The sequence below is a fragment of the Lycium barbarum genome, chromosome 6 (assembly GCF_019175385.1).
Source record: "Lycium barbarum isolate Lr01 chromosome 6, ASM1917538v2, whole genome shotgun sequence".
In the NCBI taxonomy this organism is placed as follows: domain Eukaryota; kingdom Viridiplantae; phylum Streptophyta; class Magnoliopsida; order Solanales; family Solanaceae; genus Lycium; species Lycium barbarum.
Window position 1 is genome coordinate 131,368,436 of NC_083342.1, and position 72,089 is coordinate 131,440,524.

The 72,089-nt window shown below is 35.7% G+C and overlaps 4 protein-coding genes across 7 annotated transcripts in view; 1 reads left to right on the forward strand and 3 right to left on the reverse strand.

Annotated features, from left to right (window-relative positions):
• Positions 1 to 22,612: 22,612 nt before the first annotated feature.
• On the forward strand, positions 22,613 to 28,270 carry LOC132599032 (probable receptor-like protein kinase At1g49730). Of its 2 annotated transcripts, none has more exons than XM_060312237.1 (9): positions 22,613 to 22,887; positions 24,542 to 25,099; positions 25,216 to 25,494; positions 25,911 to 26,172; positions 26,310 to 26,362; positions 26,556 to 26,617; positions 26,716 to 26,805; positions 26,957 to 27,041; positions 27,127 to 28,270. In XM_060312237.1, exons 1-9 carry the CDS (start codon positions 22,806 to 22,808, stop codon positions 27,654 to 27,656), a joined length of 2,001 nt encoding a protein of 666 aa, XP_060168220.1. In that variant the 5' UTR covers positions 22,613 to 22,805; the 3' UTR covers positions 27,657 to 28,270. The 2 variants fall into 2 exon arrangements, with proteins under 2 accessions (XP_060168220.1, XP_060168219.1); XM_060312236.1 differs by having other exon boundaries at positions 22,614 to 22,887; positions 26,550 to 26,617.
• An 813-nt stretch (positions 28,271 to 29,083) lies between these two features.
• On the reverse strand, positions 29,084 to 33,922 carry LOC132599033 (uncharacterized). 2 transcript variants are annotated; one of them, XM_060312239.1, is made up of 3 exons: positions 33,736 to 33,922; positions 31,346 to 33,026; positions 29,084 to 30,131 (listed from the first exon to the last, which is right to left on the reverse strand). In XM_060312239.1, the coding sequence occupies exon 2, from the start codon at positions 32,960 to 32,962 to the stop codon at positions 31,409 to 31,411; it is 1,554 nt and encodes a 517-aa protein (XP_060168222.1). In that variant the 5' UTR covers positions 32,963 to 33,026; positions 33,736 to 33,922; the 3' UTR covers positions 29,084 to 30,131; positions 31,346 to 31,408. The 2 variants fall into 2 exon arrangements, with proteins under 2 accessions (XP_060168222.1, XP_060168221.1); XM_060312238.1 differs by having other exon boundaries at positions 31,346 to 33,000; positions 33,736 to 33,921.
• A 19,013-nt stretch (positions 33,923 to 52,935) lies between these two features.
• LOC132599035 (thioredoxin M3, chloroplastic-like) lies at positions 52,936 to 57,240 on the reverse strand. The gene is made up of 2 exons (XM_060312240.1): positions 57,018 to 57,240; positions 52,936 to 53,562 (listed from the first exon to the last, which is right to left on the reverse strand). The coding sequence occupies exons 1-2, from the start codon at positions 57,181 to 57,183 to the stop codon at positions 53,243 to 53,245; spliced, it is 486 nt and encodes a 161-aa protein (XP_060168223.1). The 5' UTR covers positions 57,184 to 57,240; the 3' UTR covers positions 52,936 to 53,242.
• Positions 57,241 to 65,959: 8,719 nt separating this feature from the next.
• Positions 65,960 to 72,089, reverse strand: part of LOC132599036 (methylcrotonoyl-CoA carboxylase beta chain, mitochondrial) — a 12,092-nt gene continuing 5,962 nt past the window's right edge. The window contains exons 1-10 of one of the 2 annotated variants that reach the window (XM_060312243.1): positions 71,407 to 72,089; positions 71,182 to 71,301; positions 68,952 to 69,386; positions 68,719 to 68,809; positions 68,359 to 68,591; positions 68,087 to 68,251; positions 67,285 to 67,359; positions 66,899 to 67,030; positions 66,556 to 66,612; positions 65,960 to 66,482 (exon numbers count right to left, since the gene is read on the reverse strand). The exon at positions 71,407 to 72,089 is cut by the window's right edge and continues 1,396 nt beyond it. In XM_060312243.1, coding sequence (XP_060168226.1) covers positions 66,279 to 66,482; positions 66,556 to 66,612; positions 66,899 to 67,030; positions 67,285 to 67,359; positions 68,087 to 68,251; positions 68,359 to 68,591; positions 68,719 to 68,809; positions 68,952 to 69,386; positions 71,182 to 71,298 — 1,509 coding nt within the window. In that variant the 5' untranslated portion in view covers positions 71,299 to 71,301; positions 71,407 to 72,089 and the 3' untranslated portion in view covers positions 65,960 to 66,278. The remainder of the gene's footprint in view (positions 66,483 to 66,555; positions 66,613 to 66,898; positions 67,031 to 67,284; positions 67,360 to 68,086; positions 68,252 to 68,358; positions 68,592 to 68,718; positions 68,810 to 68,951; positions 69,387 to 71,181; positions 71,302 to 71,406) is intronic. The other variant, XM_060312241.1, reaches the window with a different exon arrangement.

Consider the following 72,089-nt stretch of genomic DNA (forward strand, 5'->3'; position numbering starts at 1 on the left):
GCAACAACATGGCGACTCCGCTGGGGAACACTTAGGTTCTAACCATATGGACTCAATTTGTTATTCGAGGTATGTTATCTTTATTTGAGTCTTTGTTTATTATTTTACTTGCCTGTATTTATTCGTCATGTATATCCTTTCCCTTGTTTCCTTATTTGTTTACGTACATATCTGTTTTTAATTTCATACACTGTATTATTGCCTTTATTTTACTAACAAGTTTTATTTACCATATCCATTTTTTACTTTATTGTAAATTATGCATCTTGCTTTTACTGTTTTTTTTTAATTTCTATCTTTTTGTGGTTTTATATTAATATTCATATGTGTTATCGGTTTATATAAAATGGCATTCCGTTCATATTTCCTCCACTCCTGGAAAATTCACACAAATTCACACACTTAAAGCGGTTTCGCGGTTCGCGGCCGTGCACTACTAAATTACCCTTTTAGTTGGATCGATCTTGTGGATTTAGTCGATCGGCGGTGCAGTCGACGGCCACGGACTTTCCACTCCCAAGTTGTCCGCTTGGGGAAGCCTTGTGTCATAGGAAAACCAACTCTTAGAATTCCTAGGTTACTGTACATTCCATTTTGCAGTTGTTTTTAGCTAGGTTGAATTTTATCCTTTATTTCGAACATTCTTTTTATTTTTTCACATATTCTTTATTTGTTACATGTTTTTGTTTTTAAATAAATATTGTTATTATTTGCTTTGTACTACCTTAGCACTTTATCTAACTATTTTAGTTGACTTGTGTTGAACCCTGCATTTTGTAAAATATTTTTTCTTCAATCATGCATTTTATACCCTATCTGCAAGAACTACGCACACCTGATTCTCTTCTTTGATGAGATACGTAGGCAGCCCTTTTGGGTTCGGTATTCATTATTCAAAAATTCACAAAAAAAAAAAATCCTTTATTTTGAAAAATCAAAAAAATATTTTATTTCTTTCTATCCTATTTGCAAGAACTACGCACACTTGATTCTCTTCTTTGATGAGATACGTAGGCAGTCCTTTTGGGTTCGGTATTCATTATTCAAAAATTCACAAAAAAAAAAATCCTTTATTTTGAAAAATCAAAAAAATATTTTATTTCTTTCTATCCTATTTGAACGAACTACGCGCACCTGATTCTCATCTAAGATGAGATACGTAGGCAACCCTTCTCGGGTTCGGTACTCCTTATTCAAAAATTAAAAAAATACAAAAATATTTTTTAGTTTCGTATCTTTGACTTGGTTGGTACTGACACAGTTAGAATGTGCATAGGAAAGAAACAAGTAACAATCAATATGATGGAGAGGACTAACTTAGTGGTAAACTATAGATTCTTTTGGTACCTCTCATTTGTCACACCCCATTTTAACCGGGTTGGATTTAAGGAGTATGACGTATTGGTGATTCCTGTTTATTTGTTTTAAGGAGTCGCCACCTAATTGATTTAACGGTGAATTAGGACACCTAAATGTTAACTAAGGTAAAGTTAAAACTAAACCTCAATTAATAGTCTGCTTAACCAGTGTGATTCTAGGTAAGGGCTCTATATTATCCTAAAGGGAAGGGGTTAGGCATCCTTTAGGATCCGTTAACTTACGGTTATCCGACCAAACTTAGGTTAATTAATTTAGATTAAATGCGAAAATAATATTTAAGGAAATAATTTTGTAAATTATGACTAAGGTTTTAAAAGGATACAAATATAATAATTCTATTTAAAATAATGCTTATAGATATTACTAAAGTTTTAAATGAGAAATATTAGCTAGCATAAGACGAATAGAAAATATGATAATTTATATAGAAAGAAAATTTTAAATGCCGTTCAGCAAAGAAGGTTTGAAATGCTGAGTAATACTTAAAAATATGTTGATATAATTTTAAATACTAATACTATTTTAAAATAAAACTTGTAAAAGATAATTTACATATGAGAAGATTTCGCAAATTGGAACTTTGAATAAAATAGTGTGATATAAATATGACTATGTAGAAAAATCTAGACTATTCTTTAAATAGAAAGCAAAAGGACAGTGAGTTTTCTTATTAATCATACCTAGTTAAAAATATGCATGATTAATTCCAAATTTGAAGAATTTATCTATAAAGTATACTTGAGCTTATATTCGCGTATTAATGCTGTTTTGAAATATCTATAATAGTAAGAATAAAATATAATTTTTCTTTACTTAAAATATATAGTCGTGCCGTTTTGCAAATCAATTATTCTCAATAAAATAAATATACATTATAAATAATTTAATATGAGAAGAGGGGGAAATAAACTTATCGACTGTTAACCTTCTTTAAACTAACCAGCCACTACTAAACTTACTAGTTTCCCAAAAAAAAGTTCAACCAAATCAATACAAAAGAACAAAATGTTAGTCATGTGATACTAAATAAATACATAAAGGAATAGAATAGAGGGGTAAATAAGTTGAGTGGGCTCAGCCCATTTGGACGGCAGAGCTGCTGCTATTGGGCTTTGGCCCAGTAGATTTCATTTTGCTGTGGATGGATTGAATGACGAACGACTCGGAGAAATTAAGTTGGGTTTTTAACCCAACATCAAATGCGGCAGGGAGACGAGTCCCTCGGGCTCATACGCGAGGTTTATGCAAAGAAACGAGAGAAAAAGAGTTAGTACATAACCAATAAATAAGGCTAAACATATGAATATGAGCTCAAAAACAGATCAGTAGATTGTGCATATACTATGTATATTTAAGTGTATCTCATTCATAAACATACTTCAACGAGATATACTTGCAACATATGCAGAATCCTAACGAGATGTATACCGACATTATGGAATATATATAGAGCTTAACTAATGCGTATTCACTCATTCCTTCGAAAAAGACTTCAAGATACTTCAAACACACAACAAATACCCCACTGCTTGTGTTCTACAACACGAGCAGCATAAAGAGAAGAGGAAAAAAATATACAAAACTGGGTGTGCCTGAATTCAGTCTAAACAAATCTGACATTGGTTATACAGGTTAAAGAAAACTCAACTAATAGTAAATTCATGAAGCAACATGGAATTGTGTAAGGTAAGAATAGTTTTTAACAACTCAACTCCAATCTACACATTTTAAAAACTGCTTTCTAGTATGTTAAGAATCCCAAAGATGTTCTATTCCAATTAAGTAAAATTAGTTCACATGGATGGACCTTGATCTTTCATTTGTCCAATCTGAATACCTTTAACTAATTTAAGAAGAACACAAAGACTAGGCTAATCAATACTGAAAACAAATTACCATAAGGCTACACAGTTGAAGTATTTCAGGCATTATTTCAAGATATACAAAAGGCAACTTCACAAAAGGGGACACAACATTCAACAACATCAACCCGATATATATACAAAGGTTCATATTCAACTTGGCATATACCAGATGCTTGAAAAAACAGCAGAACCCAAGTGAATAAAAAAGAAACAAACAAACTCACAGATAAATTTAAAGTTTCAGAGGAATCTGAATAATGATCAGCTTCAATTAAGACTCAAGGAACATTAAGAGACTCAGAGGGATCTGGACAGAAACTAGGATCAAACCTACATAAGTGACATGCCATTTAGGAGTTTTTAAGAAATTTTAAAAGATCTGAATCGACTCATAACCAAATAAACTAAAGGATTCGTGAGATACCTTCCAAGTTTTTAATATTTAGTAAGTAAAGTGAAAACAGAAATGCATTTTTTATATGAATGATCCTCGCATATTCTCATGGTTAGGCAAAACTTTGAACAAGGATTTAATCATGTTCAAGTAAATTAGCATATCTCAAGAGTTTAGTCATGTCATTTCACACAATCTTACATAAACAGTAGCTGAACATATCAGTATTCAAACTAACACATGCTTTGAGTTAATTCTTCAATATGATAACTGAAGGAAACCATTGGGATTTAAAACATCTTTTAATAAATAAGAACTGATGGTTTGGATCATTCATGTCAAACGAATTGAGGGAGAAGAAGGGAGCATAGACAACAGGACCAGTTTATTATGGTCTCTCATTACGATGGACTCCTGATAAGCATGTAACCAAGACAGAAATATATCGTATTTATACTGGTTTAAACATGGATCAACATATATCTCGATTTGAATCTGGAACGACTAAGTTCATGACATATTAATCAAGCTGAGTAAAAAAAAATGAGAGTTAAGCTAAACTAACTAAGACGATCACAATAATCTTTATTATCCAAACTAAACAATTCCTATAATTTTACAATACTCTAATTCAAACAGCAATCCAGACAGGCAGTAAATATACACTAATCACATACTAACAATATGCCAAACATAGATTAAGATGAAATTTTAAGGATAGAAACTAGGGATTACTCTGACCTTTTCTAGGTGCAGCGAAATGAGTACGGGGCCTTCGATTCATGCTCGAACACTTCAAATTCGATGTCGCGAGACTCGAATTCGCGACAAACGCAGAGTAGATGAAAAAATTGTTTAAATATTTTTGATTCGATGTTTTCGGGATATTGTGACAGCTAAAAGAAATTACTTTGCAAAGGATTCCTTGAAACGAAAATCAGTTATTGAGGAAACTTTCAGAATCAAGGATTTCGTTCTTTTGGGGGTTTTCTCGATTTTAAGGTTTCAATCCTTAGGGGTTTCCTGAATCCAAAAATCCTCCCTCTCAACTGAATCATCGTTCTTCATTTATAGAGTGAAGACAGATATGGGGAACAAGAGGGAGTGGGGAACAGTGTCAGAAAGCGTGAGATGGGGCGAAAGGAGTGGGGTGTCAGACGAGTGGGGTGGAAGAGCGTGGTGTAGTGGAGGTGTCAGAGGTATGGGTGGGAGTGACAGTAGCGAGTGGAGATGATGATGGTGGAGACAGGTGTGGTGCGGCGTGGGGTGTGTCAGAGGTGTCGGTGATGAAGTGGGAGTCACGAAGGGGGTATGGGTGTGGTGGAGATGGCGGTGATGGAAGAGGGAAAAGGAGGGGCGGCGCTAGGGTTTTTTGGGGGGAAGAGGAAGAGAGGCGGAAGGAAGAAGAGGAAACGAAGAGGCGGAAGAAGATGAGAAGTTAGGGGAAACCCTTATTTTGTGCGAAATGGGTCAGACCCAGTCCATAAATGGACTGGGTTAATTCTTTTTAGACCGGGTATTAAGAGAATAGGCTAATAAATTAAAACACGAATTATTCTAAAAATTGAGATAAGAGGTGTGGACTAGTCCAAAAATATTAGAGATTAATCGGACTTTGATTTGGGGTCCGGTAAGTCAAATCACGAACTGAGTGCAAGAAATAGTTCGGCTTCTAAATTTAAATAAGAGACCTATTTAAATAACTTGTGTTAAAATATTGATCGACATGAAATGCGCAAACATTAATGCTCAGATAAAAAATGGCGTTGTAATAGCCGTGTAATAATATTCCGAAAATCCACAGTAAGATAAATACTATTATTTAATTATACAAAGATAAATGCGATGCGTGCGCGTAAGCTGGTAAAATGCCGAAATGATAAAAAATTATGAATTTATAATAATAGTAATAAATAATAATGATAATAATAATAATACTAATAATAATAATAAAATGCGGTAATAGTAATAAGAATAATTAATAGAATAATGCAATAGCGGTATTGATAAGAGGCTAATAATTATAGTAAACATAATATATATATTTTTATTTTTTCCAAAAATATTAGAAGCGCAAAATAGGTATTTCGGAGGAGAGGCGGGACAAAATTGGGTGTCAACATCATTCACACTTTAAGTGACACTTGAAAAATTCTCTTGCATGCTTGTAAGACAAGAACAAAATCAACCTCATTGTTTCATGTGCATTGTGTGGTAAGCTTTAGATAGCGTTCAATTGCATTGCATTGTGATCTAGAACTTGGCCAGAATGTCTGTTGAGGCGAAATTATGAGTAACACTCAGTATAGAAAAGGATCGTAGGCCTTCTTTGACCCGTTTGAGCCTTTCTAGCCTACCAAATGACATTATCCCTAGCATTACCCCTTTGAGCCAAAAGCTTTTTTTTTACCACCACATCATAAGCCTATACCATTTCTGAGTGCTTACATGCACTATCTCTCTCTTGGCCCAACCTCCCTGAGCTAGCGCACTAAAAACGTGCAACCGCGGATAGAGATCTGAGCTGAAGTTTCCAAAAAAAAAAAAATTGATTCGACCGTCCCAGAAAAACAAAGGCTAAGAACGACCTCCAAAGCAAGAAGGAGCCCACAAAAACACAAAAAAAAAAAAAAAAAAAAAAAAAAACCTCAGTCATTCGGGATCTCGGACATACAACCCGTTATTCTTTTTTTATTTTTCACACTCAGGCATACAACCCAGGTCAATTCTCTTAATCCCCACAGAGTCTCGGGCACGCAACCCTAAACTCAAAAAAAAAAAAAAAAAAAAACGAAAAAAGGGCTTTAACTTGCAAAAGAGGTCGCACAAGTACAAAAGAAAGGGACAATAAAACAAAGTGTCAGAGCACACAAATACTGAGCACAGACAGTGCAACGCTTAGGGAAGAATTAGTCAATCCTTACCCAAATAATATCCTACCATTTTCCCAAGCCTACGTTACAACACCATAACAAGCCCTACGTGATTCTATGCTAAGGTTTCTCTCATTAGTGGATACTTACATGACGGCCAAGCTTATGGTATTACAATTGCAAGCATTGAACATCTTTCTGAGTTTGAGTGTACTTCTCTAGATGTCTCAAAGTTCAAAAACACTGAATATGTGTGAAAAGGGACTTTCTTTCTGGTGAGGGCACTTGAAACATGAGGATAGGTATAGTTCATAATCCTTGTTTGAAGCAAAATGAACCAATCTTGTCGATCTTTAGGTATGTCTGAGGTACCACTTGAAGCTATAGGAATTACCAATAAGTCGATCTTGGTTTGTTGGACGATAAATAATGGTGAATTCTTATGCACAATACTAATTGTTGGTACCAACTGAAGTCGGGGCATGTTATATCAATCATTGTTATTATTAAAAAAAAAAAAACAATTTTGCTGGATTTTGCTTTCGTGATTTTGTTATTTTTTTTTTCTTCTTTCTTAATTTTGTTTTTTATCGTTGCACAGTAAATATAGTTCAATGTTGTTGTGTTGTTACTAACTCTACGAGGTATCGACATCTGGTCTTACCATGAAAGATCCTCGTATTTCTCCGCTGAAGCATGAAATTGGGAGAACATTTTTGAGTAGCTTAATAAATAAATAATAATAATAATAATAAAAAAAAAACAAGTGCACGTCACTTTCCGCTGGAAGTATGCGAATTTTTGTTTGTTTAAACTGGGACAGAATTTTTGAGGGGGCCCTCAAAAATTCCACCAATGGCACATTTTGAGAGAAAAGGCACGGGCTCATCCGGCCCCACAGTAGGACACTGCATTGGCTCGTCCAGCCCCACAACAGGACATCGAGGGCGTCATAGTCTAAAGGCATCATTCTCATCGCCTAAAGGCACCATTTCATGGCCCAAGGACCTTACCTTCTGCACTTCATTCGCGCCGAAGCAAAGGCGTTACCCTCCACACCAGCATTGCTTTATCACTTTCAAATGCCTCTGCGTATGCTTGCAGCCGCATTGCATTGCACCTGCATTGCTCACCGCCTTTTATTACTGCCTGGGCCATGCACCGCCCTTTTAAATTTCTGCATAAGGCTGTGCACCGCCTTTCATATGATGCATGGGCTGCGCACCGCCCTTTGCATCGCTTTCATATATTACATGGGCCATGCACCGCCCTTTGTAATTTTTGCATAAGGCTGAGCACCGCCTTTCATATGTTACATGGGCCATGCACCGCCCTTTGTAATTTCTGCATAAGGCTGAGCACCGCCTTTCATATGATGCATGGGCTGCGCACCGCCCTTTGCATCGCTTTCATATGTTACATGGGCCATGCACCGCCCTTTGTAATTTCTGCATAATGCATGGGCTGCGCACCGCCCTTTGCACCGCCTTCATATGTTTCATGGGCCATACACCGCCCTTTGTAATTTCTGCATAAGGCTGAGCACCGCTTTTCATATGATGCACGGGCTGCGCACCGCCCTTCGCATCGCTTTCATATGTTACATGGGCCATGCACCGCCCTTTGTAATTTCTGCATAAGGCTGAGTACCGCCTTTCACATGATGCATGGGCTGCGCACCGCCCTTTGCATCCCTTTCATATGTTACATGGGCCATGCACCGCCCTTTGTAATTTGCACCGCCTTTCATATGATGTACGGGCTGCGCACCGCCCTTCGCATCGCTTTCATATGTTACATGGGCCATGCACCGCCCTTTGTAATTTCTGCATAAGGCTGCGCACCGCCCTTTGCATCCCTTTCATATGTTACATGGGCCATGCACCGCCCTTTGTAATTTGCACCGCCTTTCATATATTACATGGGCCATGCACCGCCCTTTGTGATTTCTGCATAAGTCTGAGCACCGCCTTTCATGTTGCATGGGCTATGCACCGCCCTTTTAAGTTTCTGCATAAGGTTGAGCACCGCCTTTCATATATTACATGGGTCATGCACCGCCCTTTGTAATCTCTGTATAAAGCTGAGACCGCCTTTCATTTGATGCCTGGGCTGCGCACCGCCCTTTCAATTTTCTGCATAAGGTTGAGCACCGCCTTTCATATGTTGCATGGGCTGTGCACCGCCCTTTTGTAATTTTTGCATGGGCTGCGCACCGCCCTTTTGTAATTTCTGCATAAGGCTGAGCACCGCCTTTTATATGTTGCACGGGCCGCGCACCGCCATTTGAAAATTTCTGCATAAGACATCGCACCGCATCTGCCTTGTTTTATTATTGTTTTCTTAATGCCCCTGCGTATGCTCGCAGCTGCATTGCACCGCACCTGCATTTCTTTATTGTTTTCAAATGCCCCTGCATATGCTCGCAGCCGCATTACACTGCACCTGCATTGCTTTATTGTTTTCAAATGTCCCTGCGTATGCTCGCAGACGCATTGCATCGCACCTGCATTGCATCATTTTCAAATGCCTTGCGTATGCTCGCAAGTGCATCGTGCATGCATTGCATTAAATGCCTTGCGTATGCTCGCATGATGCACTGCACATACATTGCATCATTACTTTGCGAATGCTCGCAAATGCACTGCACATACATTGCATCATTACTTTGCGAATGCTCGCAAACACACTGCACATGCATTGCATTATCACTTTCAGGTACCCTTCAAACGCATTGCATCATGCCTTAAAAAAAAAAAAAAAAAAAAAAACGTCCATTAGTTATCACCTTTTGAACTACATTGACCTGATTCTCGTGATTGACGAGATATGTAGGAAGCTCTATGCAGAGTTCGGTCACATCGGGACAAGAATCATTCTTTCCCCAGCAAGTATACAATCCTTCCCTTTTTATCATTTTTTTTCTATCGCAACCTTGCCGACGGACTGAGAGTATTGTCAAAGCTCTACCAACGTCTGACCTCTTTCTCCGTACATATCCTTTTAGCAATTCTTTGTCGAGCCAAAATAGGCTAAATGTCAACGTCTTCGTCCGAAAACTCTTTCATCGTCTCCGGTCGAAGAGGGACAAGTTGTTGACACCTAATTTTGGCTCGACGTGCTTAAAATTAACGTTTTGGGGGGCCCTGATTCGTTAAAGAGCACGAAATACATTTTTACACATTTTTACATTTTGTCAACAATTTATTGATGATTATCCTTATTTTAGGAATTTTCTCAATTTATTGTCATTTTTTCAAGAATCATTATTTTGCACATGTACAGCGTAATACTACCATTTTTTGTGCAATTAATAATTGTTTCTTAATTTTATAGCAATACATTTTCATATCATAGACATTAGTGTTTATATTTTATACTTGCGTTATTATTTATACATGTATTAATTAACTATATTTTAGTGCAGTCTGACAGTGCAGAGAAAATCGGAGTAATTAATTTTTTAACGCCGAGTAAAATCGGATCAAGTCAAGGTTTCATCATTTTTTTTTAAAAAAGGGATTAAGGTAAGCATTGAGGAGACAAAAGGGTGCAATTTTCTATTCTTTGGACAAAACAGGGGCCATTTTGCATTATAAGAAAAAAGAGGGGGTATTCATCTTCTACATATACTTACACACACACCACACAGGATTTTTCAGATTTTTGGGGGCTCTCTCTTCCAACAAAAGAACCCTAAACATTTTTCCTCCTCTCATATTTTTTTTTTACACGCCGCCGCCGCCGTCGGAGCTCCGGCGACGCGCCAAACTACCCCCTTCGCTCCCGCCTTCATCTTCCTCACCACACCTCCACCAAACAGCCACAAAACCAGCCCACAACACCCCGCTTCGTCCTCCCCCTCCCGCTGCTCCGGCGAGGAGCTCCATCTCCGGTGAACCGGAGCAGCCGTGCGACCACCAACGCGCAACATCATTTCCTTCCCCCTCTTCTCCACCCTTTCTGCCATTCATAGATTCATTTCGATCTGTAAAATTAAAAGATACCATGGTCATAATGTCTAATAACTAGAAATGTTGTTTTTAGTTTTGAAACCACAATCTATTTTATGAGACTCCATTTCTTCTCTTACATTTTGTTTAAATATTTTGGGTTAGTCTTGGGCAGATTCACAACATCAATGGAGTTACACATGTAATCAGTGATCTTTTTTTTTTCTTTTGGAAGTGGGTCTAATTTGGGATTTAGCGTCAATGGTGCTTCTGTGGAGATTTAATCCTCAAAGTCGAGATTTGACGTCGATCTTCTTGCTCTGGAAATAGTGCTGAAAATGGTGCTGAAATGGTGCTAAAATGGTGCTGAAATAGTGCTGAAATGGTGCTGAAAATGGTGCTGAAATATGCTGAAAATAGTGCTGAAAATGGTGCTGAAATGGTGCTGAAATAGTGCTGAAATGGTGCTGAAAATGGTGCTGAAATGTGCTGAAAATAGTGCTGAAAATGGTGCTGAAATGGTGCTAAAATGGTGCTGAAATAATGCTGAAATGGTGCTGAAATGGTGCTGAAATAATGCTGAAATGGTGCTGAAATGGTGCTGAAAATGGTGCTGAAATGTGCTGAAAATGGTGCTGAAATGGTGCTGAAATAGTGCTGAAAATAGTGCTGAAAATGATGCTGAAATGGTGCTGAAATGTGCTGAAAATGGTGCTGAAATAGTGCTGAAATGGTGCTAAAATGGTGCTGAAACTGGTCTAAAATTGCGGTGAAACTGGTCTAAAATTGTGCTGAAAATGATTCGATCTATAGCTGCATTAGCTGCTGAAAAAAAAAACAGCTAAAATGGACCAGTTTTGCAAGTAATTTGCTGCTGCATTTTGTGCTGAAATACAACTTAAATAACCCCCGAAAACACAGCAAAATGCACAAAGAAATGGCCAATCTGCTGTTGCATTAGAGTGCTGAAAATGCAGCCTCAAATGCATCAAAAATCTAGCAAAATGGCCATACTTTAGGTGTTGAAATACAGCCTCAAATGCACTTTCATTTTTTGGCAATTCTGAGCTACATTCTGAAACTAAGGAGATCCTCCTCCATGAATATGGCCGATGAAGAAATTTCCGTCGATTTCCAAGGCCTTCCATGTACAAAGACGGATTTTTATTTTAAGTTTATTCCTGATTTTTTAATTTATCCGATAATTATTTATTCTCTTACTAACATTTTTTATTAAGTCTCATGCAGGTATCCGAAGTTATTTTTTTGAAAAATGGCACTCAAAAGAAGTTCAAATAGCCTCTTAATTTTTTTTGTTTATATTTTTTTTGCATTCTTAAATTATGCAAGCATAAAATATAATGAAACTTTACTTTTTTAGGGTGTAGGTTAGTGGTACTTATTTATGATCCGCTTAGGTGATATAAATTTTATGTGTTTTAGACAAATTAATATTAGACAGTTATTATTTTTTTTTGTAGCTAATATTCTTATAGTTATCATGTTTTGCTAAAGTTTTAATTCAATAGCTTAGCACACTTAATTAAATAAATAGGGTGATTTGCCTCAATATTTAGGCTTTGGAATATACTCTCATAATTAATTGATTAGGCATACATACTTAGTTAGTTAAATTAGTTAACTCACTTCGAGTGCAAAATAATTTCATGCCCATTTTTTTTTTATACCTTTGTCACATACCCAAGCTTCTAAGTTGCACATAACTTTTTTTATAATAATTATTATATCACATATGTATAAAATACGTATTGCATGATTATTTATGTGAATATTCATATTATTCTTTAGTCTAAAGTCTATTAATTTTTGTAAATAATAAAGCCTTTTTACACATCCCTCGTATAGTTAAATTGGTCCAGCCGGGAACCACATTTGTGGATTCTGAAGGATGCCTAACACCTTCCCTTCGGAATAATTTGAACCCTTACCTGAAGGTAGCGTATAATTATTGGTGCAGAATCATATAACAGTGTGTGGTGGCCTAAATTTAGCGTGGAAAAGTGGAGATTAAGCAATATTAAAGGGAGAAAGGTATGAATCTCTTTCTATTTGTGCTAATACCGGTTTATTTACGAAGAATACGCGATTAAATAATTGTATACTGAGTTAATTAGTTATGAAAGTTGGAAAACAGCGTGTGGGCTGTTTTATGAGATATTTTGGAGTTGAAAACATTATAATTGATGTTGGTATTGTTGTTGTTGTTGTTGGCTGCTGAATTAAAAATTTGGGCTAGGCATATAAACAGGGGAGATGCTGCCCGATTTTCGGCAGAATATAAAATAGTATAATTTGAATTATGGTACAAGTGTATGATGAAAAGGCTAATATTAGTGTGAATTATCTTAAATGTAGACTTACAAGCTCGGACACATAAGCGTAGCTAATAGGACGTGGAACAGGTATGTTAAGGCTCGTCCCTTTCTTTCTATGGCATGATCCCGATGTTATAATTTTGTAATTGTTTCCATATCGTCCTTGTTATGAAAGTTAGATGTCTATGATTCTGAGGTATGCTTACTTCCCCGATAACCCGTCAATGTTTTCCAAAATGTTCATATTTCTCCAAAACAAAGGTTATGGTGTCGTAAGCCCTTATGGCAATGACGATGGATATGTTTCACGATGACGATGATGATGTCAAGATTGAGAATGTTCTATGATGATTATGATAAGAATGATTTTCAAAAACATGACTTCTGAAATGTTCATGAAAGGTTCTGAACTTCAAACGCTCATAACTTTCGTATACTAATTCCGATTGACCCGAAATATGTTTCTGAGTCTTCATATGTTCCCCATAACGTCCTTATTTTCAAAAGCTAGAAGTTATGAATTCAAAACATGATTTCCTTTCCAAAAATTATAAATGTTTTCCAAAATATACAATTTTTCTCCAAAATCCAAGTTTTACAATTTTGAAAGTTTTTATAACTAAAACAATGACTACGAAGTTATGATGACAATAATGAAGCCAAACATGAGAAAGTGTCTATGACGAATATGCCAAGGATATGTTCTTACCATGAATACGACGATATGAAATGCTAAGCTACTTTTGGATAATGACTATTTTAAAGGTTTTAAAGTACACGGGGTAATATGTTATGATCCCGTTTTATGTTTTTCCCAAGATAATGTTCTTCATTGATAGTCTCGCCTTATAATTGTTCCTTCAAGGCGTGACATGTCGACCATGATGATTCTATAATACAATCGGAGGTTACCGACCTTACGTCACTCCGATAGACACATGACTTTCCTTGGGCTCTCATGCATGCATATATATGTATATTGGAGGGGGGAAGGGATACATGTATATGGGGATATGGGGAAGGGAAACATGTTTCATCGCCACCTGGTCAGCTGGCATTATCATCCCGGACGCGGGATATATGGGCGAGCCGACGTATTTCGGCGCTATGTGGGTGAACTGACTTGTTCGGTGCTATGATATGATATGACCGATAAGCATGCATGGTTTCCGCCCTAAGTGGCATTCATATGTACATGTACTTCAATCAGTCTATGATACATTATATGACTCCCTATGATATGACATGATATGACATGATATGATATGATACGACAGGATATGATATGACATGATATGACATGATATGACATGATACGACAGGACATGATATGACATGACATGATATGATATAACATGATATGTTCCCTACGAGATGCCATATGATTCCCTTGTGATTATATCCACTGGTACCTCTCCTTGTATTGTTGTTCATGCCTTACATGCTCAGTACATTGCTCGTACTGACCCCTCTTCTTCGGGAGCTGCGTTTCATGCCGCGCAGGTACACCCAGATGAGTTGAAGCTAATATAGAAGATATTCCCGCAGAGTTGGCAAGCTCCACTTGTTCCTGGAGTGCTACCGAGTCAGAGTACATGTGCTACGATGTCTGATAAATGTTAGAGACTTTGCAGACAGAGTCGTGGGTAAAGAGTGTCAGCTTTGTAGACGGCTTCGCCAGTCGATATGTTATTATGTCTCATGTCACGGGTCCCACATGATTATAGACTTTACTTATGAAAAGAAAATAAAATTTGAAGAGCTTACTATGTATTTATTTCTTAATTGGTTCAAAAGAATATATGTGTAATAAGAGTCAGCGGGTTCGCTCGGCTCCGAATGTGGGTTCGAGTGCCCATCACACCCTAGTAAAGTCGGGGTGTGACAGTAAGTGCTTCAAGGAAGCTCAAACCTTACTTTCAACGCCATCCGATATGCGTAGTGACTACTTATCCTCTAAAGAATATCATGCATAAGACGGAATTGTCGGGTAGACTAACCAAATGGGTCGTAGAGATTAGCGGATATGATATCGAATATAAACCCCGGACGACCATTAAGTCTCAAATCTTGGCCGATTTTGTGACAGATTTTACCCCCGTTATGATCCCCGTGGTTGAGAAAGAGCTTCTGCTCACCTCGAGAAAGGCTTCGGGTATTTGGTCTTTACACACGGACGGAGCCTCCAACCTAAAAGGTTCCGGGCTAGGCATCGTCCTTAAAATCGCGACCGGGGATGCCATTAGACAGTCGATTAGAACTATTAAATTGACTAACAATGAAGCCGAGTATGAGGCTATGATTTCAGGTTTGGAATTAGCTCGGAGTATGGGGGCTGAAATAATCGAAGCAAAGTGCGATTCTCTCTTGGTCGTTAACCAAGTGAATGGCGTCTTCGAGGTTAAGGATGAACAAATGCAAAGGTATCTGGAGAAAACACAAGTGTACTACACCGGTTTAAAGAGTGGACAGTGCAGCATGTGCCCAGGGAGCAGAATAACGACGCCGACGCATTGGCCAATTTAGGCTCTTCGGTCGAGGGGGAGGAAATCAACCCCGAAACCATAGTGCAGTTGATGAATTCGGCGGTAGAAAACGGGCATGCCGAAATAAACACGATGGGTCTAACTTGGGATTGGCGCAACAAATACATTGACTACTTGCAAGATGGAAAGCTCCCGAGTGACCCAAAAGAATCACGGTCAATGAGGACAAAAGCAGCACGGTTCTGTTTAATAGAGGTCAACTGTATTGACGGTATTTCTTCGGACCCCTAGCTAAGTGTTTGGGTCCCGGAGAAACCGATTATGTGATGAGAGGGGTGCACGAGGGTACCTGCGGTAATCACTCCGGTGCAGACGCCTTAGTTTGAAAAATTATCAGAGCCAGTTATTACTGGAACCGGATGGAGGAGGACTCGAAGAATTTTGTCCGAAAATGTAATGGGTGTCAAAGGCATGCCCCGATGATCCATCAACCCGGGGAGTTGCTACACAAGGTGATATCACCATGGCCTTTCATGAAGTGGGGGATGGACATTGTTGGTCCTTTGCCATGGGCACTAGGTAAAGCCCGTTTTATTTTATTTATAACTGACTATTTCTCCAAATGGGTTGAAGCGCAGGCTTGTGAAAAGATTAGAGAAAAGGAGGTTATTGACTTCATATGGGATCATATTATTTGTCGTTTCGGTATCCCGGCCGAAATAACTTGTGATAACGGTCCTCAGTTCGTTGGCAGCAAGGTCAATAACTTTCTCGAAGGGTTGAAGATCAAGAAAATTGTATCAACTCCGTATCACCCAAGTGCAAACGGGCAGGCAGAATCCACGAACAAAACAATAATTCAAAATCTAAGGAAGAGACTCGAAACATCGAAGCATCACTTGAGGGAAATTCTACCGGAGGTATTGTGGGCTTATAGAACCACATCAAAATCAAGCACGGGAGAAACGTCTTTCTCGTTGGTCTATGGGGCCGAAGCCCTTATCCCAATAGAAGTTGGTGAACCGAGCCTCCGATTCACATACGCCACCGGTGGATCAAACGAGGAGGCCATGGCCATAAAACTCAACCTCGCGGACGAACTTTGCGAGAATGCGTTGGTCCGAATTGCAGCCCAGAAACAGAGAATGGAAAGGTACTACAACCGGAGGGCCAATTTTTGACATTTCCAAGTTGGGGATTTGGTGCTTCAGAAACTTACTTTGAACACCAAGAATCCCAACGACTGAAAGTTGGGTCCGAACTGGGAAGGGTTGTACAAGATAACAAGAATAACGGGTAAAGGGTCGTACCAGCTGGAATCCATGGACGAACAACGGTTGCGCAATAATTGGAATGTGGCTCATTTAAAAAGATACTACTGCTAAGGTATGGACGCCTACCCTCGTGATTACTTTTGTTAATCTTCCTTTTTTTTTGCAGGAAAGTCGAGTACCGGATGAAGTTAGGTCTGAAAACACGTGTTGCACTCTTTTCCTTGGTATGGTTTTGTCCCGAAGTGGCTTTTCTGACAAGGTTTTTGATGAGGCAACAAGTATAACGTGTTACTTGATAAAAATGAGGATAAGTATCCGGAAACTCGGGGGTATATCCTACGAGTGGGGATTTGATAGTGCTTACACGATCATGCAGCTTGGGTAACCACTAGGGGACTACTATACCCACATCGAGGAGGCTTACCCCGGTAAATTGAAAACGAAGCAACTCAACAAACCAAGTGAATGTTGTTAGGTACCACCCCGGAGAAGTCCTAGAAATTTTGTATCTCTCACCTTCGTCCGAAACCGAACCTTCTGTATTAGGTTTCGATATAAGGACCAAACGATCAAAACGAATCATGTCCACTTAGTATTTGCTACGGCAAAAACAGAAGGAAACGGACGAAGTCCTCATATCATGTATGTGCAAATACTTGCAATATAAAGATTATTAAAAATTCATTTCGGATGTGCCTTCTTGTTAAACACCCTACACCGGGGACTATAGTCGAAACTCGACAAAGGCATCAAGGTAGTATTGAACCAAGCCAAAATCTTTTAATACCCTCGAATGGGGACTGCTATATCAAAATTTGATAAGGCAGGGATTCAGGTGTCTGAACCTAATCTATGACAAGTAAGCGGTCGAAAAACATCGGCCCTAAAATGCCTAACGTGATTCGGAGACGTCTGAATTCACAGAGCATAAATAAGTCCCACGGGCAAACCACTCGATCAAATGCTCGGACAAAATGTACCGGACGAAGAGAAAATCTAACTTTTAGGCACAGTCCCGAAAAAATGACTCCGAGCCTTTGATTGTTCTTTAACGGGATTAGCGATCAGGGAGGAAGTCATAACAAGCATTCCGATAAAAGAATAAAGAGAATCAGAAGGAAAAATGCACATTCCATATACGAAGGGTTTTTACATCCAAAACTTCTACAAAGTTAAAAAACAAAAACAGGCCAAAAAGGCAAAAGCAAAATAAAGGCTAGTGCAGGCCCTGGTCTACCTGGTGCAGCTGGAGCCGGAGTGCTCGGATACCGTTCTCTCAGAATCCTCAGACTCGGTGTCAAGGGCTTTCTTAGCTTCCTCCTTGATTGTTTTGGCTTAGAGTATCAGAGCCGGGAGGTCCCCAAATCCTTGTTGAGCTTGTTCAAGGGTGGCCCTCCGGGATTTCCACCGTTCATATGCAACCGCAATCGTGGTATGAGCCTCCGCAACCTCCACATTCTTAAGAGACTCCTCCAAGTCAGCCTCAGCTTTGGCCAATTTAGCCACTAATTCCGACCTCTCTTTATCGAGAATTCTTTGAACTTGAGTAGCCGACTCAAGCTCGGCCTTCAGAATGTCATTGGCCTCGGCTGTCTCCTCGAATTTGGTTTTGAGATCGTCGCATATCCGAGCCCTATCCTCAACTTTCTGTTCAAATACCCTCAACTTCCTCTTATACTCAGCATTCTCGGATTCAAGCAGCCTATGCCTCTTGGCCAACTTCACGGCATCAGTCTTGACCGAATCAAGCTCACTTCGGAGTTGGGAGATAGTGGCCTCGAGTTCACCAAGCCTTGAAGAAAAACGGGCATTGTCTTGGCTAAGGCCGACCTTATCCGCTTCCAGGAACCGGTTCTTTTCAACCATTCCGGTCAACTCAGCTTTCAAACTAAGATTTTCGGCCTTCGCAACTTCGAGCTCGGGTTGAAGGTTGGAGAGGGCAGCTGCCCTGTTCAATTGATCCTCTTTTTCTTGCAAAAGGTGCCGGAACTTTTTCTTTTCTCGACCCTGGGCGTCCAGTTGGCCTTTAAGGTCGTCAACCTCTTGTTGAGCACGGATAAAGGCCTCATTGACGAGCACCACACTCTGTAAAAGAAACAAGAAGTTAAACTTGGATAAAACTAGAGCTAAGGTTCACATTGAATTATGGAATAATCGGATGATAAGCTTACCCGGTTACCCGCGTGCATGCCCTCGTTAATGAGGCTCTGCCAGGGGACTCCAGCCATCTTTCTCTTATCTGAGTTCGAAATGAGGGGCCTCAGATAGCTTGTTATTCCCACAGGACGGGACAAGAAGCTGCAATCCTCGGGGACGATAACCGTGGCCGACCTTGTCCTCCTTAGTTCCACGCTCGGCGCCGGGAAGACACGCACTAGGCTATCCCTTAAACCAGTTTCGGTGGCCCGAATAGCTGCCCTCGTGACCCGAGAGATGGGGAGATGTCCGAAACCGAAAGCTTCCCCGGTTGCAGGTGGTGTGCCCGAAAACATGTCATCGAGGTTATCCGACCTCGGCGCAGGAGAAGTTGGAGCAACCCCCGCGGTCTCGGTAGAAGCGGGTGCCTCAGATGTAGCAACTGGATCACCACTGGGCAGTGGGCTGGTATCCATTGGAGCCTCGGTATCAGGGACCGACTCTGCTCTTAGTTCAGTTTCAACAGTTGAAGCTAGCCCGGATTTTCTAGTCCTTTGCAGGGGGGTGTCTTCAGATGAAGCGTCACCTGAAATGTGAACATATTCAATTGACCTTACAGGAGTTGGATAAAGAATTTCTTCCCCACCTGTGTGCAGTGCCGGAGCGGAAGGTCCTTCCTCGGTTATAGGAAAGGGAGGAATGGTGGTCTCCTCCTCCAGAACAGAGGCGATAGAGGGGGCCACACCGACCCTTTCGAATAAGAAAATCGGGCTCTGATTCATCCCTCTGAGTCCAAACCACGATCCTTGCCCTTTTTCTTTAGTTTTTGCCCTTTGTCCGAGGGCTTTCTCTGCTTCTTATTGGCAGCAGCAATAAGCCGAGATGTTCCTGCTGAATCAAATTCAGGAACCGGTGCTGCAGGCTCGGCTGGTGGTTTCGGTCTCGGCTCCACCGAGTCCGTGGGTAAACCTGAATACCGAAGGGGTTATAAAAAGAAAAAAGGAAAAAGGAGAAGATACAGTATATACCAAATCAAAGAGAGTATTACCATGGTTTTGGGCGACCCATCGGCCACGCGACAGGTCCCCCAACGTCCGTTTTTCATGAGTGTGTTGACCGATGATGGCTCCAACCCATTCATTCATGTTCCAGACAGCCGGAGGTATCCATGCCACAACTGATAGAAAGAGAGAAGGGGAGAAATCGTGTGAGTACAAGGGAGCAAGTGTTGACAAAGCATGGAAGAATAGTTATTGAAGGGGGAACTGAGAAACCGGGTTTTGTGACTTATCCACTTCCCGTTACTCCGGCAAAACTACGATCCGAAAAGTGTGGGGACTAACTGTATACGGTAAAAACCGGATATATGCAAGACCGGTGACATCGGGGCCGAGGGTAAAATCAAATGAGCACGGATATGATCAGTCTTTTCTTCAGACCGGGGGATTGCACCAGATGTGGCTGATCCGAGAAAAGAGAAGTAAATTCGTTGGTCCGGTGTCTCCGGACCAAACTCTGCGTTGCCGTTAGCCCGATTTCGCCAAGTCAAGTTTTCATGGCCGTTAGTCCGGTTTCTCCGTGTCCGAATTGAACGTCGCCGTTAGTCCGATTAACCAGTTGCGGAACCGCCACGCGTCAAGACCGTTCTGCCATTTTGTACAGACAATCGTACGGGGGTCAGACCGTACGGTTCTATCTTATCCTTTTAAGGTTTCTTTATTCCAAAAGGGCTTTGTGTAGTATGAAAGGCCCACGAGGCAAAACTATAAATAGAGGACATTTCCCCGCTTTTAGAGGTTAGCTTTTTGAGATCTAGAACATTGTAATAGAAAATACATATATTGAAGCTCTCTCTTTCTCTTTTGGTCCGGATCAGTGGCGTTATATTTATGCTTATTCATTCAACATCATTAGCTTAATCATAAATATCTACATCTTTATTCAAGTCATTAACGCATATATTCACATACTCATTCTATTGCACACAGATCCATATGTATCCCACATCAAACCCAAAAGAGGTTAAAGTTCATCCACATATTCTATACTTCACTTATAAATTCAATTGATTACCTAAATTCGGGATAAACATAATCTAAAGAGAGTAATAATCCAGGGATAACCAGAACACCTGACAATTTAGGTTTCAAACTCGCAAAATGATACTGTAATAGTTTTGAAAGGATTAACTTATTCACTCTTAAACAAATTTAACTAAATCATACTCCTAAAGGAGGAAAAAAGAACGAAAAAGGTATAGGAAAGCTACAAAGAACCCGTGCCCTAACAACTTTTGGCTCGTTGCGACACCCAGTATTCTCTCAAGCATCTGCTACCCCCTTTTTGGACCCTACCTTTTTATCCTCTTTCTTATCAAAAATTTAAAAATAAAAATATCCTCTCAAGGATTTGCCTTGGTAATCATTTTCTTCTGGAAACATGTACACATGTTCAATATTTACAGCTCAAACTCAGATTATTTTCCTAATAATTGACGAAAATTATGCCAACAAACCTATTACTTTGTTACGCTAATAATTAATTCACACATGTTAAACAGATTCTAAGAAGAATCTTTTAATGTCTATTCACCTATTTATAATATTTCATGTACCACATAATGTCATAACAAATTATTGATATAATATGAAAGACAGCAAACTTCAAATATTAGAACAAAATGCTTTAAAGTTCATTGTAAATTGCTGTATAGTCAAATAAAGAATCATAAAAGCTAACCTAACTTGTCTCATTTTGTGACTACTAAGCCTTCTAAAATTAAATTAATGAAAATTTGATGCATATATATCAATAATTTTTTTTTCTTCTCATGTGTGATGTCACAAACAAGTGAGCTGCATTTTATTTGGAGGACCAGGGAGATCTCCCCTGACAGTGAATTTGTCTAATGAACATTTATGACGATGTTACATTTACGTACTATGGTTGTATTACATTTTGTGTTAACTATCACTTGAAATATATATAAATCAAAATCCAAGGAGGATGCCATTTCAGATGGAAGAAGTGAACAATTGTTAATTTTCTCGAAAATGACATTATTCCGGACATAAGGAGCAAATAATATCAATAAATAAATAATTAAATAAACTTTATTGTTTTAGTGATAAATTTTGATGGAGCCATTACAATTATTCTATCTGGTGGGAGTTCTCTCGTTGATTACATCCTCTGTTTTATTAGACCACCCATATTGAATAATCTCTTTCCATTAGAAGTGTCTAAATTAGACATCTTTGTCTCTTCTTATTTCGGGTCCTTTGGAACTGCAAAACGCGGGCTAATTACTACCATGACATAGCTTAGCTTTAAAGAATTGAATTTCCTTCATTGAACAATTATCGAGTACAAAGAGGAGAAAAATAGTTTTTGTAATTTTATACTAGTATAACATTATTTAATCTTCTTATAAATTTCTAGTTTCATCACCAGGCATTAACTAACAATACCTTTTTATATGTCGCCATTTTTTTTAAAATTCAAATTATGTATATTTATACTATTAAATATTGTAATTTTATACTAATATAACATTTTTTAATCTTCTTATATAAATTTCTAGTTTCATCACTAGGCATTAACTAACGATACCTTTTTATATGTCGCCATTTTAAAAAAAATTTCAAATTAAGTATATTTATATTAAATATTGTAATTTTATACTAGTATAGCATTTTTTAATCTTGTTATATAAATTTCTAGTTTCACCGCTAGGCACTAACTAACAATACTTTTTTATATGTCGCCAATTTTATTTTATTTTAATTCAAATTATGTATGTTTATATAAAAAAAGTAGCATCTATTATGACAAAAGAATAAAAATCATTTGACATTTACTGATCTATTATGTGCTGTATCTGTTTGGTTATTGTCGATACATGGAAAAATAGAAAGATAATGAAAAATGTGGGGACTGTTTGGGGTCTATACAAAGTCTTTAAGTCAGTCAAAAGCCGCACTCGCTTCTCCTCGGACAGTTGCTCAGTTTCCATTGTTCACAAGCCTTCTCTAATTAATTTGCTAAAATTAGCTGTTTTCTCATTATTCAGTGTTGACTCATATCTGCATCTGTATATTTTTTTGCCATGACATTGTACGGACAAACCATTTTTCTGGGATTGTTGTTCTTTCTTGAAATGCAGTTTCTTTCAACAAGTGCTGCTTCAGGTATACATTTTTGTCTGTTAATTTCTTTCAATTGCATCTTATTTGGGACCTTCCCCTTTTCTTGTTTAACTGTGTTGTGCACTTTTTTGGGGCTAAATTTTGAGTTCCATTCACTCTAGAGCTTGGTAAAAGGAAAAAAGTTGGCATTTTTAGTGTAATTTGGGGTTATTTGTGAGTGTTTGATGAGGAAGTTATAGTGAGCTTGAAGCTGCTATCATTTTCTTGAATTTTGTGGGTGTTTGTATTTTACAAGATTTTGTTTTGTTTGAGGTTTATGAGAATTTAAGGAGGAAGTGGAAGAAGAAAGGTAGTTGAAATATTGTGGGAAATGTGATTAATGTGACTGCATGTTTCTTAAGACCTGCCAATTTTTGGAGATACTGTGCTTTTTAGTTTGTTGGAAATGAGAATGGAAACTAGCAAATGTCAGTGGTGAAGCTCATTCTAATACAATTTGTGTTTGCTTGTAAGTCTGTTAAATTCAAATTCAATAAGATGCAGATGGCTCAGCAATGCTTAGTTCAGTTTTAGTGCTAATTAGTATGTATTGCTTCATTTAATAATTGTGTTAATGCACATTTTATTGATGTTTTCTTTTAGAGTTTAAGTTCGATGAGAAGAATTTTACATTATCACTGCAATTGAACCTATTACAGTAAGTTATGAATCTATTTTCAAGGTTACCAAATCATAATATGAAAAGTTACAAATTGTTGTAATGCTCCCAGCACAGAATTTTGTGCTGGTGAATATACTGCTACCATTATCAAAAAAGGTTACCAATTGTTGTAAGTCAACTTGACCCGATGATGAGAAAATTCTTAACAGCGTAAGTACATAGAACATAAGCTCCTTTCAATAAATACACTAGCCTTATTCCTTCTATACACCTAGCTGGGCTCTACAGAATCTGGAAAGTATTGTCTTCACTCTTCACCAACCCTTAAACTTGTCATGCCTCATCATCTCTAGTTTAGTGGCATATGAAGTATGGAATTCTAAAGATGTTGCATGTGCCTATGGTGTTTGCTTCAATGGTTTTCTCATTCTCGGAGTAATATACTCATGATTACATACTTCAAAATCTACTGCTTGATCCAAAATGAAGAATTTATTGTCTTTTAAGATGATTTTTTTAATTTTATTTACACAAGAAGTATTGTAAAGGTGATTATTTTTGAGAAAGTACTGTAATTTTTATTTTTTTTGATAAAGAAACAGTGATGAAATATCCCTGCATGGGAAATTGCAAAATAGGTAAATAACAAATATCATGGTATTTGAAGAAGGGGAATGTTAATTCACGGAGAGTACAGTTGAACTATGACGTGTCCAATCTGGAGTCTAATGGTTCAAGTTTGCATATGTAGTCTCGGCGTACAAGGCCAATGTCCGTATAACTGTCTGCTAACTCTTAAATTGGAGATTCTTGCTTTCCACAAGCTGATATCATATAGGTCCTGCTAACATGTTGCATCTAACCAGTTTTCAAATTCTTTTTATCTGTATATTACTGCTAATACCATTACTGTTGTTAACTATTAGACATTAGTTGGCCGTCTTATTTGAACTCAACCTTAGTTAGTGAAGTAATCCTGAAACATCTCTCAATGAATTGAATCTGAACAATGTCTATCTACATTTTCTTCTCCAGATGCAGTTTGCCCCTTAACCATGACGGGGTCCAACTATACTCTGACTGCCTCAATCTGCTCCACCAAAGAAGAAAGAGGAAAGTGTTGCCGCTACATTAATGCCTTGGTTGCAATTTCTGTTGCTCGATATACAAATGCAACAAGCAACCTCGGGGTTAATGCTGAGTCATCAGAAATTTGCCTAAATAAAATAGCAGATATTCTCCAATTCCATGGAGTCACCAGAAACGCAACAGTGTTCTGTGGTTTTGGGACAAAAATTCCTGTCAACTATGATTGCCAAGGTCGAACAACTGTCACTCAGATGCTTCAATCTCCACAATTTTCAAGTGTTACTAAACACTGCCAAGTCCCCCTCTCGGTGGAAAGTAAATGTAGAAAATGCCTCAATACCGGCATCTTGTATCTCCGCAATCTAGTTGGTACAGCTAATAATACGACATTTAGTACTTGTAGAGATGCAACATTTGCTACTCTTGCAAGCCAAGTTGACAATGCATCAGCTATTGATATGGCTCGCTGCTTCTTTGGGGTTAAAGGCCTAATTATACCTCCAGGTACGCATTAATAGGGAGGTGGTGGCATTCATTACCACTGAAGTCTAGATAAAACAGTTACAGTAATTATACCATATGAAAGGTTCTGACTTCCATTGTACGTCTACCACTTTCAGGACCATCCCCGTCACAACTTTCACCAGAGGTCTCTCCAAGCCCTCCCGTTGCTGCCAGCCCTTCTCAACTTTCCTTGACTACACCCGTTAAGGAAAATCATCCTTACCACCTTACATTGGTACCAGTTGTTGGCATAATAGTTACAGTCGTGGCTGTCCTGATGCTGTTTATCTTAATTGTTCTGATTTGGAGGAAAAGCAAAGAACTGGAAGATTCTGATGCAACTGATAAGATATCTTCCAAATCCTTCGCACAGCCACCAAAAAGATTCCAGGAAGGTAATTTTGTGGTTCTTTTAGACTAAGGGGTCGTTTGGTTGCAGGTTAGGAAGTAAATTATTCATGTATTAAAATCAACATAACTAGAACCATGTTTGGTAGCATTTTAGTTGCTCTGTAGTATGTACAAAATTCAGCACACTAAGTACGGTATTTGGTTACGAGTTCACAATCCCGCATAACTATTGAGGAAATCTATGTATTGTTTTATGCAGGGTAGAAGATGAAATAACTAATACATGAATAACTAACCTTGGATACTTTACTAATCCCTGCATAGCTAGTACCTGGGTAACTCTAACCAGCAAACAAACGACCCCTAATTGTGTACTTAAAGAAGAGGACACTGCAAGATCTACTAACTTGTCTCTAGGGTTCTTATCATATTATCTTATTGTTATGCAAAATGCACACAGGGACAGCTTCTATATTTAACAAATACAGCTACAAGGAGACAAAGAAAGCAACCAACGACTTTAGCACAACTATTGGACAGGGAGGATTTGGCACTGTATATAAAGCTGAATTTAAGGACGGTTCCGTGGTAGCAGTGAAGAGAATGAACAAGGTTTCTGAGCAGGCTGAGGATGAGTTTTGCAGAGAAATAGAACTGCTTGCTCGACTGCATCATCGTCATCTCGTTGCACTGAGGGGCTTTTGCATTGAAAGGCATGAGAGGTTTGGGAATCATTTTAACGACTTTCTTTGTTTGATTTTCCTTTTTCTACTTCTTTTTTTGTTTCTGTCAAGCTTTCAATGTAAGGTAACATATGTCAATATCTTCTTTCCGATACTAAACATTTATCATGGAGCAGGTTTCTTATGTATGAGTATATGCCGAATGGAAGCTTAAATGATCAGCTTCACGGTAGGCTCTTATTCGCCGAGCCTTATTTACTGATTCTATTATTAATAAAAAAAATTAGCCTTTAGGATTGGCGACTGGTCTGTCATTTAATGTTTAATGTTGACAAACACATAGTGCATGTTTGACTACTGTTTCATCTTAAAGTAGTTGTTGATTTGCTTGATTATTCCTCTAAAAATATGCAAAGATCCAGGTAGAACCCCCCTCAGTTGGCGTACAAGAATTCAAATTGCTATTGATGTGGCAAATGCTCTGGTAGATCTTTTTATCTACTCTATCTAATTGTTATATTCTTATAAGCTGCTTAACGGTTAACATTCAGTGCCTCCATATTTCTTGTTTCCTCCATGTAGGAATATCTTCATTTCTATTGTGATCCTCCACTGTGCCATAGGGACATCAAATCAAGCAATATATTACTGGATGAGAACTTTGTCGCAAAGGTAAATACATTAATTCAAGGGTGAACCTAGTTTCTTTTACTACATGTACAAATCTTAGATCTTTCTACATTAACTCAAACATTTCCTGCTTTATCAGATCTGTTGGAAGGGCAGGTTATTCTTTTAACTCTTGTAAATTGTAATATGATAGGTTGCAGATTTTGGCCTTGCACATGCTTCGAAGGATGGTTCTATTTGCTTTGAACCGGTAAACACAGATATCAAGGGAACTCCAGGTTGGGGAAAATTCTACTTATGAGTAAAATTCAAGCATCGCTCTTTACTTTGATGATGTAGAGGGAACTTTGCTTTGCTATTTAGGTTATATGGATCCCGAGTATGTCATCACCCAAGAGCTTACAGAAAAAAGTGATGTATATAGTTATGGAGTGGTATTACTGGAATTAATCACATCGAGACAGGCAATTCAAGATAACAAAAATTTGATAGAGTGGGCTGAAACATTCCTGATATCGGAATCTAGGATAACTGAGCTCGTAGATCCTAACATTGGAGACTCTTATGACTTCGATCAACTTCAGACCCTTTTAGCAATTGTTAGATGGTGTACACAAAGAGAAGGACGGGCTCGGCCTTCAATCAAGCAGGTCCTTAGGCTTTTGTACGAGTGTGCGGACCCCATGCACAGTGGCTTCGTTGAATCCATGGAGGATGAAGGTTATGATGAAACTGAAGGAAGAGGAAGAACAAGTAGGTCTAGGATGCACAAAGGTGAGGGAATATTTCACAGTGGTGACGGAAGGTGTCTAGCTTCTTCGTCAAGTACGTCGAGGTCTTATTGTAGCAGGAGCTTCCTTATTGAAACCAGTCCTCCCCAGTCTCCACTCTAATGTATGCTATTAGAGACCAATTATTTGACTGTTAAAGTAACTTTTTTGGATAACCGAGAAATCCCCGAGGGCCAGCTGATGCATGGTTCGAAGTTCAGTGGATAATGCTTTTGACTGTTAACTAACTTTCTAGCAGATTTAACTGTAAAGCCATTACATATCAGAGTTTTAAGGTTACTGAGTTCACCATCCTGACATTGATAAGCAGCACGTGCACGCGATCCAGAGGCTGTGATCCATAGGTCCATGAAGTTGGCTTAATTCCATCAAAGGATGACTTTTTCCTTGCAAAGTAGGCAGTGGTTACAACAGAACTATATGACCACCTGCATTACAGAAAGTGGGGGTACAGTGTTTAATTCTATTCTTCCACGAAATTTTTCGGAGAGAGTGACTAACAACTTTAGCTTCTTTTTTTTTTTTTTTTCTTCTTTGGGTTGGTTTGTTGTGTTTAACATTCTTTAGCACTTTCCAGGGCTGTTATTTCTTGCAAGTTATTGGACTATTGGACTGTTAACTTATTGGCTTGTACTCTCTTTACCTGTATGTTTCGAACATAAGTAGAAATTGCTGCTTTCGCAGCTTATCTGGAAATAAAAGGAAGCTTTTGTTTACATGATTCTTAGACACAAGATTTGGGTGCTCAATGAGCCACTTTAAACAGCTGTGTCATTAATTCAACATATACATTAGTGATGATGTGGATAAAATACATTTTGCCAAACATTTCTCAAAGAAAATTTTGGTTTCTTCTTTCATTGTCCTTTCGTGCATCTTTCTTGTGATGTCCATAAGTCAGCAGCATGCCGATACTTGTTGCTAATTTTGATTTCATCATTCATTTTTCTTCCCTGCATCTGTTTTTCTATTCATAAGTTGGCTTCGCGCTCAAGCTTCTAGCTTGTGTATATCGAGTACTGACATTATTAGGCCAAACCCAAAATTTTCAGAGTTATTGCTCTGCCATATATTTATTACAGTATGTAATTGCACATAAGAGTATTGTGTCCTACATTCTAGCTACAGTTAAAAATATCGCATGCCTTCTATGTGGTAATTGTGTTACGGTCACTCCGTCCCCATCCCATTTTTGCAAATCAGTCGACAAAAAGAAACTTGAAGTTTGAAACTACAACTAAAATTACGTTGCAATTCCAACAGGTAATAGGCTAAAAATTTGACACAGAAAAAAAAAATAGATTTAAAGTGAAGCAAACACAATTGCTTAAGTAGAGTTGAAACATCGAGCATTCAGGTTGCTACTTCGAGCCCCAAGAAGGGAGAAACTTTAGGTAACAAACAGTTTACTCCCTCAGTGAGCTTATCCAACGTGAATCCGAGTAAATCGAACCAGTGAGTTTCAACTACTGATTGTTACACCGAAAACAAGTACCATTCAGATAGTGACCTTGATGCGCTTTCAAACCTACTAACCAAACAAATAAACCTTTAGCATCATCCAGTCAAACATGGGTATATAACAAAGTTTCTCAAGCCTTGCCTGAGCAAGGAGGGGTGTGGCATAGGTTATATACATAATAAACTTGCCATGGGAGGAGGGAAGAAGAAACCAAACGAGACCAGTTTAATGTACAAGGAAAATTGACCATATGAAAATTTGCTGACAAATGAACCAGTCCTTCCCATCAATTATATAGCATAATCCACCTACAGAACAAATGTTTCCCACAGAAGCAACCGAATAGCTCCAAGCTTATGTTGACAAAGAGCAACAGAAGCTGTTAAACAATATTCCTTCCAAAACCAGAACAATTGGAAAGAATAATTCTTTCAAAACCCTTTCTATGATGCTTTTGCATGTGGCAAGCATCTGTTACATCGAGCAAAGTGCTCCTAGCCCACGTCTAGCTTAAATACCCAAACTATGTGATTAAACTACAGCCACCATTTTCCGCAGCATGAAACAATCCAAAGGATAAACACAGTTGGAGTTTCATGACAAACTTTACGCCTCAAGGAGCAACATCGAAGTGCATGCAACCATATGACTCAAGTCCTTGACCGACTGTTTAAGTTACTCCATATGACATGATCATATGGACCCTACGACTCTGTATGCTACTGCTGTTGACATCCAACTAGGTCTTGTTATAGTCATGGACGTTGCATATCTCCACCCATTTAGATGTTCACACGACCAAATTCATAGCTATTGCCCAACTTACAGTTACAGCTCATTTTCGGATAACAGTAAACCAAGGCTATCAATCACATTTTGGACCTGTATCCTTTCTCCCCTATTTTCCAATCAGACGTTTACTATCTTTTCCATCACAGGCTTCTGCCGGAGTTTCAATATGGTACACAAACCATAAACAAATTGAAGAATGTGACAAAAATGATCCGACTTTTGCTAGACTGGCCTGCCATAATTGACACCATCATGGGAGCGCTTTTGCATGGAGAACGGCCCTTCTTTAACTTCAACATCCCTCCAATGGCACAAGGCTTAAGCTGGAAATGCCATGACAGATAAGATAACATTGTTAGATATTAACTAAGAAAGCAGTACTAAAAAGTAATCCTAAAAATCTCACATTAGTAATAGATCCGCCAGGTCAGATGTAACTAAGAAAGCAACACTAAAAATAAAACTCAGAATTTCTCATTAATAATAAGAGATGCCGAGACATAAATTTGGCATGCAGCTGTAATTCAGACACACGACCAGCATGCAATGCTTTCTGTTACAGAAGCTTACTTCTCTCCTTAACAGGTGAATACATCCACAATTGTCCTTTGAAGTGCTCAGCAATTAAATGTAACAAATAAAAAATGGAAATATGGATTAATATGCCTCGAAAAAGTTGCTAATTGATTTGTATCTCCGTTCTCATTGACCCCTCAATATATGGAAAATACATGAGAGGAACAGCTTAATCCAACTAGTTAGACCCCATACTAGCAAGAAAACAATGACTCCAGTAAGTGCCAGCATACAGACCAATAAATTAATAAAAAAACTACAAAAACTTTTTGGAGCAAATTAGATACGGTTAAACTTCGTGCCAAGTCAAAACCAGACAAACATTTTGAAACGGAGGGAGTAATAGTAATAAATTTCAGAAAAGCTCTTGAAGTAAAATGAGGACAGAAGCCCAGTCATACTCAACTTGAACCTAACTCGGTTTACTCAAAGGTTTCAAAACAGGACAGCCAGATTGCCTACCTTTGAAAACAGTCTCTTCCCGCCAAAGAGTTTGCAAGAACCATGAGATGAGCTAAAGTGTGTTTTCCCAATGCAAATACACTTATGGAAAACTTTGACTAATTCCATAGACTTGGGTACGAAATGGGGAAGAGATACGTGTCACACTGAATTTAGAAGCAGAATACAGATCCAAGTTACATACGGCAAAAAGAACAATTCATAGAAAAGCAATCTTGCTTCCATCATTGACATGTACCATGATGAGGGGAAAAAGCACCTCCTGCGCAAACTAGCTTGAATAATTTACACATTCTAGCATGTATTTAGATGAAAGCAGCGAGAGATAAATATACACAGAGATCTCCCATTGTTCTGGTGTTACACAGGAACTTCTGACATTATAGAACAAACTAAGTCATGGTGAAGAAGAAATGACAAACATGACTTCAGCTTTTCTTTTGTCATACTGAAGAGAAAACAAAAAAATGACAAAGGACAATGTAGCGACAACAAATACCTCATCATAAGTCCCAAGGAAGTTAAGACAGTAAATAGTCAAGAAATGAAACGACAAACACTTCTAGGCACCAACAGCAACCAGAAACTTCCTCTTGCTAACTGGTTCCTCTTGCACAATCACAACATCTTTCACCTTCGCTAGTAGCTGCTCAAGTTCAGCCACTCCAAAGCTCTCGTAGTCTAATTGCCTCTTGTACCTTTGTTGATATATTGCCTCAAAACAACCAAGAAAAATTCGGCAAGAGTAGCTAACAAGTATCTCTTGAAGTTCATACTTGAAATTTTCAAGGCTTTTTTCAACTATTGGACCCATATCAGATTTCTCACAGCTCCCCCCACGCTCTTTTACGAGTCCTCTTTCATCATCTGAGAACTCATCCGAAGATCCAATCCCAGTCACAATATCGGCATTTCCCTCTTGTGTTCCTTTTCCTTTATTGTCTCTTTTTAAAATAGTTATGGGGGGAGCACTTGGTAAAGCACATGAATTATAGAGGTAGACAAACTTCTTTTGGCCTTTCCCCCCGACAGAAATTGTATCACTCATCTTCTTGAGAAGATTCACGAGCTTAGCTGCACCATATTCTGAAATATAAAGAGGCCTCCCATAAATTTTCAGGTATTCTGCAGGAACTCGTGTAAGAGGCAAGCAGCCACCAGATAATTCAAGCAACTTCACCAGCTGCCCCTTCAAACCATTTATATCCCCAGGCTGCACCCATGTCAATTCACTCTGATCCTGTGAAGATGGACCTCCTTCATTTAAACCAGAAGGAAGACTATGAGTTCGCGTACCCATAGGATAACATGGCATGCAAATTGAAGTGGTATTATATTCGGCCAGAGAATGTGATATCATTGAGAAATCCCTAGCATTATAGTAGCTCTGAGAGAGACCCCTATACACTATTGCTTCATCTTCATGCTGATAATCTGAGTTGTCATTAATCTGGCAACAACCCATTAGAATCCCAGTAATGTCTGAGACACCACCCCTAAAGGCCTTTGCAGGAGGCACAAAACCTTCACCTCGAGCAATACTTGGCCAGTCCCATACAAACCTCCCAGCATTACACAAAGCAGACGAAACACCAACATTTGCAGGAATGACAAGGATCACAGTGTATCCACGTTGACCAAGAATGTGAAGTGCAGGAGAAAAATCAACATCTCCTGATATTAGGATAATGGACGAGGGTGGAGGATTGTCAAGAGCAAAAAGAAACATGTCAACCAATATGGCCTTGTCAGCTGCATCCTTCCTGCCATTAGGGACATCTATAAGTTTAACACCAGTTCTCTGGCAGCCCTCTCTTAATCGCCTGGGGAAAGCATTAAAATCTCCATAGGCAGCAAAAAGCGTAACTGCTCCTTTGATCACAGGATGGACCCGCAGAGCCATTCTGATGTTGCCAGCCACATCTTCAGGGCGTACATCACTTGGAACAGGACAGTTTTCAATGTCCCAAAGAATTGCCACAGGTCCCTGTGAAGAATTTGGGCTTTGCAAGGAGAGAGGTGTTGGTGCTTTCGTGTTTGTGTTTGCCACCAGTGTCCCACTTTGTTCCAAGGGCTCTGATGATAATCCAAAAGATGATGTAGGAAGAAGTGCCATCAGTGTTTCAGCCAAAGATTTGTGTAGTCCCTGGCTACCTGTATATGGCCAATAAAATGAGCGACTAGCAACACGTTAGATGAATCACTAGATACAAAATTCCATCCAACTAGAAGGATTTCCACACACTTCCATTGATACTGACGCAGGACTCAAGAATAATCAATTCACAAGCGTCACCAAACAATGGTTTCTCAGCAATTAAAAGCTTAACAATGGGCTCTTTAGTTATCAGTATAGCTTTTACCGTTATGTCGATTTATTTAAGCATATTTTGTAATGGATTATGGGAGTTGGAACTCACATCAGAATCAGTGATTGGAATGCTGGATTTATATAATCTTGGGCTCTAGTTGGGTCCCAAGTTACTTCAAAAACTAATCTTTTTCAAGAAAGTAAAGTGCAAAGGAAAAAAGACCCATCAAAAAACATGAACACTAAGCAAAAGGCAGCCAGAAAACTGAAGAATTTCCAGAGTAAAATAGAAAATTTCCCTGCAGCAGCAGCAGCAATAACTGATCTGATCAAAAGAGAAAAAAAAAAAAAAAAACAGAAATCCCAACAATCAACTAAACACCAATCCCAAACTATCAATTATATGAATCTCATGCATAAATTCCAACTGGAAGCCCTTGAAAGATAAGTTCAAAAAGGAAATAAGGGTCCCAAGAAATCAAAGGACTGTGTGTTTTTGTACATGTTAAATGAAGGAAGGATCTTAAGAATTCAAATAATGAAACCCTACAAGCAAATATATTAGAGGGAAAGAATACCTGAAGAGGAAGAAAGAATTGATGAGCTGCAAAGTAGAGATGCTGATTCTTCTTCAGTACGAAAACTGTGTTTTGAGTCTTGTTAATTTGTTTGTACGAACTACTAGTAGACTAGAGATATGGGGCAGACATTGGAATTGGAATATGGGTCGGTGCTTGACTGTTACCGCAGTAAACCGACATTCACCGATTTTAAAAGATTAGTATCTGATCCCTTGCTAGAGGTACAATTTTTGTTAGATTAAAATAGCTGATAAGCAAAAATACTTTTAGGTGCTAAAATTAGTTTTGAAAATAGATCACTATATATTTAGATAGAAGTGCTAAAATTAATAATAAGCCGATAGAATAGCATATTCAGTAAAAAGGTAAGCTCTTTTAAACATAATTACTACGTTAGTTAGCTGTGTTTAATACTCCCTCCATTCCAAAATAAGTGTCTCTTTTAACTCATGCACACCCCTTAAAAAATTGCTCATTCTTAGAAAATTAGGAGCATTTTTACTAACTTACCCCTAATTAATGTTTAGAAAAAGAAAACTTATTTAATGATTCTTGATAATAAATAAGGGTAAGTTTGGAAGAATAAAATTAATTTCTTCTTGAAATTCTAAAGTGTCACTTATTTTGGAACAAAATAAAAAGCCTAAAAGGACACTTATTTTGAAATAGAGGGAGTAGTTTGTCTAAAACTTAATTATAATCAGAAAATTAAGGTATTCAAAGCGCTTGCGGTTGTGTAAAGGGAAAAATATAGAAAAGATTCCAAACTAATCTGAAATGACAATATAATTAGTGTAGAAAGCTAAATAATCGTTCGTTTGCCTTCTGTTTTAATTTATTAAAAATATAAAAGGGAAGGATACATACAAACCTCCATCAACAAATAGATAGTTTAACCAAGCATACGGAGTTAAGAGTTACTATTTCCTTTGTTTCATAGTAAACTTTGAATATTTTAACTTTAGAAGTGCATGCTCTTTTCTCACTTTATCATATTCCTAATTAGTAATCGAAAAGTATTTTTACTTTCTATAAAATGTGTTTGTATATAGATGTATCTTAATATATAGTAATATATTTTCTTGTACAATTTAATTTTGTATAGATCTATTAATTTCTTGTTTGGTAAATTTTCCTATTTTTAAGAAGACAAATAAAGTAGAATTGACTAAAGGACAAATAAAGTAACTAAAAGCTCCCATTTCGGATTCTACCTATGGAACAAACTAAATGAATTATTAAGGTAGAATTTCCTTTCTCGGTGTTGTTTTTCTTTTCTTTTCCTTTTACTCATTGCTTCATTGCTTGTTTTAATTTTTTCATCATCCAGTTATTCGCCACTTTATGGGCGTTTTTAAAAGTCTCCACCTAATTTTATGCAAAACCTTAAATAGTCAATTTTTACAACACTCTCTCATCATTTTCTCCTATACTTTTTTCGTTAATGAATTTAAGCGCTCCAATGGAAAAAAAAAAAAAAGGAGAGGACAAGAAAAAAGAATTATATTCATACAAGAGTTCATGTAGCAAAATATATCAAGTATGTGGTAGTCTCATGTCAAAACTTGTACAAAACTTATGACCCCCTGCTTCCTCTCTTCTTCTTGTTTTACCCCTCAACGGAAGTTTGACTCCTTTTGTATATGTGACGGGTGTCCAATGACTTGAAGAGTGAATGAAGGAATCCGCGACTTAAGTAGTACAAAAAATAAAAAGTTGAACCAAACTAGTATAAAAAAAAAAAAAACATTAGTAGTATTCACGCATGAAATTCGTGCGTGAGAGGACCAATCTGCAAAATTGCACTTTGGGCCTTTCACGCACGAATTTTGTGCGTTAATGGTGCGACTTTTTTTTCTTTTTTTTTTTGCGTTACCTTTCCAATCACGTTTTTTTTCATACTTTGAGCAAATATTAGTCATGTTTTAAAATCCCAAAATATCAATATTTTATATAAAACTTAATATCTTTTTTTGCATACAATAATGTCGGCTCATTACATCAAGTCCACCTAAACGTTTGGATCGTCGTTTTAGGGGTTCTAAAGTGTCCCGAAGCAAGTTTTGAAACTTGCAATATTTATAGGGTTTTGATTTAAGTGTTTTATTATATTTGAATGTACAAATTTAAATATTTGATTTAATAATAATTCATCCAATACGAGAGGTCTATACTAATTAAAAAATAATTCATTCCATTTAATTACAATACTAATTCAAAGCAATACAATAATAAATTACAATAACAATACAATCTTCAAGTTCTAGAGGCTCTATTACTTCGAGACGTGCTTGTACTACCACGGCCTTGTTGCCCACACGAACGCTTGTCATGGCCATATTGCTTACATATGGAGCACTTGCGAGAGTAAGTTCTTTCACTAACATCCATTTGATTGGGTCTACGACTCCGTGAGTTAATGCCCAATTTTCTAATGTAATCATTGTTAGCAACCATCGAAAACGGCTCGTTTGGCCAATAAGCTTCATTACCAAGTGGGTGGAATTGGCCGGAATATGCTCTAAGGTAACTGTGGACCTTGTATTCCCCCGCCACATAATTTGTTACCGTTTTTCTCATTCTCTCGAAGCACTTGACAGCATGAGAACACGGCATGTGGTACGTTTGCCACTTACCACAAGTGCATGTTCTTGTTGCCTCATAAACGGTATGCACGTTTCCACCCTTATCGTTGTAATAACCCGTCCTAACTTCATACACATGTTGAATTGGGTCATACTCGGTCATTTGGTGACGCTCACATTTTTTCCTATAATGCTCCATAGTTTTGAAGGGCTTTGACATCCATGTCCCGCCGTCGGCTAATATCGCTCTGGCCTGCCTTGTCCTAACAACAAATCGCTCCACCACCTGCTTGAAAGTCATTCTCACCATTGCAGTGACAGGTAGTCCTCGAGCAGATTTCAGCAAGCCATTGAAAGACTCTGAGCTGTTTGTTGTGAGCATGCCCCATCTTTTTCCTCCATCAGCATGAGCATGAAGCGTCCATTTTTTAACATCGAGCTTCATCAACCAAACGTATGCGGGTTCACTCACTGACCTGATCAGATCCATTTTTGCAGCCCATTTTCGTTGTTGATGCTCCATCGCAGCCCCCCACATCAATTTGTTTAGAGTGCCATTGTGAAACGTTGATTGCAAATTTGCCTTCAAGTGCCTTAAACAATAGCGATGGTAAACAAAGGGAGGCTGCCACCCCAGTAAATTATCCATATTGTGCAATATGCCTTTATGACGATCAGACAGCACGCATATGCCGGTACGATCCTTAATAACATGAATTTTCAAATGGGTCAAAAAGATCCCCCATGTGTCGTTGCTCTCGTTAGCGGCAATTGCGAAAGCAAGAGGAAATATTGACCCGTTGGCATCCATTCCTATTGCAATTAGGAGCTTGATGTCGTAGGCACCATATACATGTGTACCATCTATGGATATCACTGGTCGGCAGTGAGCAAAACCATCAATGCATGGTTTGAATGTCCAAAATACGAAGTTGAAGATTTTACCCTCTATAAGTCGCCACTCTACAACAGTACCATGATTAAAATGTTGTAGAGCTGCCATATACCTTGGCAGCGATCGAAAAGAAGTATGCCAATTTCCAAAGACCATCTCAAAAGCGCGTCTACGCCCGAGAAATCCCTTTCTGTTGCTTATAGTTTTACTATATACGGCTTGAACGTTTCGAATACAATCTTTGATGGGGAACCTGCACAAGTTTAAACAAACAACATTTAGTAATGATCTTTCAATTGATATAAGACATATAATGTACTAGGTAGGATAAGTTACCCTGGCGTTTCGGCAATGTCTTTAAGTAACACTTGAGAAATCATGTTTGTATCTAAATTATAATGATCTGCTCGATTTTCTTCCATATCACAAGTGTGTCTTTCGCGAATTTTTTTGATAGCCCACATACCATCAGGCTTAACAATTCCCCGAAGCAACCACTCACAGCCTTGATACCGTCGTTTACAAACTAGCCTCCATATCTTTGAGGTTGACAGATGAACCTTAAACTCCCTCATGTCCTTAAAACAATAAATTTTGACAGCCCGTTGCAAAGCTTTTTTGGATGCGAACAACATTCCCTTTGCAAGGTAGCATCGATCTTTGTTGAGATCCTTAGGTTCAATCCAGGTTTTTAAGTGACTATCATAATCTTCTCTTTTGAAGACAAATGCATCATCACGACCCTGCAGGCTATCAAGATAAGGGATATTGTTAGAATGCCACTGAATTGGGCTTTCAGAAGTTGGGTTTTCAGCCATCGATGGTGGTATGTGGTGGTGTATTGGTTCTTGTTGGTTTTGGCTTTGAGGAATATTGTTGGTCATACCAACTTGAACATCGTCATCGTCTTCATCATCGGTTACCTCTGCATTATTAGTTATTTCATCGTCATCACTTGATGATGACTCATAATAATTAGGAAAATCTTCATTATTAAGTGCATTCATCCTCCTACATGAAAAGTAACATATTTTAAATACCAACATCATACATATATATAGATAAATTAATATCAAGGTGATGAACTTACTGTTGTTCATAAGCACTATCATGGTGTGGAGAATGATCAACTCCACCGAACTAAGAGGATTGACCAACATCCATATTTGGTACCACTGGTGAGTTTTGAGAATAGTTCCTATAAAGATTTGAAAACTGGTTATTTACCAATTCATACAACAAACACATGCTACTACACGTAATAATAATATAAAAAATTCATATTTACCAATTTTCATTGTAAGCTTGATTAAATTGCTGGCTTAGATTTTCCAGCGGCACTTGACCACTCAAAATGTCTCCATAAGAATTAAAGTCCCCATATCATGAATAGGCTGGACTTGAGGGATTTCTTCTCGAGGTATCTTTTCAACATACATCTCAAGAACATTAATGAATACTAAATCACGATATTCTTCCGGCGATCCCAAATAATCACTCAAAGATTCATCATCGTTGATATTGTGCATGCCATAACGTACTACACCGTTTGATATTGTTTGTGGATATCTGCCAGTTATTGAGATTCCAAACTCTATGGGTGTAGTTTTCATTCTTTCGTGCATGTACATGACTAGTGTTTCATAATCTAAAGTTGTTGGAAATTTAACATGGGCTTTTGGTTTGGTACTATAACGAATAGAGTAATTGTCCTCGACGATATCTCCATCCCAAAATAGTGAAACCTTAACAGTTGAAGCATTTTGAGACATTTTTTTAATGAAGTTTGATTTTTTTTTTTTTATGACTTGTAAGACTTAGACTTATGCAATTGATGAGTTTTTCACTCGTCAAGCCTTCAAGTTAAATAGATTCCTGAAATCGTCATGTGTGGTGTGTTGTCAAATCAATACTTATAGTGCGCATTAAAATGGTGCGCAATACAAAACGGTCAAATATTGCAGCAACGTATTATCAAATCAAGCATTTATGTGTCATAGATTCCTGAAATGTTGTCAAATCAATACTTATAGTGCGCATTAAAATGGTGTGCAATACAAAACGGTCAAATATTGCAGTAACGTATTGTCAAATCAAGCCTTTATGTGTCATAGATTCCTGAAATGTTGTCAAATCAATACTTATAGTGCGCATTAATATAGTCAATTAAAAAAAAAATTATCAGTCATCGTTTTTAAAAAAATATATTTTGTGTATAATTACACACACTTAAATATATTACCTGAAGAAGCGAGCAAAATGCAGGGACCTCTACCCTCGTGCCCATAGAACATCGGCAGAATCCTCGATACATGTAGCCCAGCACAGCAGCGCCCCAACTATAACATCCTATCTCGGCGAGATCGTCGATATACCGAAGATACCTCAAGCTCATATGCGAACCCGAAGTGTTCGGGAATAGGATGGCCCCGAATATGATTAGTAGGTATAGACGCGCACGTCGATCAACATCAGCCTGAGGTGTGTCCTCTCCAATCGGATGCTGCATGTCTGTGAGGCGCAAGTGAGCGTAAAGGGCCGACAACAAAAGCCGACTCTGGCCGGAAATATGACCATCCAGAGCCGCGAAACCGGTGAGCCTAATCAACTCACCCCGGTAAGGCGGCAGCACAGGAGGCTCCTCAATATACAATGGGCGTCCATCAACCTGTATCCCATAAATGACCTCCACATCCTGAAGCGTAATGGTAGCCTCACCGGTGCGGAGATGAAATGTGTACGTCTCCGGTCGCCACCTCTCAATCAATGTCGTCACTAGCGACCTATCGTGCTGTACCCGACCAACTTCGACGCACTGGTAGATACCGCCCCGACGTAGTATATCCAGGACACGAGGATGTGGGGGGCGAGCAGCTAAGATCTCCCATGCTGAGTCCCCTAACCGGGTACGGACCTGAGACTCAGGCTGCAGGTTGGATGTCCATATATGTTGCGACCTATGCTCGGGCTGAAGATACAGTAACTCTCGGTCGAAGGGCCCCGAATCAAGAGGGTGGTGATCCATCTATTTTACGCATTTTAAATAAATCATTAACAAGTAGTATTAGTATTAGATATGTAATCTTTTATCGAATATTTTATTAAAGATTGTGGTGACCCATCTGTTTTACGTATTTTAAATAAATCATTAACAAGTAATATTAGTTATGTAATCTTTTATATAAAATTATATTAAGGGTTTTCAATCCTAAGCTACGGGTTAAGAATCCTAAACTAAGGGTTTTCATTCCTAAAATATAAAGATAAGTCAAATAGTTAACAATTAGTTAGCATACAATTAGTATAAATAATTAATAAATAAACAAATAACTAACTAATCAAATAATTAACAAGTTATTATCATATATTTAATAAATAAACAATTAAGTAACTAATCAAAAAATTAATAAATTATTATCGTATATTTAACAAATAAACAATTAATTAACTAATGAAACAATTAAGAAATTATTAACAAATAAACAATTGTCTTAACAAAAACAAAATAAATAATTAGCCAGTCTAACAATTGAAATAGCTAGTCTAACAATTAATAAATACTTAAGTCGCTAATCCAACAATTAACAAATACTAAATAAACAAGCAATAAATAATTAACTAATTAACAATAGATAAACAAATAATAAAAAATGGGCAGTCCCAACAGTGCACGGACTGCCCAAAAACGCAAAAGAAAAAAAAGCAAAACGAGTAATCCACCACAGTTATACAATGATCATGCTTAGGGTAATGATATATTTAACAATGTAATAGAAAATTCGTAGTGAAATACCTAGATTGAATTTTTTTTTGAGTTTTTGAAATGTGTTATACGCCGCTCTATTCCGAAATCCAACCTTAGAAACTTGTTCCTACACTTCAATATACCAAGAATATTGAGTTTTGGATTGAAAAATAACACGAAATTACCGTTTTAAGGGGGGTGGGACCACTGGAACGGGCATTAATGGCGGTGGGGAAGGGAGCAAGTCGGGTCAGGTGGGGAAGATGGGGTCAATATATGATGACCCCATTCACGCACAAAATTCGTGCGTGAAAGGCCAAAACTATGTTTTTGCAGTTTGGTCCTTTCACGCACGAATTTCGTGCGTGAATACTACTTATATTTTTTTTTTTTTGTACTAGTTTGGTTCAACTTTTTATTTTTTGTGCTATTTAAGTCGCGGATTCTGAATGAAGAGTTATATTCATATAATATACAGTATATGATATAGTATTGATCCAATAGAAGCGCAAGATAGTAAAAGTGTTGATGCCTTCAATTGAAATTAGAAAATGGCCTTGTCTCGTTAATGCCTTGGTCTGCTGCTTTCCCTCATTTCTTCTCTGCGTGTAAACTATTTTTGGTAATCCACACTACACGTTGTTGGGCGGCCGTGGAAGAGTGAGATGGTGTGTGTGCAGAGGCGGACCCACATGGAAGGGTGGGAGTCCACGTGCACTCTCACCCTTCGGAAAAAAATATGTGTATATATGTTTATATACCTTGAGAAGTTAGTATATATTTAATTGTGCACTCTAATAAACGAAAGTGTCTTTGGGGCACGTTGGTCGCAACTGTTGTTTTCTTTACATGTCATCCCGGATCGAACCCAAATGTCACTTTTAATTATTTTTTGAGCCTATTTTTAGGAAAACAATAAGCATTAAATGAGCTCGTCTTGATTCGAACCTGCACTGTCACCACATTTTGCACGTCCTTAGCCACTGAGCTATCTCTTTCATTTGCTTCACTGTATTAAATTTTATGTATTACACATATTTGACTTATATACTTGTATTGTCGCCACTGCTACGCTATCAGTTATTAGTCCGACACGGTATTATCCGTCAGTCATCATTAAAAAATTTGTTGGCGTTTATGTTAAGATAATGGTGCCCCTGCCGTCTTAAAATCCTGGGTCCGCCTCTGTGTGTGTGTTTATATGGTATGTTCAAAATGTAAATCTGAACAATCCTTTCAACCTCTATAATTAAGTGATGCATAACAAATTGTAACTGAAAGAATATGAGAAAACTGATATTTGCATAACGTGTTTCTGAAGAGATAAAAGAAATTTACTCTGGAAGGTGAAATGGTGTGAAGCATCAACAATTTTGTAATTAATTAATTAAAATTTATTTATTGTAGGGGTAAATGGTAATCTAACTTTGAATGTATGCACTTCCTATTTTTAGTATTATATGATGATATGATCTATTCACACCTAGTATTAGAAGCCGTTTGGACATGATTTGAAATCATAATGATTTGAAGTTGAAGTTTTATTTCGACATGCAATTTGAATTTCTTAAGGTGTATTTTCTTTTAGAGACATAAAAACTCCGCAAGTTGTGAAAATCATGAAAACTTTCCTAATTCTTATACAATCTTACCAAATAAGCAAGTCATAGTTCATAACAAAATTAATTAGCAACTAGAAGGCCTTTCTAAAAAATATAACATCAATTGATCAAACTTTAGTTCAATAAAATGGAAAATTGAACATGAGTTGTAGTGTAACTATTCTTTAATTTAATCCTCCTACATGGTTGGTAAGAGTAAATTGTTTTAAATATACTACCAACTTGTAGATCTTTTAATATTTGATATAAATGGTTGGTAAACATGATTAGTAAATATATCTACCAACTTATGGATCTAGTTTTATAAAATATAAACTTATGGGTTAACTTTTACATTTTAAAAAATTTAAATCATGATTTGAAATCCCAAATCATGACTTTTTGGATGATTTGGAATTCCATCTCATGAGATGAAATTTCATGTCCAAACGCTGATGTTATCTCAAATTACATGTTGAAACACCTACTTAGTCTTTTTACATTATTTGATATTGCTTAATCATAATTAATTACAATAGCTTATACTATCACACCAATTTTAGACGTGATCATAAGAAAGGATTCTAGTTTGAGATAAGCACCGGGTGGATGGTCAGTTCGAAAGAATTGTTTCCAAGATCTAGAGCAAACCCTTAACTGTAACTAAGTAATAAAATAAGGTAAGAGTAAGTATGAATTAATTATGATTAAGAAATAAACTTTCCGTAAAAGACACATGTCATGTATTGTTTAAATAGGTTTATACCCTAAGTTCGAGTAAGTATTTTCTGGTTTAGTGCCACTCTTTTCTATGATATGAGACTAGATGGCCTACGTGCTGCGCACGGGCCCAACACTTCGAATTATAGTGTATATATGTATATGTAGTTGTATTTAGATAATGATAATATATATATATATATATATATACTATTTTCAAAATACGATTAATATAACATTGTAGTTTGTGCTCCGTATCCAGAACTTTATTTTATTCGTGTTTACTACGAAAATTTATTAATACTTTTTAAAAGAGAAGACTTGTTTAAAAGGAAACTGATTTTCTATTTAAACGAAGAAATACTATTTTTTAATTTTTGGTAAATATTCTCGGTTTAGCTCATTTTACTTGTCATGTTGTCTTTTGGATGGTTTTTTAAGAAAACGTCGATTAAAATTATAATTAGACTAATTTACCTTATTCATTATTTGATCTCCATTTGATATATATTTTTTTACGATTTGTTTTTTAACATTGTTTGTTTATTAATATGGGATTCACATTTTTTTTCTTAATATTGCTTGATTCTGTTAATATGGGGTCCACTTTTTTTTCCCGTGAGTTTGGATGTGGTGAGTTTCACTTTTTTTTATTGCTTGGTGTTATTTAGTATAGGGCCCACCCTTTTTTTTAAGGGACAACGGACGATGAAGCATGGGTCTAAACCCATGCTTTATATAGTTTCTTCTTTTTTTATTTTTATTTTTTATATTGTTTGGTGTCATTTAGTATGGGGCCCACCCTTTTGGACATTATTAGTTTGCACTATTTTTATGCATAAAATATATATATATATATATATATATTGTTGACACTCAATTTTGTCCCGCCTCTCCTCCGAAATACCTATTTACGCTTCTAATATTTTTGGAAAATTAAAAAATATATATTTATATTTTTACTATAATTATTAGCCTCTTATCAATACCGGCATTTCATTATTCTATTACAGTTACTAGCCATCATTATTATTATTATTATTATTATTATTATTATTATTATTATTATTATTATTATAATTCACATCTTTATCATTTCAGCATATTTTACCAGCTTACGCACACGCATCGCATAATAGTGTTTATTTACTGTGGATTTTCGAAATATTATTGCACGGCTATTACAACGCCATTTTTGCTATCTGAGCACTAATAATTGCATATTTTATATCGAGTAATATTTTAACACAAGTTATTTAAATAGGTCTTTTATCTAAAATGTAATAGCCCAATCAACCCATACTATTTTCGGATCAATTCACAAAACCAGTCCACATTTTAATTTACCTGGCCACATTTTAATTCAATCAGCCCATCCTTTTAATTCACTAGCCCAAATCGATTAGCCCACATTTTAAATACCCCAGCCCATATATTTTCAGCCAACCCAGTCCATTAACCCATAACCCGACCCAATTCTCATTTAATAAAGGAAACCCTAAAAGGGTTTCCCTCATTTTCTCTTCAACCAGCCGCACCCCCCATCGTCTCTCTCTCTCCTCTCTCACGCTCCTTCCTCCCTCTTTCATCGTCATCTCCTCTCCACCACGCCGCACACTCCTCTCCACTCACCACTGTCCCCCACTTCCCTTTGTCCCCCGCTCTTTTCCTCTTCACGCTCCTCTCTCTCTTCGTCAGCAAGAAACCCTAAAATTCGCCCTATATATATTCGTTTTCCAAGTCAAGAAGGGGAGGATTTTTTGGATTGGTGAAATTCCCCAAGAACAGAGGATCTTTGTTCGATTCATAAAATTCCTCCAAGAACCTGTTTTCTTTTAGCCGTAGAAACCCCCTAGAAATTGAAGTTGAGAAACCCCAAAGTTTCCAAAATGTCAAATCTGCAGTGGTTGTGGTAGTTCAAAATATCGAGTCGAAATACTAAAACAAATTTCTTTTTTTTCGTCTGCTCTGTTGTTGTTGTGAATCCGAGCCTTGCAAGCTCGGATTTGGTAGTCCTCGAGGTAGATATCGAAACCTTCGCCCCATTTCGCTGCACCCGAAGAAGGTAAATTTCCTCCTTTTAAATTGTTTTAGCAATCGTTTGAATGTTTTAAACTGTTTTTGTTGATTTGTTCGCTTAGTGGTATCTTAGTTTCGTTTGGAGTTATTTTGGTTGAATTAAGCATAATCAGTCCTGTTTAGTTTAATTCTGTGAGTATGTTAGCTTTATGGGTAAGTTTAGATTCACCCGGTGCTTCAAGTTTACATTGTTGGTGGGTATGTCATTTGGACTAATCAGGTGTTGGTTCAGATTAGATGACCTATTAATCGCATTTGTATGCATTAATTTTTCTCCATCTCACTTGATTAAGTTCATTTAACCATGTTCGTTTTAGCACTGAATTCGTAATTTATTAGATAAGCTCAACTAGTTATTGATTGCTTAGTTGCGTATATGCCTCATCTTAGTCACATCTAATGCAAATTGTGCATGTTCATCTCAAGCTAGCTACTGTTCATTTGTCTATGTTAAGTTTATATTATTTGGTAAATTTTCGTACAAATTTGGTTTCTGGTGATTAGTTGAATTTAGATTAATCCCTGAGGATGATATGCTATCTGCCTATGTCAGCTTCAAGGAGCATATTTGCATACTTGAATGGCTTAATCTCGCATGTTTTAAGGCTTACAATTTGCATAATTGTGTCCACATCATTAGTCGTGTATGAGTCATTAAGTTATGCAACTTATGAACTGGTTAATATCACTAGCAAGAATTTATGTGTTTCTTCCACTATCATAAAAGGATATCAGATGTTTACCAAGAATCTATGAGTTAGTGTATGTTTAAGCATAAGGTTCAATTGGCTTAAAGATTGGTTGTTTCTTCTTCTTTTTTGACAAATGTGCTGTTATGTTTGTTCAAGATGAGTTTCGAAAGTAAAAAGCTTGAACTGGTAATAACATGCTCAAGTACATTTGAAAGATTTGCTTAAAATAAGGGCTGTCTTATCAAGACTAAGATTGATATTTTATTAAGCATTCCTTGTTGAATGTTCAAGTTGAAGCCTAGATCCAGAATCAAGAGCCTTTTCAAGTTCAAAATGAAACTGTTAACCTAATAGAAAACATGATGTATATATGTGAACTGTGTCAAATAAAGTGTGATGAATCAGTTCCCTAGGGTTGAAACAAATGTCATTTTTGTTGTATGCAAGTCCTTCGATAATGTGAAAAATCTTCATTTTGGCATTACTTTATATGAAATCTATTGAGTTCAGAAGGAATAAACAGTCTTTTGAGAGTTATGTATTTCTAGTGTGAGGAAATAACAGGCCATATTCAGATCACAAGCGTAATACCCCCAAGTCATAGGTGTTGAGATCTTGCATTTGGTTGTTGTCTTACTATCTTTGTCCGAAAAAAAAAGAGGATTATGAATCTGTAAGAGAAGTAGGTAGATAATCATTGTATGTTGAAGTACTAGCCTTGAAATCCCCATATCATAAGTCTTTGATTTTCAGCTCGATGCTGCCCTTTTAAGTTGATGTGTGTTCATGAGTTAAAACTCGAGTTAAATATGCCAAATCAGTGTTATTTTCATTTCCCTGTAATTCAGTTGAGAAGTCGAGTACTAGATTCTACTATTTGCACTTATCCTTTGAGTATTTTAGGCATGGTTCCTTTTCCCAGTGTGTTTTGAATTATGTATCATGATTTGGTATATAATATGTTATATTTCAAGCTACGTATGAATCAGGCGTATTTTAAAGGAAAGAAAAATATATTTTGGATTCTGAGTTAAGACTATAATGAGTTCAAGATAAGGCATCAAGTCACATTTGAATATGCTGTTATGGACTTCTAATCAAAAAATATATACTGCTGCAGTTTGGCCTTCCTACTGTCATTACTGCTGTTACTTGGTTGCTACATTTTCTTGAATAAGTTATTATTGCCCCTGTGAGGTCAACCACTGCTTCATTAAGAGTCTGTGTTGTACACTTGAATGCATGGCTGTACCAGAACCTCCCTTTCTCATACTCTATTTCTTTAACTCTAATATGTCGGGAACTACTTCTGAAAACTAAGAAATAAGTAATATGACCTATTTGCTGTCGAAACAAAATGTGGTGGATGATTGGCGTATGTGACAAGTGTGTGGCGGCTGATTTGTGTGTACATAAGATATACTAAAATATACACAGTATATATACAATGTATTGACTTGTTTTGAGTTATATTTTACATGTTTTAACCTCATCCGTTGATTATATACTAATCTTTCTCCTTTCGTTTTATGCATGACCATCGCACACGAGTCTGAGTGACTCGTCTTCCTCCACATCCGGTGTTGGGCTAAAAGCCCAACGAAATCTTTTCCGCGTCCAGCCAGTCCGCAGCAAAAAATAGAAAACAAATATTTGGGCCTTGGCCCATGTGTATAGCAGCAGCGGCCCGCAAGCATAAAAAAAAGGGAATTCTGGGCCAAGCCCAATGGCAAACAGATTGCAGTTGTCTTTTAAAATGGGCTGATCTCATTTAACTCTCTCCTCTATTTTATCTTTTACATTTGACTTGTATGTCTAATGTTTTATTTTGCTAATTTAGATGAACCTTGGAGACATTAGTGGGTTTAGTAATGGGTAGATAATTCAAGGCAATTAACGACTAATTCATTTTCCGAATAATTGATTCTCAAAAAATAGCATGATTACATATTTTGAATTAAAAGAATTGTGTTTTATCTTTCTATTATCTAAACATTTCAAAACGTCATTAATATGCAAATATAAACTCAAGTATTGTTTTTATAAATAACTCTTCAAGTTTGAATCAATCACGTCTATTTTTAGCCGAGCAAAATTAAATAAATCAGTAAAAAAAAGAGAAAGAAATTCATCACCTTTGCATTCTATCTTCAAAACAAGTCTATATTTTTTACACTCTTATACGGACAATATTGGCTAGGTTTTCTCTTAAAAGCTTCTATTTATATACAAATCGTTATATTTTGCCAGTCTCATTTTTACAATAAAAATTATTATTTTAAGCTTAACAACATTTATAAGTTTTATTTTTTAAGTGGATTACTATGCATTTCTTAAGTCAGTTTAAATAACATCATTATGTTTTCCTTTTAAAACCTCAATAATATTTACAACCTATTTTTCTTAAAATTTAAGCATTATAGTTAATCTTCATTAATTAACCTAAGTTTGGCCGGATAACCGTAGTTAACGGATTCTAAAGGATGCCTAACCCCTTCCCTTTAGGATAATATAGAGCCCTTACCTAGAATCACATTGGTTAAGCAGACTATTAACGGAGGTTTAGTTTTAAGTTTACCTTAGTTAACATCTAGGTGTCCTAATTCACCGTTAAATTAATTAGGTGGCGACTCCTTAAAATAAAGTAAATAGGAATCACCAATATGTTGTACTCCGCTTCAACCCGGTTAAAATGGGGTGTAACATATATATATATATATATACTATGTTCAAAACACGATTGATATAACATTGTAATTTGTACTCCGTATCTAAAACTTTATTATATTAGTGTTTGCTAAGAATATAAAGTCTGCACTTCTTCTTTTTTTGACATTGTTTATTTTTTTAATATGGGATTTACTTTATTTTTATTTTTTATATATAGCTTGATTTTGTCAATATGAGATACTATGTTCAAAACACGATTAATATAACATTGTAGTTTGTGCTCCGTATTTAAAACTTTATTATATTAGTGTTTGCTACGAATACGCATGGTGTTTAATATGGGGCCCACAATTATTTTCACATTTATTAGAGTAAGGAAAAAATGAAAAAGTAATTAAATTCTATCTTATTTTAATATATAAGTATTTTAAGTATGTTACTGTACAATAATTTCATTTGCTCCCACTAATGGGTTGATACGCATGTGGCAATGAGTCTATCATTATTGATTTAATTGTTTGATTTTCTAAGCATTTGTTTATTAATATTGTTTGTTTTATTAATATGAGATTCACTTTTTTTTTAATATTGCCTGATTCTGTTAATATGGGGTCCACTTTTTTTTTCCCGTGAGTTTGGATGTGGCGAGTTCTACTTTTTTTTTTTTTATTGCTTGGTGCTATTTAGTATGGGGTCCACCCTTTTTTTTTTAGGACAACGGACGATGAAGCATGGGTCTAAACACATGCTTTATATAGTTACTTCTTTTTTTATTTTTTATTTTTTATATTTCTTGGTGTTGTTTAGTATGGGGCCCACCCTTTTGGACATTATTAGTTTGCACTATTTTTATGCATAATATATATATATATATATATATATATATATATATATATATATATATATATACTATGTTCAAAACATTATTATATTAGTGTTTACTAAGAATACAAAGTCTGCATTTTTTTTTTATTTTTTTTATATATACTATGTTCAAAATACGATTGATATAACATTGTAATTTGTGTTCCGTATCTAAAACTTTATTATATTAGTGTTTGCTAAGAATACAAAGTCTGCACTTTTTTTTTGACATTGTTTATTTTTTTAATATGAGATTCATTTTTTTTTTATATATATTGCTTGATTTTGTCAATATGGGATACTATGTTCAAAACACGATTAATATAACATTATAGTTTGTGCTCCGTATTTAAAACTTTATTATATTAGTATTTGCTACGAATACGCATGGTGTTTAATATGGGGCCCACATTTTTTTTAACATTGTTTGTTTTTTAAATATGGGATTCATTTTTTTTTCAATATTGCTTGATTTTGTTAATATGGGGTCCACTTTTTATGGGGTCCACTTTTTTTTTTCCGTGAGTTTGGATGTGGTGGATTCCACTTTTTTTTTCTTTTTTTAATACTGGATGGTGTTTAATATGGGTCCCACAATTTTTTTTTTACAAATTATTTTTTTTATGGGCCTGTTTAATATGGGCCCAAATTTTTTTATTTTTTATTTTTATGGGCCTATTTAATATGAGGCCCAATTTTATTTTATTTTTATGGGGGGTCCACAACGGATGACGAAAAAGGAGCACCAACCGGTGCTTCTAATATAATTGTAAAATATGGGATACTATGTTCAAAATACGATTAATATAACATTGTAGTTTGTGCTCCGTATTTAAAACTTTATTATATTAGTGTTTGCTACGAATACGCATGGTGTTTAATATGGGGCCCACATTTTTTTTAACATTGTTTATTTTTTAAATATGAGATTCACTTTTTTTTTTCAATATTGCTTGATTTTGTTAATATGGGGTCCACTTTTTATGAGGTCCATTTTTTTTTCTGTGAGTTTGGATGTGGTGGGTTCCACTTTTTTTCTTTTCTTTTTTTTAATACTGGATGGTGTTTAATATGGGGCCCACAATTTTTTTTTACAATTTTGTTTTATGGGCATGTTTAATATAGGGCCCAATTTTATTTTATTTTATTGAGGGGGGGTCTACAATGGACGACGAAAGGAGCACCAACTGGTGCTTCTAATATAGTAGAAATATAAGGAAAAAATTCCAAAATTATGGATTTTATCATCCGTTATACTTATCCATTTATACGCTTGTCGTTATCATCTCATATTTGCATGGGTACCATGTGTCAAAATACTCTAATTTATCCTTCTACTTTTGACTATAATTTGACCTTCCATTATGCCTCAAAATTTGGGCTCCATTAGAAGTTGAAGGCCAAAAACCTTTTTCTAATAGTGCGGATAAGATTCCAAAGTATAGCACAGGGTAGGGTTGGTATAAATATCGAAAATTAAAAAATTGAATTGAACCGAACCGAAACTTCAACAGACCGAACCAAACCGAACTAGTTTGGTTCGGTGTTTGGTGTCCATCGTCAAAAAACCGAAACCGAAATAGCCAAATCGAAGTTTGATAAAATCGAACCGAAAAACCGAACGCGCACCGAAATTTAATACATTACCCAAAAAAATTAAAATAGTCCAGGCCCATTAAGTTTAAAGCAAAAAAACCCAATTGTAATAAGTCCTCTTTTGCATTTGTATTCCTAATTTTTCACTTCAACTAAAAAAATTAAATATCCTTATTAACAAAGAAAGGTAACTAGGATGTCTCTTTAGGATTAATGTATGCCTTTTTCTAATAGTGCGGATAAGATTCCAAAGTATAGCACAGGGTAGGATTGGTATAAATATCGAAAATTAAAAAATTGAATTGAACCGAACCGAAACTTCAACAGACCGAACCAAACCGAACTAGTTTGGTTCGGTGTTTGGTGTCCATCGTCAAAAAATCGAAACCGAAATAGCCAAATCGAAGTTTGATAAAATCGAACCGAAAAACCGAACGCGCACCGAAATTTAATACATTACCCAAAAAAATTAAAATAGTCCAGGCCCATTAAGTTTAAAGCAAAAAAACCCAATTGTAATAAGTCCTCTTTTGCATTTGTATCCCTAATTTTTCACTTCAATTAAAAAAATTAAATATCCTTATTAACAAAGAAAGGTAACTAGGATGTCTCTTTAGGATTAATGTATGTCTTTTATGTGTTTTCTTAATTATTCTTACGGTATGTATATAACACCTAGTAATCCTATGTCATGATTATAGTTTTCTGTTCTTGTGTATCCTGTTTGTTTGATTTTGATTTCAATTTATCAGTTTTATGTTTTATTGCTTTTGAGAATATGAATTAGTGTCAATGAAATTGCTTCTAATATTATATTAAAAAAATCGAATTGAAAAAACCGAAACCGAACCGAACCGAACTAGTTTGGTTCGGTGTTTGGTGTCCACCTTAAAAAAACCGAACCCGAAATAGTCAAACCGAAGTTTGATAAAACCGAACCGAAAAACCGAACGCCCACCCCTAACACAGGGTATGAAATTGCTCCATTTTGAATAGTATAAGGGCATATTTAATCCTTTTTCTCTAGGTACAAACAACTCTCCATGCATGCTGCAAAGCAATTGCCACAATTTTTTTTGGCCAAAGTCATACATGAACTCCTGAACTTATCCTGATTTTTCATTTAGACCCTTTAACTGAAATGTTGACCATCTGAACCCTCGAACATAAGATAAAATGTGTCATTTGAACCCCTCGTGCCAGCTGGGCACACGCGTGCAGTCCACTTGCAGTGAACTCACGCTTTGTTTAAAACAGTGCACTGCACGCGTGTGCCCAACTGGCACGAAGGGTTCAAATGGCGCATTTTATCTTATGTTCGAGGGTCCAGATGGTCAACGTTTCAGTTAAGAGGTCTAAATAAAAAATCAGGACAAGTTCAGGATCCATCTATAACTTTGGCCATTTTTTTTTGTAGTTGGGAACTGGAGAAATCTCTCAGTCACGTATACAGTCTAATACTCGTTAGATCAGAACCCATCCCTCTACCCTTCTTCACTTGAATACCAAAGCTTTTGTCAACAATAAAGTTCGAAACCACAACGTAAACCCTGGAGGTAAAGCAACTGTTACAATTCGGTAGGAAAATCTGTAAGACTTCGATCATTTCTGGCCACAGAGAGACATTTCAGACCTGGAGATATACTCCCGCGTTCACGTATCCATTGGGCATATATTAGGATTTCAGAATAATATCTGGTTTCAGGAAAGCTCAAGACAGTAACTCACTAATCACAACAACAAAAACACGTAAGGAAACAGGTCATCTTTAGTAACAACTGCAATCACTATTCACAAATTCACTGACCCTGTACAAACTTCATGGTGAAGAAAGAAGCAGGAAGTGCTTTTAAGGAGAGCCAATGATTCTTCTACAGTGAAAAGGAAAAGAGAGCTGATGATTCGTAGAAAAAGAAAAATACAGAAAGAGAACACTAATGATGATTACAAGGCACTAGAAAGGAAGAGAATTTTTAAATGGAAGTAGAGAGTTATCAAATGCGCGCATTGAACTCGATATGCTACTGTGACGTTCTCATTAATGGAGGGAACCACATCTAAGAAGCTAGAAGCCTTTCAATGGCAGCAACATAGAACTCCTTGGGCATTGTTCCGATGACAGACTCAATTTTCTCGCCATTCTTGAACAGTAACACCACAGGAACAGCCTTGATATCATAGTTCTCAGCAACTTGTGATTCACTATCTGCATCGAGTACGTAGCATTTCAATCTCCCTGAATACTCAGCTGCAATCTCATCAATTATCCGGTGAACCATCTGGCAGGGGCCACACCAAGTGGCACGAAACTCAACAAGAACAGGAGCATCACTGCTCAATATCAATTTCTCCCATGACTTAGCAGTCACAGCTGCAGCTGCACATTGCAAGTTAGGAAGCAATTATTAGCATTAGCTTTCAAAAGTCATTTGGATAAAACCCCGCCATAAACATGCTTCACGTATGAATCCATTTAGAGTCAAATCTCCTGCGCACTAATAAGCAAAACTCTAATGCACCAACCTAAGGATACAAACAACAGTAGTTCATATGAAAAGATTGAACAAAGTATAATTTTAATAATTAGTACAGTATACAAGCACATTCTCAATCAAACATTTTCCTGTAGACCTTTAATATATCAATACACTACATTGAAATCCCAAATCAGTTGATTCCAAGTAGATTATTTTAAATATACATGTACATTAAATTTATATGACTATTTACTTTTGGCAGAAGCCCTTTGAGAGCAAAATATGACCTCTTGTGCAAATGTAAGGTGGATGTAGAAATAGTTGCTGAATGCTTTACGATTTTCCTCTGTTGTACAAAAACGTTTTCCCAACTGTTACTGCAAACTTCAACGATCTCTATCGAGTATTATTTTAGATGATCTTCAAGCATCCATGGTATTATAACATATATCTAGAGGCTTGGATCATTAGAAACCCACTATATAACATGCTTTCAGAAAGTGGAAGTGTTAAGAAACAAAAGATTGACCAAAATTCAACCGTGGTAGTTCAAATTATCTGATTAAAAAAAGGGGTGTGTGTGCTTATATCAGCTATTATATGCGCAACGAAAATATTAAATGAGTAAGAGGCTGTAAATATTTCTAGAGGGTTTTCATTATATTTGGGGTAGAGAGGAGGGCTAAGTGTTTGGTTTTGGAATTTAAAGAGTGTATCCGCAACTTAGTCATATTATAAATGTGTTCGAACTAATATACTCTTAGTCATATTCAAAGGTATTAGTGTTCACTTGACAACCTTATTCAAACACACAGCCTAATGTACTGGACAGCCATATCTCTGGTATAATCAAAGGTTGCAAAATGAGAGAATGGATGATATATGAATATTTCTCCGCTCCTCCTTATGATAGAAATTTAACAAATGCATAACACTTTTTTGATAGGTAAGGCACGTATAACAAACGCATAACATGTGACAAATGATTATGTCAAACTCCTCTATTAAAGACAGAAATTACTGCAGTATGAACTCAACATAGTAAATCCCTTTAACAACTTCAGAGAGATTCCAATTCTCAGAGGGACAGCCTACTCTTGCAACTGAGAACTTAGCTTTCCAAGGTAGACCACTAAGAGTAAGTCTAATTAAAAGCATATAATGCTATTCAAACCTAAAAGTACAGTAACAAGTCTTGTTTAAAATTCGTTCAGGATAAACAAAACACATTAGTTTTGGACCTTGAAGGGATAAAATGTTAGTGCTATTCATATTTATTTCCACATGCAAAATAGCATATGGTGATACTTCTTATATTCAAGATTTCAAATCACTTGCATCCGCACATGCAGCCTGAGATAATCTAGATAGTGATGCAAGTATTTCAGCAAGAGAAAACATATGTTAAAATCCCCAAAACGGTTCCCCATTCATGCTACCTGATACAACTATCCTGCTAAGAGAACAGATAATCCCAGAAGTAGATACGCGTTGGAAAGTAACACTACATGGCTCATGTAATGACGTAGACCATATGGAGAGAGAGGAACAGGAGAACCTCGGATGATGTGGAGCTTTCTTTATCCGAATTGAAAATTTCTCGCTATTTTCCTTTTTTACTTCTGAAGCACATAAAGCATTCCAATTCATAGGTAGAAAGAAATAGTTCTGGTTAGCTAGTTTTCTATATACTCCTTGTATAGCGACGCTCAACACGATTTTTCAAAGAAATCTTTTTTCTCTAATGATGTGCAAAGACACCTCGACTCATTTACTAACAGAAAACCAGAAAAGAAGTGCTGCAAACTAGAGCAGGCCAAGACATATATAGGCAATGAAAAATGCTCAATATCAGTATCGTGGAAGTAACCCTCTCACTATTGGAATAACAAGTATACAAAATCACTAATAACTATGGTTCCAGTAGATACTGAAAGATTTAAACCATCCTTACAACTTATAACACCGTGATGTTAACAAGGCCTGAGAATAGTATCCAATCACTGCTTATAAAGCTCCATCAATGACTCCGAAAAAAAGGATTTAAAAAAGAAGAAAAGCAGGTTGGCTACTTCATTGGCACAACCGCAGACACGAGTTTTGTTGCATCAGATATAAATAGCTCTCAGATCTGTTACCAATTAGAGATCCACAACAGGAAAGCAATATGATTCCATTTTACCGAACTTTCTACTGTACAAATTTGAGTATTTGGCATCATACAGCATAGATAACCAAAAAGGAAAAAGAAAAAAAAGAGAAGGGATACTTTTCTAACATTAAGAAAAACAGTCATGATCCGAGAGATATTCCATAAATTTTCTGATTCAGCCATTAATATTTAACCTGAGGACCTACTCTTAGACCAGATCGAAGCAATTTTTTCATATATTTCAAATCGATGAGCACATTAATCACAGCTATCAACTTCAAATCGGCGTAACAAATACCTATTCCTTCACATATTCACCAACATAACCACAAAATACGCAATAAAATAGTACGTATCTACAGAAAAACAAGCATAAAATATGAGATATTATTAGCTTTGGTATCGTGGAGACAAAAAACATGTAGAAACGATGGAGAAGATGTCTTCCATGCTTCGAAGCCCTTATGGTGCTTAAATGAGAGATATTTCACTAATTTTTCTGATTAAGCCATTAATATTTAACCTGAGCTCTTAGACCAGATCGAAGCAATAAAACAACAACAACATACCCAGTGTAATCCTACCTTTATGGGATAGAGAGGTTGTTTCCAATAGACCCTCGGCTCAAAAGAAATGTAACTGATGCAGAAATGCAGGACAGAAAAAGGGACAGCAAACGCACAAAACAAAAGTAGTTACATATAGCAATACACAGATCGAAGCAATTTATTTCATATATTTCAAATCGATAAGTAGAGTAATCACAACTATCAGCTTCATATTTTCACCAACGTAACTATAAAATAAAAAGTAAATATCAACAGAGAAATAGGCACATTAGTCACAACAATCAACTTCAAATCGGCGTATCAAAACTCAATTTCCACAAATCACGCAATAAAAAGTACGTACCACAGAAAAATAAGCATAAACTATGAGATATTCCACTAATTTTTCTGATTCAACCGTTATATTTAACTTGAGGACCAGATCGAAGCAATATTACAAATCGCTAAGCACATTAATCACAACTATCAACTTTAAATGAGCGTAACAAATCTCGATCTTAACGAAAATACGTAATAAAAAAGTAAGTATCAACAGAAGAAATAATCACAACTAACAACTTCAAATCCCTATTCCTTCATATATTCACCAAAATAATCAAGAGAAAAATAAGCATAAGACATGAGAAATTATTACCTTTAGTTTCACGGAGGCAGAAAACACGTAGAGGAGAAGGAGAAGAGGTTGCGAAGGAGAGACCGATTCGAACAATTTGGCGTTGTTTAGTACACTTGTATGCCAACTGTAGAGATGAGGTGCGTGAGAGAGAACAAGGAGCGTTGTTGGTGGGGTAAGCAGCCATTTGCAACAGAGGCCAATGCACAGAGAGAGCCAATCACCTACTCTTAGTTATATGGTTTCCTTTTGAATCAATATATAATATAAAGCTAGGAATAGACAATCCTATGTGGCACCTCTCTATGGCTAGGAAATGTATTTATCTTTTTTCTCCTTTTTTTGGGCAATTTTCTCTATTTTCCTTATTTTCTAATGCATATATGTCTTTTTGTTTTCCACATGAGATCAGACGTATTAGTGCTTAATTCTTCGCAATGATCCACGTATTAGTGCTTAATTGATCTTAATGATCCAGTAAATGCACTTTTTCAGTTACTAACTCTGTTGTGATTACTCCATTAAAGAGGAGGAATAAGTACCACAACACACTAAAATCAAACACTTAAGAGCGAAATATCTCTTTAATCGAAGACTAAAAACTGATTCCAAGGAGACTAAAAGTTTTTCCATTCTCTAATTAAATATCATCATTAATGCATATATATATAAATGCATATCACTACATATATTTGGCATATAGGCTGCTCGCCATTTTGTGCCTCCTTTTGTTCTAATTTGGGTTAATTTTCTTTGCGTTCTCTTTGGCTGCAGGTTGTTTGCTTGCAAATATGAATTCATATCCTCATTTCTTCTCGGCTTTTCAATTGTGTATGTGCATTCTTCATTTGAATTTCTTACCTTTTTTTAGTTCATGTGAATTATCTAATTGTTAATCTTTTTTATTTTTGTATCCTTTAACAATTTAGTATTGTATATTTTATTTCTGCACAAAAAAGTAGTATCTATGTAATATACAGGTATGTCAGACAAACTTAAATCCAAGTGTTTTTCATGTTCTCCTGCGAGATTGAACACATTTTCGGTAATGTTAATAGCTTAGCTTATTTGGACTACTCTGTGAGAATATATTTGAATTAAAATATTGAGTTTTGAATGATTGTGAAGCAACAGAAATCTTGATGATCCCGTGAATGTTGTTTTAGTTTAGCTTTCACCTTTTTCGCCTTCTGCTAATTATTGCTTATGATAATTACCATGACGAGAAAAACGAAAGTCAAGTTTTGCATGAAACAAAAAGAGTTATGAGAGTTCTGGACAATTGTTTTGAAATATTAGCTAGGTAAGGTGGGTGCCTTTCTAACACTCCATATTTTTTTATTTCGAAGTTATATGTATTTTAAATAATTGAACAAAAAGTGAAGCTAATGTTTGAGACGAGTACATATTTATTAATGATAACTTCAAGAGTTTTACTAATGACGTGATATTTTCAAAAAAGAATTTAATTATAGCGTATAGTTGTTTGTTGGGAGCTATCAAAGACTTCTTTTTTGGGTACAATTTCAATGCATGCGTTATTGTAACCGTAATATTTTTTTAGATTATATAAATTATTTTGTTTATATGTTAAGAAACAATTCAGTCTAAAGGAATTTTCTATACTACCTTTAAGACTTTTATCTTTATTATGTCATTGGTTCTTTTTAAATACCTACTTATATTTATTACTTGGAAGTTAGAGAGCAAGAAATCAAAGGATAATTGAGTTTTTAGGAAAAAATGAATAGGTAGGAAAGTAAGAAAAGGAAAAAAATAAAACAGGAAGAACAAGAGGAAAAGGTATGGTCGTATGGATTCGCCACAAAATGAGTCAAACATCACTAAGAAACAAAATATCCTGAAATGCAAAAAGTTGAAAGAAATGTAAAATGTTAATGTTAATAATCTAATGGATTAGAACTTAAAAATGATATATTTGGACTTGAACATATTTTTTTTAAAATTCAAATATAATACGCTCGGTTAAATTCATTAGTCATTCAACATACCTCAACAACTGTGTGTAGAAAACTTATGGCCATTCAGTTGATTCTTTGCAATTCTCATCTAATATGTAACCAAATGTTTATTGCCCTCATAACTTTTCATTGCCTCACACCTCTTAATTATTTTAGTTATATTTATTGTAACCATTATTTCTATTACGAATTATGAATATTTAACTCTTTTTTTTTCCAACCAACGGTTACAATCTTCTTGTAGGAAAGAAGAGAACATATCTAATTTTCAGAATTATATAAATGTAGATTTAATGTGAGTTATGAATATTATTAATTAATTAAGAATAAAAGTTATGAAGGCAGAGGTGTGAGTTACGGAGATGAGTTCTTAATATAAAATAATCAAGAAAAATTAGATAAAGGGCAAAAAAGAAAAAGAAAAAAAAAGATAAATATGAATGGTGGTCATAGAGAGGTATCACATCACCTTGTCTATGCCTAACTTTATAATATATATTGATTAAACTTATGAACCAAACGTTATGTTTGATCATCACTTTGACATGAGCCGTCCCTGGCCCATCATGCCGGTGTATCATAGACCTTACTGTCACACGAAAAGTTATAGCTGATAGCAAGGACGTAATTTTATTTCTTACCCAAGCTCATTAAAGAAGCGTCATATTCAATGATAACTCTGACACGAGCCACCACTTGAACCTCGCCATCGACAGGATGTGTTGGGATCGAAATAACAAGGTGCGACATGTGAAAGCTAACAATTGCAAATCTTGTACGTCGATAAATCATACAACAAAGGAAAATAGACTAAAAGAGGCAAAAATCTTAATATATTTTTGTCAGTTGACCTATACATATGATAAATTAGTAGGCTTATGGCCATAGATTCCAAATATTTCGATTTTATTAGAAATTTATGGAGCCGGAGTTGAAGATGGGGTTGTGTTTGATTATACGTTTTTGCAAAGAATATTTAGAGTAATGTTCATGCTTGAATGTACTTAAATCTATATATAATATAAAGCTAGGAATAGACAATCCTATGTGGCACCTCTATATGGCCAAGGATTCTATTTATCTTTTTTCTCATTTTTTTAATTTTTTATATCATTTTAAATTATTCTATTTTAATTTACAAAGTCATCTACATAACTCACACCCCCTCATCTTCATAACTTCTACCTTTAATTAGTATTAGTAATTAATTTCATAATTCACAATTTAATGTACAAGTTATGACACCTAATTAAAATCACACCAACATGGTATCCATACCAATAAATGGAGAGTATTGTCGAATGGGCAAGGAGATCAAAAGCACAAAATTGTATAATTGAGGAGGAGATCAAAAGCACAAAATGAAGAAAATGTTGATGGAGAAGGAATTGTTCCCATCTCAGGTACAATATTTATTTTAGCATGTGAGTGAGTGTCTTGGAACTTTTATTATATGAATATTTTTTTAGAATTTTTTTTTCACCCTTAGATTATTATGTTATAGAACTTCTATTGTTGATCTTCTTTTTCAGTTTATTCGTGACACAAAATTGTTGAGAAAGGTCATCATATATACCTTTTAGTTTAGTCTATATTTATACACCTTAATATATAAAAATTAAAATATATAGACTTTGTTGCTTGGATGATTTTGATTGGCAAGCTAAATAATTCTAGCAAAATCTACTACCACCTATATCCATATATATTATAAAGCTAGGCAAAGGAGAGTGACCAGACTCTTTCCTTTTGCCAAAAAGCACAATTATTTTTTTCTTTTTTTTTTTTTTTTTTTGAAAAAAAATTTCCCCATATTTTCTATTTATCGTTATTGGTATGAATGTCCTAATTATTTTTATAAAAACAATTGATGTTCTTGGGAAGATGATATGGCACCATTTATTGATCAGGATTTTAATTTTTCCATTTTCTTAGATTTTACGGATTTTGATTTTTCCATTTTCTTAGATTTTACACTTTTACCTTCAAAATTCTCAATTTAGGTGTTGTACAAAAAAAAAAAATGATCACGTTTGTCTCTTGCGCCAAGCCTCCGCTACTTCATCGAAAAAGACATTTGATACAAGGTATGTTGCTATTTTTGTTCTCCTTCGTGTTCTTTGTAATACTCTTTAGTTTATTTAGAAATTGCTAGAGTATTACTGATTTATGAACTTTCTTTTCTCAATATTTGCAAAAAATAGCTATGGTAATAAATCTTTTCCCCTCTCTGGCCAAGAACAATTAATTTTCTTTCCTTCAGTTTTTGGCATTTTTCTATTTCCCCCCGTTCATATATGTGCCATGTTAAAATAACTCAAAAGCCACTTTTTAACTCTCTTAATTATGATTAATTGCGCTATGTTTAAAAACTGTTAAATGAGAAAGACGTTTAGGAAAATGAATGATCAGAAGGTCCTCTTTCCCAATTTAAGGTGTTTACACACAATAACTTTCAAAATCGAAGTGAAAAAGATAAATTAAACGTTACATGTTTTCTAACTCTTTGTCTTCTTGTAATTCGTTCATATTTAATTCCATATGAGAAGAGGTGAACACAAAATTGCATAACAACAACTACAAAATATTTGAAACTGGATTCTACATGGCAATTGACAAACATGAAGAAAGTACATCGACTTCCTCATCTTTTAAATGTGTTCCATGCATTATTCATCTCCGCAAATCTAGAAGTTCAACTAAAAAGAACGTCATTTTTATACAATAGCTATATATTGTGTCATATAGAATTCTGTGTGGTAGCATAAAATCATTTAGGTGCTCCAATGTTCTAATTTTAATTACATATACTTAAGCGTCAATACCAAGCTTAACCTCATTTGTTTGTGTGTAATTATAGAGAATACTACTTGGATTTCAGAATTATAGGAGGGTTACCGCTTTCAACTATTTTATCTGCTCTTTTATGAAGTTGTATTTTCCTTCTTGACTTGGCACAACCAATCCAAAAAGATCATTAATTATCTGTATGCCTTTCTTTTTTATCGTTTTCAATAGCATTGCATCTTATAATACATAATTTGTTAATAAGGAAAAGAAGTTTCGGTCTAAGCAAAACAAATTATCTCATTTATCTTGACGTAATTTATAAAAGATCATTTTTAAATTTATTAAGATACCGCGCGAAGCGCGGTCAAATACACTAGTAATAAAATAATCTAGGAATTGTTACTACTCCTACTATTTGCTAGTCCGTAACCGTAACACTTAACAGCGATTATTCCCACTAGTTTTATTTATTTTTATTAATATTAAAATACTATATGTAGAAGGAATTAATGTGAAATATTTAGTAGACATTTGGATAATATTTGGTGGATGTCCGAAAAAGAAAATTTCAAGTAATTGTGTTCAATTGGAACAAGTTAAATACTTTGAATGAAAACAATTACTCTATTTCACGTAAATAATCTTAAAATATTTTCAATACTTCAAGAGTGTTTCAAATGTTAAAAATATTATTTATGATCAAACAAAAGTTTTTAAATATTTCATGAGTGTCTCAAACCCTTTTTTCACATATCTTGTCTTGGAATAAGAGGAAGTTATGTGTTATGTTTTGCTCGGTTAAGAAAAATCTAAAATTTGATACTATTACAAATTCTAATAGGGCGACGCTATCATCATGCCTATGGATAGCATGACAACAGTACTACGTGAGACTAGAAAACATCTCCTGCGGCGTGAAATCATAAGTCACCGTTTATATCAAATCGTAAGAGCATGACATGTAATATACACTCTCCATTTTATATAAAAATATTGTTAAGGGTTGTCCCTATGGATAAATAATGTCACAATGGCACCTACATGAAAATTAAAAAAAAACAATTTCTTTTAAAAAAAACTAAAAAATAATAATTTTTGTAAAAAAATATCAAAAATTATAGAAAATAAAAAAATAGTTTAAAAAATGGAAAATTTATCTTCTTTTTTTTAAAAAAAAAAAAAAAACTGATTATTTAGTTTTCACATTTTTTTTAAAAAAAAATCAACATTTCCATTTTTTGAAATCATTTTTTTTTTCTGATTTTCTAAATTTTTTGATATTTTTTACAAAAAATATTTTTTTTTCAGTTTTTTTTTTTTAAATCCAGATTTGTTTGTTCAAAAAATGCTGATTTTTTTTTTTAAAAAAAATATATAAAGTTTTTTTTATAAAAAAATATTATTTTTTAATTTTCATGTATGTGCCACTATAGCATTACTTATGCCATGTGGACAAATTTTTTGAGAAAATTTCAGCTTCACTTGCCTTTTGGAGAGTGAGTTCACACATTTAGTTCAGGTGTGTTTTGCAAACTAGATAGTGATAGTTTAGGTAGTTTTCTCAACCTCATGATAGTTTAGGTATGAAACTAAAAAAAAAAGGTGATAGTTAAGGTGTGTTTTTGACTCTTATCTCAATAATTTATGAATTTAGCAGGCAGTTGGCTATCTAAAGTCTAAACATTGCCCAATGATTTTTACTTCCAAATTGCGAGAAAAAACTAAAGGCCAATGTTTAGAGGCAACTGGAGAATGAGTAGAGCACGGAAGTTTTTATCAGCTGATTGAGTGCGCCAATTGGCATTTAAGGCCCCGTTTGGACATGGTTTGAAATCATAGTTTGAAACCTGGTTTTAAATCATGTTTGGACATATAATTTAGATATTTTAAGTTGTGTTTTCTCTTATAGACATAAAAACCCCACAAATTGTGAAAACTATCAAAACATTCTCAATTCTTATACAATCTTACCAAATGAGCAAATCATAACTTATAACAAAATTAGTACACTACTAGAAGGCTTTTCTAAAAAATGAAACATCAATTAATCAAACTTTACTTCAATAAAAACGAAAATTTAACATGAATAGTAATGTAACTACTATTTAATATAATCTTTTCACATAAATTAAAGGTTGATAGACATAAATAAAAGTTGGTGAAAGTTAATGAGATTGGTAAATGATTGATGAGGGTAATTGTTAAAAATATTTACCAACTTATGCTTTTTTTTTTTTACAAAATATTAACTTATGGGTTAAATTTTGTATTTAAAAAAGTTAAAACCATGATTTCAAACTCCAAACCATGTTTTTTGGATGATTTGGATTCAAATCATGATTTCAAACTATGACTGAAAATTAATGATCAAACGCTGATTTAAAATCATAATTTCAAATCATGATTTAAAAATTGATGGCCAAACGCCGAGAAAAGGACCAAAATCATCCATAATGTTTGGGTTTGGATCAAAATCATACATATTCTTTCACATGGTGCACTAATAGTACATTATGTTTGCATAAGTGGTGCACTTTTAGTCACAATCCCAAATAAATTTAACGGAAAAGAACAACAATGCCCCTGAACTTTTAGAAAAGGTATAAAAATACCCTTTATTCATCTATTTTGCTAAAACTACCCCTCAATTCAACTTTTTGAGAATTTATTCCCCTTGACTAGCGGACAACACTAATTTTTTTTAAAAAATAAATAAATTAAATTGCACATGATATTTTATTACTGAAAAATTGATTTATTCTTTTAAAAAGAAATCTGAAAAATCGTTATTTGTAGAATAAGGAAAAATAATTTTTCAACATCCATTTCTTTAAAAAAACAAATGTAGTAAGCCTTTTATATATATATAAAACAGAATTGAATTTTCATTAAAACATGTGAAATTTTTTTAAGTTTGGAAAAAAAAATTTAACGGGTGGAAACCCCATTTTTTTTTAGAAAATTCAATTTTTAAATCTGAAAAACTGATTGTTTTTTTAAGTAAAATGTGCAAAACTAATACTCCATAATTTTCTTCTAGATTTAAAAAAAGATAGTTTTCTGTTTTTTTTTTAACACAGTTTTTCCATAAAAAATTTAATTTTTTCAGATTTTTATAAAAATCCAATTTTTCACATTTTGAAAAGAAAAAAAATTAGTGTTGTCCGTTAGTCAAGGTTTTACTCGTTAAAAAAAAGTTTTCCAAATTTAAAAAAATTCCAAGGTTTCAGATTTCTTTTTAAAAGAATAAATCAATTTTTCAGTAATAAAATGTCATGTGCAATTTATTTTTATTTTTTTTAAAAAAAAATTAGTGTTGTCCGTTAGTCAAGGGGAATAAATTCTCAAAAAGTTGAATTGAGGGGTAGTTTTAGCAAAATAGATGAATAAAGGGTATTTTTATACCTTTTCTAAAAGTTCAGGGGCATTTTTGTTCTTTTCCGTTAAATTTATTTGGGATTGTGACTAAAAGTGCACCACTTATGCAAACATAATGTACTATTAGTGCACCATGTGAAAAAATATGTATGATTTTGATCCAAACCCAAACATTATGGATGATTTTGGTCCTTTTCTCGCCAAACGCCTACTAAGAGTGAAGTCCAGAAAAAACGTGATTTTTGTTATGGAACGGTGATAGCGACGCGTGGACCACTAACCAATAGTACTATTTGGTTTGTCAAAACTCGTTTGTCGATTTATGGGGTTACGTTTTGGGGATATCACCACCAAACCTGGAAAACAAAAACATCTTTATCTTTTCTTATTTCTACTTTGGCAGTTTTCGTATTATTGCAAAGTTTGCAGTTGGTACCCTTCACCTAACCTCATCTTCTCCTTTTATAATACAAATATAATGGTCTCTCTTTGGCAAAGAGAGCTTAAAAAATGGAAGATTAAAAAAAAGGAACCACACAATCGCCTGATTAGAAGTCAGACGCCTTATCCATTAGGCCACGGGTGCTGTTGTTTCTTTCATTGCCTTCATCTGTATTTAAATATATATTTATTCAAGCTAATTGCACAATATGGATCTCCATACTATTTTCCCAAGTACACTTAATTCGATTGACTACTGTCCTTCGCACTAATCTTAAGATCGTCTCTTCCATTTTCAAGATTATACTATGAAATGAAATGAGATTCGTTTATGATCATTGAGGTATGAAAATTGAAGGAATTAAGCTTCACTTTTGTAACAAGTGTTTCTCATTTACACTTAACGCAATCAATAACATTAGCGGCCACAACCCACAGTTATGAGCTCCCGCACCAAGTATAAAAATAAAGGAACATAGCTTCATCGGACTATGACTGCACGCTGATCCTAGAGCTACCTATATCCAACTTTTATTTTTTTTTGTAAACCATGGAGTTTCTCGTCCTTGGCATGGAACCAATTTCCCTTTCCTTTCACGACTTAGAATTATGCAGTCAGTGTTTCCGCTTTTGGAGAAGAAATCAACAAGCCTTGGGCAGCAACATCTTTCTTCAGCTAGAGTTTGCAGTATCACATTCTGAAGACACCATATTTTGTAGCTTCTGGTCCACGATTCAAGGAAGCAGAGATGCAAAGGCTCAATATTTTCCTCGTGTCTGCTGGATCGATTATGCCATCATCCCAAAGCCTTGATGTGGCATAATATGGACTGCCCTCTTTGTCATACGCCTCTACAACTTCAGCCTTGAACTTCTCTTCCTCTTCCTTTGTCCACTGCAACACATTCATGTCAATTACCGGACACAATCAAAATGATAATATAGAACTATAGGCGTCAATGTCTTACCTGAATTCCCCTCTTTTTCTTGGTGGCACACTCTACTTGAGCAAGGACTCCAGCAGCCTTATTAATCCATGATTAAAATGAGAATTACAAGTTTCCTCGATAAGTAACAATAATTACTAGGCACCACAACATATTCAGAATTTAGAAGGAGATAACGCTTTTACAGAAAAGCATAATTTTTTATTCCACACAATTCGAGCAACACAAAGAACATAACTCTCAAATGCATCAACCAAAAATAATTTGGGTTCAAATAAAGTTGCGCCAGTGAAAGTAAAACGATCTCGTCCTGCATATAGATATTGAGTTTGCTGGAAGCAAAGTGTCACTGAAGAGCATATACCTGTGGACCTCCCATTACAGATATTTGAGCATTTGGCCAGAAGAACATGAAATTTGGACTATATGCACGTCCACACATCGCATAATTGCCAGCTCCAAAGCTTCCACCGATAACTACCGTGATCTTCGGAACCTGATTCCATATATTTGCAAGAAACGTTAATTTCTTCAGTATATTCCTCAATAATAACACTGAAATCATTAGGGTAAAAGAAAAGGACAGCTTAAATGATCAAAGTAAATTATTGATAAATTGAATCATAAGAGTATGGAAAGTTGCTATGAAGACTCAATAGTGCCACAAAACATTGTGATGATGCTTTACCAGCTTCAGTTGAAAGGCCAAAATAAATTCAAATTTATTACATCTTCTAAGTTAAAGCTTACCTTCGCACAAGAGACTGCCATCACCATTTTGGCTCCAGCTTTGGCAATACCACTTGCCTCGGATTTGGACCCAACCTACCAAATTAATGAACATCTTAACCTTATTTTCAAGACAAACCCTGTATCCGTATGAAAATCTCCAAATAAAACATGGCTAAGAAGCACATTCAGATTCCAGAAATCAAAACCCAATGTGGGATTCCAACCAGAAATAACCACGAAACCACATAAACCAATTACTCCTCCCTATAGCATCTGAATCGCGCAATCAACTGAATGCATTTCAAGATGCTGATAGAATTTTAAGTGAGCCAAACTCTATTTTGGATTAATTATCCTTTTTCTGCTTCTGTTCCTTTTGTTCTTTCATTAGGAAGTAAGGCTTTCAAATCACATGTGAAACATGGCTCAGATGTACATAGGCTATAAAAAGTGAAAGAAAGTGTAAAAGAAACAGATATTTTTGGATGAATCCTTCTACATACATAGGCTATAAAAAGTGAAAGACCGTGTAAAAGAAACAAATATTTTGGATGAATCCTTCTACAAGTTTACAAAAGCCTTGCAAGATTCTTTTAACAATTAATCATGAAGTATTTTCAGGATGAACCATAAATCCATTTATGGGATATCAATAAGTAGTTACTTCATATGACTATACAACCACTCAACTGTCATGAGGAACTAGAGCTGGTTGATTGTGTTTATTTGCTTCTATCCCCTTATTATAGTCAATAACAATTGACTAAAGCAAGTTTGTATCAAACACTTATATCACAGGAGGAAAAAAATTAATGCTTACCATAAATCCGGTAATATTCTGAAGGAAGATCAGAGGAATGTTACGTTGAGTACATAATTCAATAAAGTGTGCCCCTTTTTGAGCAGATTCCATAAACAGTATCCCGTTGTTTCCAAGGATCCCTACTGGCTGTCCACAAATTCTTCCAAAGCCAGTCACAAGTGTCTGTATGTGTCAACGAGTACACTCAGAAAACAAATGAAAGAACAATAGACAACAAATGAGAGACAGTTGTGACATTTGTGACTTGTTAAGGAATAAAAGGGCCTCACAGTGCCATACAGTTTCTTGAATTCATCAAATTCACTTCCATCAACAATGCGAGCAATAATTGATCGAACATCAAAGGACTGTTTGAGGTCTGATGGTGCAATGTTGCGAAGTTCTTTCACATCATACAGAGGTTCTTTATAGTCAGCTCTAGTTTGTCCAGACACTTCTGGACCACCAGCCATGTGCAGGTTCTTAACAATATTCCTTCCTATAGCAAGCGCATGTAGTTCATCTGCAACACAGGATATTGTGTCAAGAAACATCAAGATCAGCAGAAGACACCACAAGCATAAATCAAAAGTATGAATCCAGGAAATGGAAATACAATCTAAAAGCTTAATAGCAGAAGGGGATTTTACCACGGGCAAAGTAGTCCGAAACCCCTGATGTCTTACAATGCACAGTTGCACCTCCAAGGTCTTCCGCAGAAACTTCCTCACCAGTAGCTGCCTGATAAAAGTTTTCTATCAGATAGACATTATGCTCAAAGAAGGCATTTAACTGAATTAGCAAAATCTCTAATGACTTATTCTTTTTGATTATGATAAAAGATATCAATGTTTTACAGAGAACAAGAAGGTCAACTGCTAACCTTAACAAGAGGAGGTCCAGCCAAAAATATGGTACCATTCCCTTTGACCATTACACTCTCATCAGCCATTGCAGGAATGTAAGCTCCTCCAGCAGTACAAGAACCTAACACCAGTGCGATCTGAGGAATACCTTCTGAAGACATCACAGCTTGATTGTAAAATATTCTCCCAAAATTTTCTTTGTCAGGAAAAACCTCGGCTTGCTTTGGAAGGAAAGCTCCACCACTATCAACAAGATATATACATGGTAGTTTGCATCGAGCAGCAATCTCTTGTGCCCTGAGATGTTTCTTGACAGTTATAGGAAAGTAACTTCCACCTTTGACTGTGGGATCATTTGCCACCAACATACAGAGTCTCTTGTGTATTGTTCCAATTCCAATAACTATTCCGCCAGATGGTAATGACTCTTGGTACAATTCATGACCCGCAAGCTAAATTTACCAGATAATGATTTAGAGTAAGAAAAACACATATCAGGATATTTTTCTGAATAGAATTTAAACAAAAACAAGTATACTCAGCCCCAATTACAGCGACCAATAAACAGAAGGCAAATGGTGTTTTTATGCTTGAAGTGCAGGCAGCATTCTCAAGTACCGAATTTATCAAGAAGGAGATCATAGTAGCCATATACTCTCAAATGTTTTGCATAAACTTAAGTACATTAGTTCCTCAAGACAATGAATAACTAGTAACTACCATACGTATCTTAAGAAATTCATGATTCAACTCAAGAAAACTTGAGAATGAAACAAGCTGGATCAAGTGTACTAGCTGAATGATGCTAATCAAACAAACAGTAGTTCTTCCATCTGGTTCCTTTCACAATTTTCTAGTCTTAAATAATGGTAGAAACCTAGCAAGAAAACAAACTGCAAAACTGAACCTAGAAGGGAAGGGAAAGCTCCACATGGAGGGTATCTGGAAAAGGCTCTTCAATACTATAAGTAGGCAACCGATTTAGTTACTCCTATGTAATAAGTTAGGTGCCTTCTACTTCACTACGAATATCAAAAAGTTAGTTCAGTGTCATACCATCCTACATATAATTTTTAAGATTACTAGTATCAGCCTCATCCCTACATTGTGTAACTAAAAGAAATGAATGAACAGCAAGTAGCTTCGTACCATTCCCAATATCAATATATTAACTTGTCGAATTTACAATTCTTTTTGCTCATGTGAATTGTTATCAATGAATGCAGCTGACTTTATAAGTTATCACAGGCAGATATTTTGTTAGAAGATGAACAAAGTATCAACTAAGATGAATGTTTAAGAAGATTATCTCTATCAAGTATAGACAAATGAAAAGTACAGTTCAATCTTTTTTAAGGCTAGTCGCTCTATGGCATATGTAGGTTAGTTCTGGACTATGGAGTGAAGATTTAACTATGTAAGCATCATTTTTCCTTTTTCCTTTTTCTGGTTTCCTTTTATCAATTGCAAAAAGGCAAACATACAAAGGAAATTTTTTTGGAAAGGAAATAGTAAATGCTGGCGCCCTGCTATTAAGTACAGGGAAGAAAGTAGATAGGCACTTTTTCCAGTCATTTCGTTCAAAGATGTGAGGCTGCAGCTATCAAAGAATTTTAAAAAAAATGTAAAATAATCTTATTCTAGAAGGTTGGAAGGTTTGGACAATATGAGAGAGAGAGAGAGAGAGAGAGAGATGCTTTCATCTTTCAGTTATAATGACATTTCAACCAACATTTACGGCTTTTCTTTATACTCCCTCCTTCTCAAATTATTTGTCATGTTTCGCTTCTGGGAGTCAATTTGACTAACCTTCGAAGCTAAATTAAATTAGATCAGCTCAATATTTTAAATTAAAATTTAGATATGCAAAAACTATACGAAAAGTACTACAAGTTGCAACATTTCTCATGTCAATTTGATTAAAAATACATTCTAGAATGTTGGTCAAAGTTCAAATAGTTTGAGTCTCGAGAAGCAAAGATGACAACTAATTTGGGATAGAGAGAGTAGCCTCTTTTCTTTTTTTATTAAATAAGAATTTGACTTTTCGTTGTAGCTTTCTTCTGCTTGGGAATGATCTGAAAAGCCATTGTTAAATGGCATTTACCTACAATCTACAGACTAGTTAACATGCTAGTAACAATATATCATAACAAGATCAATAACATAAATTAAGTTGATAATCCTACAAAGATGAGCAACAGTGCTTCGAGTAATCAAAATTGTAGTAATTGGTTGAAAGCTAACCTGAGAAAGCTCAAGGAATGAAGAGCCAGGGTCAATAAGCCGATCGATCCTCTCTCTAGGAAGAAACTTATTCCTACTCCTATGCCTCTTCACCGCTTCTGATCCTCCTCCTTCCATAACCTAACAACACAAAACAATGACAATTCGAGTAAATAGAAAATAACAACAACATACCCAGTGTAGTCCCACAAAGTGGGGTCTGGGGAGGGTAGTGCGTACGCATACCTTACCCCTAGCTTGAAAAGGTAGAAAGGTTGTTTCCAATAGACTCTCAGCTCAAGAAAAGTCATATCAACAAACTAGTATAGAAACATGATCAAATAGTATAGAAAGCATAACAAAGTATTCTGAAAAGAAAGAAAAAAAAAAAGTAACTACAACAAACTAGTACAATAATCGAAGTACAAGAAATAACAGATAGTAACAAAAATAGAAGGGCAAAGAAACTACAAAGGAAATAATATAATTACTAGCATGGAAGGAAAATTTTAAAAACTATATAACTGAGAATATAGAGGAGCATAACAGAAACAATCACAGCTCCATTAAATAGAAAATTTGAAGAAAAGTCTAACACTATATACTCCCTCCGTCCATTTTTACTTGTCCAAGTTTCATATTTGAAATAATATGACAATTTTACTATATTACCCCAAATTATTATAAATCATTATAAATCATCTAAAGGCACATACTTTAAAAGTTGTGAATTTCTCTTCCGATTTCACTATTTTCTCCCCCTAATTTTGGGAAGAGTGTTTCATCAAATCGACAATCTGCAAATCGAGCAGTGAACAAATCTCCTGTCAATGGTTTAAGGTAGCGAATAATGAAGATTGATTCAAACCCAACATATATTCTTAACCTTCTTTGGGGACCCATCTTAGTACGATGTGGTGGTGCTACAG

Coding starts and splice junctions, on each gene's coding strand:
- LOC132599035 (XM_060312240.1), bottom strand. CDS start 57,183: ATGGCTGCTTACCCCACCAACAACGCTCCTTGTTCTCTCTCACGCACC. Junction 53,563..57,017: donor CTGCCTCCGTGAAACTAAAG/GTAATAATTTCT, acceptor TGCAATGTGCAG/CTGCAGCTGTGACTGCTAAG.
- LOC132599032 (XM_060312236.1), top strand. CDS start 22,806: ATGACATTGTACGGACAAACCATTTTTCTGGGATTGTTGTTCTTTCTT. Junction 22,888..24,541: donor TTCAACAAGTGCTGCTTCAG/GTATACATTTTT, acceptor TTTCTTCTCCAG/ATGCAGTTTGCCCCTTAACC. Junction 27,042..27,126: donor AGATATCAAGGGAACTCCAG/GTTGGGGAAAAT, acceptor TTTGCTATTTAG/GTTATATGGATCCCGAGTAT.
- LOC132599033 (XM_060312239.1), bottom strand. CDS start 32,962: ATGGCACTTCTTCCTACATCATCTTTTGGATTATCATCAGAGCCCTTG.